Source organism: Triticum aestivum, chromosome 4B, assembly GCF_018294505.1.
Source record: "Triticum aestivum cultivar Chinese Spring chromosome 4B, IWGSC CS RefSeq v2.1, whole genome shotgun sequence".
Classification (NCBI taxonomy): domain Eukaryota; kingdom Viridiplantae; phylum Streptophyta; class Magnoliopsida; order Poales; family Poaceae; genus Triticum; species Triticum aestivum.
Window position 1 is genome coordinate 298,329,706 of NC_057804.1, and position 72,089 is coordinate 298,401,794.

The following is a 72,089-nucleotide window of genomic DNA, read 5'->3' on the forward strand; positions in this document are numbered from 1 at the left end:
ATAATGACAAAGTGCAACCAATTCTTCTATCTTTATGTAACTATGCATCAATAGGCTCAATATACCTCACTTGTAGCTGAAGTGAAGATCGATTCTGGATATGCAAGCTTCCGGGTATCTCCACAGTAACAATATCATAAGCTTCTGGGTTGTTTCACTTGCTCCCTTGATATAGTTCAAGCAAGAAAAATATTCAGTAAACTGAAATGAAAACATTTTTAAAAGTAGAGGGGCTTGGTGCCAAGCATTTCAAATAAAACTAACATCTCTAGGACCGTCTTCTCAAAAAATAGAAATGGAAGACCAGGTAAATTTTGCAACAGTCTCTACTTTTATGAAGAGTCAACTGACTATCATAATTTTTGGAAGGGCTATGACTATCACACTCATGAACAAAAAGATACAATACATCATTGGGAAAATGGCATACTAAGTGCATATTGCGAGAAAAGATATATATAGAGTGGCTAAACTCTCCCACACTCACCTTATCTTATAACCTGAAGGCACATATCAGCATACCCAAGCTTCTTTTTAGACTTATTCCATTCATAGTTGGTAGCTGCTTACCCATTGTTCTAGAAAATTCACTGATAACAGGAACAACAATGATTACATTGCATCAAAGAAACAAAAAAAAATGCAGCCAAGTAATTCTGGCATGGTACTACCTCACTATTCAACATGCTTTTGTATCAATCTACACTTGTGCCCCGCCCCACTAAAAATCCTTTGTAAACCACCACTTAAATCTAGGGTTGGGATAAAGATGAAATGTCGAATATAATCCCCCAACAGCAATATACACATGTGAATTCTAGCTGCAAAATTGAGTTGACTGGTGATGTAATCGGATTTTTGGATGAGTCAAGTTTCTTAAACATGTTTATGGTACAACACTTTTGACAAATGTATCCATCTACCATTACCAAACTTAAGACCTCAAAACAAGGTTTTGCTAAGAGAAACAAGATCTGAATTTCGTAATATGAGAATAGAAATTTGCAAGAGAAAGAAGCCGAAAACTTACAAATAGAAGGGGAAGGGCCGGTAGCTGGAGGAGCAGTACTACGGAGAGTCGGAGCAGCTGAGGAGGCCGTGCTCATGGTGGTATTCCGTGCAGCGGCGACCACGGCGGTTGGTGAGCAGCATGGGCATCCATGCATGATGTGCTCCACTGCTCCTCCCCACGGCGTAGTGCCCAATTGGTCATTAGAGATTATATACACAGGAAGGTGAAAAAGGAGAGATGTTGAAGGAAAGGAATAGTCACGGGATTTGAGGAGATGATTAGGAAATTGTTTTGGAAGACTATTAGGAAGCTTACAATGACGTCTGAAGCTTCCTTTTGCTTTTGCTATTTGGGCCAGCCAAATCTCACGCAAAACTGATAAGAACCGGGCATGTGTTAGTTAATATCCAGAACCTGTTTATTTGGTGGTCGGGTGCCGCGGCGCGGCGGCTCCTGCGGCGACCCGCGGCGAAGGGTGCGGCGGCTCGGCGGCTCCCGGCGTAGGGTGCCGCGGCTCGGCGGCTCCCGCGGCGTAGGGGTGCGGCGGCTCAGCGGCTCCCGCGGCGACGGCGGGGCAGCGAACGGCGCGGGGAGGATGGGCGTGCGGAGGGCCCGCCCGTGGTGTGGTGTCCGTTGGGGGGGGGGGGAAGGGGGAGGGGTCGTGCGGGCGTTGCGAGGAGGAGGAGAGGGGAGAGGTCGTGCGGGCGTGCGTTTTGGGAGTGGTTTTTTTTTCAGCGGCGGTGCAGGTTAGCGAGGATGGATGGATCAATGGCTTAATGTGTGGCTTGTTGTGTTAAACACGGGATGATTATGGGCCATCGGATATTGTAGATGAACGGATAAAATTGCTTGGATCTGCCCTTCTCTTTCTTTTATAGGGGTAGTAGATGAACTACAATTTTTCATTTTTTTCTTACAATGTCTTCCTAAATCTAGAAAATCAACAATAAAGAACTGCAACAGAACGCCTAGCCGCACCGATGAATCACGCGTACTGCAGTGCACTCGCGATGACGAGCTGCACCTGCACGAGCACTAAAACCACACCACGCGTGCCTTTGAGCTGCACGTCCACACTCGTCGTGCTGCACGTCCACATCGGAGAGTGAACAGTGGCATCCAAACTACATTGGGACAGCAACCGAGCTACACTCGGGCAGTGCCCGAGCACCACTGGTGCCCCTAAGGAATTTTAAACTCACTGTCATTTGTTAATACTCCCTCCATTTCAAAATAGATGACTCAACTTTGTATTAACTTTAGTATAAAGTTGGGTCAACTATTTTGAAACAGAGGGAGTATTAGTGAGCTGCATCATTTTTTATGTGTTTGTCTTCTCCTGCAAAATATGGTTATCTCAACCGTAGGTGTGTAATGCATTAGAGAAACCATGAAATTCATCGTTTTTATTGTTTTGCGAAGTGCATCGGAAAGGTTTTCTTAATGAGCTGCACAATTTTTAACAAATTATACACAATGTCCTTACAAATTTGGAAAAAACAATTCCTCCATAAGTAATAAAAAACTAAACTCCTCTGTACAATTTTTTACAAAGTAAACTCCTTTTGCTAGTGAACTTCGACACATTTTTTCTAATCGTCTTACAAACAAAAAAAAGTGCATTAATAGAAGAAGTGAACCTCTTGTGGGACCACATCATGTGAAAGTGAACTTTTTTCCCATACGAGAAGTGAACGGCAAAAAAATCACACACAAAGTTGACTTTGTTTGACCAAAAATGGACTCGCGAACCATAGGCCTCGGTCGGGCGAACTGCATCAACTTAGTCTCCTACTAGGTTCAAAAACAAATTGAACCTAAAAAAAGTCTTTTTCTTTCTGCTTATTTGGAGATAACTGATTTGGGGCTGCACCTCTAGTAAACATGTGTTGCCTCCATTTTAAGAAAACATGTGCTGCCTCAAGACAACAGATAAGTTCCTCAATGGCCCTAGCAAACTGCGAGCAGCCGAGGATGCTCATCCACCAGCAACAAAAATGATTGAACAACAATGCACACCAAATATTAAGTGAGGATAGCACCAGGAGGCCTTCGACGGGACTCTGAAACTGAAACTACACTGCAGTGCACTGCAGCACTGCACTGAACACACAAACTCTGAACTTGTTGGGGGAGTTGCGGGCTCATGTGAGCTGGTTAGAATCGAGCGGCAGCGACGACAGCCTCCTGCTCCATGCCCACATCTGCCACCGTCCCCACCGTAGGCTAGCAACATAGCAGCTTTGCCGGAGACCTTCCAGGAAGTGGATGACGAGGGATCTGGTGCTCATGTCCGCGGTGTGCTCGGGAGCCGAGGTCAAAGACTTGGGAAGGGAGGAGTGCAGCAGGGAGATACAAGGTGGTAGCCATGCAGGACGCATGATGTGGTTGAGGTGGTGGTGGGCGACGGTGGAGAGAGTTCTGGGCTGCACGTGCACGTGCCTAGAACTGCTCCGAGCTCTTATCGCCGGTGTACGTCACCGCATGGCGAGGTGGACTGCACCGAGCGGCGACCTGGGCTGCATTCGTACTAGGCCCTTTGGTGGGAGTGTTGTGCTTCCCGCACTGAAACCTACCCTGCAACCGAACTGCACGCAATGACTGGTGGAGACGCGATGTGGAATCGCCGGAGAGAATTTGCTCAGGTGAGCTTCACGGGGGTGGCAACCGAGCTGCACGGGGAGCAGTGATGCGATGGTTGGCCGCTGCCTCGGACCTGTGGATGAGCGTTGGAGCGCATCCCCAAGCCATCACCACCTCCCTGTCGGCTGTATGAATGAATTTTCGGGGCTCGTGGGAGCTGGTTTCGGGCGCGGGGCGCTGCAACGATGGTGGATCTGGCCATGGCGGAGGCACATCTAGGCCAGAGCGGGGGAGGGAGGTATGGGGAGGTGGGGGCCTCCACCGGCTGCGAGTTGAAGGTTCCCGCATGGAGGTGGGTGGAAAGGCGGATCTGAGCGCCGTGGATGGAAATCCGGGCTGGGGCGGTGCACCGGACGGGACATCATGGCACCAGGACCACGACGAGGAGGAGGAGCTAGGCGTGGGAAGGCCGTTGCCTAGTGGTGGCGGCACCGGCGGTGGAGAAGCCGGATGGGGATGGGGCGTCACCGTCTGGGGAAGAAGCTTGGGGGTGGGGCGGCGCTGGTGGGGGGAGAAACCTGGCTGGGAGAGAAGCTTGGGGTGGGGCGACGTCGGTGGGGGAAGAAACCAAGTGGGGATGGGGCGGCGTGCCAAGGCAGAAGGTGGATGGATCGCGGGGGGCGGGGGGGATCGTGGAAGCGGAGGAGGAGGGAGGTGGGGTGCGTGGGGGTGTTGGTTTAGTTTCGGAGTCCGGCGCGGCTTCAAAGTGTTAGCAGAATAACGGTAGTGTTAGAAGAATAAGGGTCTTAGGGGTGTTATTAGAATAGACCCACTCTTTCTGTATATATATCCCGGCTATTCTACAACCCATTCCTGAATAAGTTATTTGGGAACCCTTCCTAACTGCGCGAGAACAAACAGCTAACTGTGCGACCTATACTAGTTAACTGTCGGGCAGACTTTTTCTGACACTATTTTTTCACATTGTTTTTTTGTCGTAATTATTGAACCATTCATCGGATTGATGCAAAGGATATACCATTGGATAGCTATAGAAAAGGAGCAAAAAACTCATGTTGATCATTTTCCCAAAATCGATTCGATTTTTAAACAAAATTCAAGAAACTAGAAATTCATCAAACAAGTTTTCAATGTTTTTGTGAAATAAAATTTTAAACCATTTGTCGAAATGTTGCGTATGATATACCATTGGAAAGCTATGGATTAACCCGAACTTTGGTATATAGAACTCATTTTCAGATTCGCTATGGTTTAAGAGCAGTTTTAAAAAAACTAACGTCATTTTCGTAATTTTTTGCCCGAATTGCTACATTACACACTAACTGCCCGACCGGAATAGCTAACTGACATATGATGATCAAGCTAACTGCCGGTACTGAAGAAACTTTTTTTTGTTTTTCCTGGTTTTTGCTGGATCAAGCTAACTGCCGGTATTGAAATAGCTAAATGTCGGGGATTGTGGCAATTAACAAGTTAACTGCCAGACAGAAGGTGCTAATTTTTTTCTTTTACATTTTGTCCAGGGTCAAGCTAACTGACGAACACCCTAACTGCTCGACCGTAATAGCTAACTGCCCTATCCTGAGCAAGGTAACTGCCGGACTGGAGAAACTAATTTTTTCTTTTGTTTGTTTTTTGCAGGTAAAGTTAACTGCCGGGACTGAAATAGCTAACTGCCGGGATCGCTGCAGTTAACTTCATGTTAACTATTAGGACTACAGATACTATTTTATTTTTTTTGTTATTTTTTCCGGGGTCACGCTAACTGCCATGAATGTCGAGGTTAACTACCATGTCGGCCGCTGTTAACTGCCACTATGGACGTTTTTTTCCATATTTGGTAACTTCTTGGGGAAATTTTTTCATAGCTAATTGTGGCTAACTCGCGGAAAGAACTGTTCATCTCAAAAAGTTACCTCCTTTATCTTAGTACAGATAACTACATATAACAGTAAACTCCACGGCCATCAAAAAATGGGAGCTTCTTCTTTTTCCTGGCACGAGCTAACTATAGCCGCATCCGGTACCAAACTATTCTTTAATGAACATCCGGAACCACCGGTGCGCTCCCCTGTAGCTTTTTGCAAAGGAGTTAGCTTGGAGAGGGCTAGCCCTGGAGGGGCGGTGCTAGTGGAGCAGCAGGTCAATAGAGGATGGCACCCGAGGCAAGGATGGAGGTGGCTGGCGATTGGGAGCACGAGATCTCCATCAGTGACGACCATGAGGCATGAGCATCCTTTGCCATGTTGGAGTTAACTTTTTCCTTTTTTAAAGATGAATTTGTTGCCCGGTCGAATAGAACCAATTTTTTAAGTAGTGAAACTTCGTCTTTGAACTGTTTTAATTTCTTTAGGAAACTTCTGCAAGTCCCAAAGTTAACTGGCATATTTGCTCAGTTAATTTGGTGCATCTTTTCATATGTACTGCTGCTACATGAAGTTAATGGACTGAAAGTCAACCAATGTTAATTAACTGAACGGAAGTTAACCACTCCTTTTTTATAGCATATCTTCATGAAGTACTAGTAGTTAACTAAACCGAACCTACTACGTACCTTGCAAGCCAAGTAGCAATTTCTTTTAGCAAGTGGATTGCAAGTGTTTCCGGCTATGGAACTACTTGGCTGGCGCAAGTAACTCTTCCTTTTTTATACATACAGTGCTCTTTTGATACATGTGCACTTTCAAACCAAAGTTCTGTATGATGTTTCTAGACATGAGTTTTTTAGGAGAGCCGAACTAAACCTGAAGGCACAAGATAACTGCTGGACTCTAGCTAACTGATGGTTTCTCTGAGTAAAAAAGTTTTTTTAAACTAACTGTTGTTTTTGCTAACTGCTACCCCAAAGTGAACCACCACAACATCTAAAAGCTAAGAGTTGTCTTCGCTTATATGATCAGACCTTTTGTGCTGAAAAAACCATAGAACAACTGCTGCAAATTTCTAAGTAAACTGCCATTTTATTTTATTCAATAATGAACTATACTCTTTATGGGTTTTTTAGTTAACTGCAGAAATTCCAAAGTTAATTTCCCTGGGCTTTTCTATGTTTTTATACATAACTGCTGAAACCCCAGGAGTTAACCGAGCCACCAACAAAATGTGGACTTAAAAAAGAGGAAGTCACGGACAGTGACATGATACATTTGTTGTAAATGATGATCTTAAAAACTAACACTACTGGAATCAGCTACTTTGCCATCTGCCAGATCTTTGCCGTCCGCTAGGGGACGGCAAAGAAGCTCTTTGCCATCAGCCCCTGAAAAGTCGACGGCAAAGAAACGGCAGAAGGCAAACAAGCTTTTTGCCATGCACCATTTCTTTGCCGTCCGCCAGTTGACGGCAAAGAATCTTTGCCGTCCGCCAGCTGACGGCAAAGAGGGAGGTGGCCCCACCCACCCGCCCGTTTAAAAAAAACATAACGCCCCACCTCTTTGCCGTCTGCTAGCGGATGGAAAAGAGAGAAAACAGCGGACGGCAAAGAGCGGCGGACGGCAAAGAGCCGAGTAACTAACGGACGCCACCCCCGCCCGTTATCTCTCTTCTCTTCCTCTCTTCCTCTCTCCTCCCCGACGCCCCCCTAGCTAGATCCACCCCGCCCCCGCCGCCCGGCGCCGCCCGTTTAAAAAAAACATAACGTCCCACCTCTTTGCCGTCTGCTAGCGGATGGCAAAGAGAGAAAACGACGGACGGCAAAGAGCGGCGGAGGGCAAAGAGCCGAGTAACTAACGGACGCCACCCCCCGCCCGTTATCTCTCTTCTCTTCCTCTCATCCTCTCTCCTCCCCGACGCCCCCCTAGCTAGATCCACCCCGCCCCCGCCGCCCGGCGCCGCCCCCTCCCCCGCACCCTTGGCCCGTCGCCCCACCACCCCTCCGCCCCCACCACACCCGCCGACGCCCCATCGCCCCACCACCCCTCCGCCTCCCGCCGCCCGGCACCGCCCCCGCCCCGCCGCCCGGCGTCGCCCCTTCCGCCCGGCGCCGCCCTCGCCCCCGCACCCCTGGCCCGTCGCCCCACCACCCCTCCGCCCCCACCCCACCCGCCGACGCCCCGTCGCCCCGCCACCTGCCGCCCGGCGCCGCCCCCGCCGCCCGGTGCCCCCTGCCGACCGTCCCATTTCTCCGGTGAGGGACTACTACATTTTTTTCTTCTGATTTTTCAAAAAAATGTTGTTTAATTGTTAGTGCTAGATTGTGTTAGTGTTAGTGTTAGAAAAGAATTAGAAGTAGTAGAAGTAGTAGAAAGATGAAAAAAGAAGAAGAAGAAAAGAAGTAGAAGAAGTAGAAGAAGAAGAAAAGAAGAAACGAAAAGAAGTAAAAAAGTAGAAAAAAGATGAAAGAAGATGAAGAAGAAAGGAAAGAAGAAGAAGAAGAGAAAGAAAGAAAGAAGAAGAAGGATAGAAGGAAACACCCCGACGCCCTGACACCGACACCACACCCCGACCCCCTGACCCCGACACCCCGACCCCCTGACCCCTGACCCCGACACCCCGACCCCGACACCCCGACCCCCTGACCCCTGACCCCGACACCCCGACCCCGACACCACACCCCGACCCCGACACGACACCCAGACACCCCGACACCCGACCCCCCGAGGCCGAAGGGTTCTTATATTTGTGAATTATTAGTTAGGTCATATATTTTTCGATTTTGTTATGAAAAACACCATATATAATTGTGTTGATCGGGTTGATTTAAATGTGCAGTTGTTTCACCGCTGTGAGGTTTGGTGTTCGACGACCTCGCCGTGCGTTTGACGAGCTCTGCCCCTTCGTTCGTGGGTGAGCACAAATGACATGTCCTCCTCCCCGTTAATTATTTGCTCTGTTTAGGTGTTCGTGCCGATGAAATTTGATAGCTAGCTATATATGTGTCTTGAATCATCAGTATGCATAACCAATATGTGTCTCCCGTTCGAAAGCATCATAATTATAAATATGCATGCATTTGCATATTTATAACCTTGATTCTTCCGAATTGTCCAACGCTATCCATAGACAGCCCGAGTATGTGTAGATTGGGTTCATATTCCCATATGCTTTGCTCCGGATCAGACGCATAAATTTCGTTAGTGCCTCCCTTGTTGTTCTCCGGGTACACATCCTCTCTGTTTATTGCAGAGACGTGTATCAGGAGAACTGTGGGGAGGTGCTGCCGAAATTTTGCGTCGGATCCGGAGCATAGCATGGGAAAATGAACCCAATCTACACATACTCAGGTGGGATTAGGACCTATCATTACCTATTAGAGTGTAGGTTGCATGGACCTAATAAAATTGACAAAGTAGATCAACTGATGAATATATACATGGTGAATTATATATATAATTGTTGTGTGTCCAGTAGCTCTGAAAGTCAAGATGAGTGATCGTGCGTGGATGTATACTGGTCACGCTGGTTAGAATAAATGGAGCGCTGAATGGTTCACAAAAACCAAGGGGTTTGTAAAAGCCGCATTTGCAAATGGCTAGAGGAAAAACCTGTGCCCCTGTTTCCGGTGCGGCAATTGGGAAAAGAGGACAGAGGCTGAAATGGGCAAACACCTGCAGAAGAATGGTTTTACGCCCGATTATACGGTGTGGACATTTCATGGTGAGTCTGCCCAACGTGACCGAGGTAAGGTGGATCGTCCTCACACCGACGAGCATGGTACCGGTATGGAAAACATGATGCAAGACTATGATGATGCTCGGGATTCGGACGAGGAGATGGAGGAATCTGCAAAGGCCTTCAATGAAATGTTGGAGTCTTCAAAACGTCCGCTCCACGAGCACACTGAGCTTTGTCAGTTGGATGCCATCTCACAAGTAATGGCTCTGAAGGCTCAGTTCAACTTGGGCAGAGAATGCTACGACGCAATTATGATAGTATTTGGACGCTTTCTACCCAAAGGCCATGTAATGCCTGCAAACCTGTACCAGTCGGACAAAATCCTCCGTGCACTGAAGATGCCCTATGAGAAGATACATGCCTGTGAGAAAGGATGTGCCTTATTTAGGCTTGACTATGCGGACTTGAACTATTGTCCCATTTGCAAGTCTTCCAGGTATATTGTGGTAGACACCGGTATGGGTGAGAAGACACAGACCAAAATCCCCGTTAGTGTTCTTCGGTATATGCCAATCATACCAAGACTTCAACGTCTTTTCATGGTCGAAGAGACGGCCAGACAGATGACATGGCACAAAACAGGCAAAAGAACCGAACTAGATGCAGATGGGAATCTGATGATGGTACACACATCGGATGGTGTTGCGTGGAAAAAGTTTGATGAATTACATGCTGACAAAGCGGCAGATCCGAGGCATCCTCGAGTCGGCATCAGCACGGATGGGTTCAGTGTGTTTGGTATGACGGCATCCCAATACAATTGTTGGCCCATATTTGTCTTTCCACTCAATCTCCCCCCCCCCCCCGACAGATTATGCAAAGAAAGAACATTTTCCTGACGTTGATAATTCCAGGGCCCAACTATCCGGGGAAAAATATGAATGTGTACATGCAGCCGCTTAAGGACGAATTGCAAGAAGCCTGGGATAATGGGTTCAAGACATACGACGCCTATAGCAAACGAAACTTCATAATGCGTGTCTGGTACATGTACTCGATGCATGACGTGCCGGCGTATGCGCTATTCGTTGGCTGGTGTGTGCATGGAAGGTTCCCGTGTCCCACATGCAAGGGAGCTCTTGAGTTTCGTTGGCTTCAGGCCGGTCGCAAGTTTTCTTGCTTCGACATGCATAGACAGTTCCTGGATCCTCGCCATAAGTTCAGGAAAGACAAGAAGAACTTCATCAGAGGTAGAGTTGTAAAAAACTCTACACCACCTGCATTGACAGGCCAACAGACCCTGGATCAGTTAAACGCTCTCGATCCAGATCCAGAGCGTCCAGGGTACCTCAAGGGGTATAATTATGAGCACGCCTGGACTCACAAAACATGCTTATGGGATCTGCCTTACTTCAAAGACCTCCTTTGCCCACACAACATCGATGTGATGCACACTGAGAAGAATATCGCCGAGGCACTTTTTGGTACATTGTTTGGCATAGATGGGGAGTCAAAGGAAATACTAAGGCTAGAGTCGATCTGGAGGCGCTATGTGATAGGCCGTTACAAAACATGAAAGAACCGAAAGGAAAGCAGAACTGGACGAAGCCAAAGGCATGGTTCAATCTTGGAAGGCCAGCTATGAGGGAAATTATCTTGTGGGTGAAAATGCAGTTGATGTTCCCCGATGGGTATGCAGCGAATCTAAAGAGGGGAGCGAGTCTTGATAAATTGAAGATATTTGGTCTCAAGAGTCATGATTGGCACATATGGATTGAGCGGGTAATGCCGGTGATGTTGCGTGGCTTCATCCCTGAGGATGAATGGCTAGTACTAGCATAACTCAGCTATTTCTTTCGTGTTCTTTGTGCGAAAGAACTATCGCCTTGCGTGCTAGAAGAAATGGAAGAGTTGGCGCCAGAGTTGATCTGCAAGTTAGAGAAGATCTTTCCACGGGGCTTCTTTAATCCAATGCAACATTTGATTTTGCATCTCCCGACCGAGGCAAGATTGGGGGGGCCCGTGCAAAATCGTTGGTGCTACCCAACTGAGAGGATGCAGAAGACTCTTCGAGAAAAATGTAAAAATAAACATAGAATTGAAGCGTCGATGGCTGAGGCATTAATCACTGAGGAGGCGGCAAACTTCGTGATAGCACACTACGAAACCAAAAATTGTCATTTGCATAATCCGAAGCCTCGGTACAATGCTGACGAGCCTAAAAAGGGTGGATCCAACCTCAGCCTATTCAAAGGGAATCTCGCACCAGCCAGTGTTTCAAATCCAGTATCTTTGGATAACGAAGAATGGCGGACCATTTCGTTGTATATCTTCAACAACCTGATAGAAGTGTGGCCGTACATCGAGTAAGTTCTTGGTACATTGTTTCGCAACTTCTATTTCCTTTGAACTGCTCTTATTCCTGGATATTTCATACAGTCGATACGTCGCCCTATTCTCGTATGGAGCGGTGATCCAAAAGGATTCCGTCGAAGAGTATGAGCTTCTCGCAAAGCAAGGAGGCGGCTATCCCGGTTTCATCTCTTGGTTCAAACAAACGGTAAATTCTATTAGACAATTTCATTTCATTCGCTAATTTGTGCGTAATGCAACAATCCTTTCATATTAAACTTGTAGGCTAATTCAGAGTCTATGGACGCCGAATTGAGACAAGTCGCTAATGGTTTTGACTATAAGGTCCGTTCATTTGACAAATACGACATCAACGGGTATCGCTTTCGTACCTATGGCAAAGAGCTATCTATGGCCGACCGAAAGTCTACAAATTGTTGTGTATCTGCTATCGGCGAAGGAGGTACCGAGTATTATGGGAGAGTTGAAGCAATTTATGAACTTCTATTCTATGGTGAAAACCCACCGAATGTCGTAGTCTTCAAATGTTATTGGTTTCAGCCGAAGGAGACTAGAAGGACTCATGAACATATAGGGCTAGTTGAAATCAACCAAAGCACCCATTTAGATGTTCCTGATGTCTATATTACGGCTCAACAGGCGACCCAAGTATTCTATCTACCGTGGGCCTACCAAACTAATCCAAATCTGAAAGGTTGGGATGTCGTTTATGAAGTGCCGCCATGTGCTAGACTATCTCCTCCAAAGGAAGAGGATTATGAACCTCACATTAACCCAGACACATATGAAGGAGAATTCTTCCAAGAGACACGTCTTTCCAAAAGTGTTTCAAGAACCAGTATACTTCACCCCAAAACATTGAAGTAGAAAGCGACAGTGAATCCCACATCACCCCAGAGGAGGAACAAGAAGAGCCGGAACAAGAAGAGGTTACTGTTGCGGATGACCTGTCAATGCTTGACCGATTACGTAAAGGTGGCCTTCCACATGTTGATGCCACTGAACCCTATGAGCCCATCATTGATTATAGTGATGATGATGATTATGCATTTATTGATGATACTGATCGAGATTATTAGTAGTGTCAGGTATTCAATTTTTTTATGTTGTACTTGATGATGATACACTTAAGTGATATACATATTATTATTCATGTCGGTATTTTTTTATGTTGTACTAATTTCGTTTACTCTTTGTCATGGCAGGTGTTGAAAGATGGAAGGGGAGCCGACTGAGGCCAAGGACAAACGTGCCCAAATTGAAGGTGTGCCACACCATCAAGGTAGCTCCAGCTTATATCAGTTCGGGCGGAATTGGGTATGTGGTTTGCTTCATGATTAATGCAATTCATTCATCATGCTAGCTTGAGCCCTTTAATTACTAATTTACTTTGTTTCTCTCTTTCAGGCATGCTACAATAAGACGGATAAGGTGCCAGAGGGGTACGACCTGTATGCCATGGCCCACACTGCCTCTTACAAGCAAGTCAAGGGGAAGGCGAGGAAAGGGGAGGAGTTTAACCCGAGCCAGATTCCCTACAATCCAGAGCAGGTGATGATATCTAGTGGCGGGAGGTCCCGTGGCTCCATAGCCATTGATCCAGAGATTGCTCCTGAGACCACGGTGAGTTTAATTTGAATGGACGTTACTTGCTAGTCTTAACATTTGAGTGTCATCATGCTAACGAAACATTGGAAATGATCTTTGGTGCAGCGTAACTCCACACAAGCATCACACGATCCTTCTCCAGCTACTGGCACGAGCCAGCCCGCTCCTACACCTCCATGATCAAGGTAAGTTTCTCTAGTTTTTTACTTAACAAATGCATAAAGACCTAGACTTAGCTTTATTTCCTCCAATATGCTTACCTTAATGACCTAGAGTTAGCTTCTTTTCCTCCAAAATGACTTAATAAGCTTACTGACCTCCAAAACCAGCCATTTTACCAAAGTTAGCTCTAAAACGATCTATACTTAGCTTTGTTTCCACCAAAATGACCTAAGTTAGTTATAATATGGTTAGTTAACTAGGTTTGCTCAATAATGACATGTACTTAGCTTACTTATGTAAAAACGGCATAATTAGCTTAGTTAGCTCATAAACGATCCATTTTACCTATGTTAGCTCTAAAATGATGCATTTTACCTAAGTTAGCTCATAAACGATCCATTTCACCTAAGTTACCTCACAAACGATGGCGTGCTTCTTCTTCTAGTCTTCTTCTTCTAGTCTTATTCTTCTAGTCACCTTTTCCTAACTTTCTTATTTGCCATTTTGCAGATTTCATTCACTTCTCGGAAGCTAGCTTGCTATGATGGAGTGCCTGTTTTTTATTTCATTCTCTTCTAGTATTCTTCTAGCTTGCTACGATGGAACTTGCTATCTTGATGAAACTTTGCATTGTAATATGTATGTGCAACTTCCTAATGGTTGCAACTTATCTGTATGTGCAACTTGCTATGTATGAATGGATGGAACTATATATGTATGTACGATGAAACTTATGTGCTGTTAAATAGCCCTGTGAAATATATCTATATATGTCATATATATTTGCTGTGAAAATTGTTGGATTCAGAAAAAATAGAAAAAAGAGCCAATATGCAGGCTCTTTGTCGTCCGCCACCGACGGCAATGGCCTCTTTGCCAACAGCCGCGGGCGGCAACTGAGGCACGTGGCAGCCAACTGTGCTTCCTGGGAGCTGACCCATTTAGTCAGTTTGCCTATAGTGGCAGACGGCAAAGGCAGGAAGAATTTTGCCGTCAGCGGTGGACGGCAAAGGCAGGACGAATTTTGTCGTCAGCGGCGGACGGCAAAGTCCTGTCATTAGCCACCTAACGGACTAACATCGAAATTTTTGCCGTCTGTGTTCTTTGACCTCCACTGCTAATGGCAAAGGCCCCTTTGCCATCAGCCACCAAAAGCGGACGACAACGTAGCTCTTTAGCGGACCTTTCTTTGCCGTCCACGTTTGCTGTCCGTGGCGAATGACAAAGACCTTTGCCGTCCGCCATTCATGCCTTTGCCGTCCGTCGTGGCAGACGGCAAAGTAGTTGATTCCTATAGTGTAAGCTATAACTATTATGTTCTTAAGATTAAGGATTAAGAATTAAGCCTAAGCAAAGATATCTGCAGTTAACTGCTACAGTAGACACCGCCTACTCTGGCTGGTTCACTGAACCAGGTGTTTGTCCCCTAGTGCACTATGCATAAAATAAAGGAGAGATAGATAAGGAAAGGGAGTTGTGCTGGTTGCTGCTCTATGCCAGTATATTCACACACGCTCACTCCACTCTCTCTCTCTCTCTGTCTCTCTCTCTCTCAACTAAGCTGTCGATCAAGCTCAGCACAGGAGCACTGGGAAAGACAGAACATAGCCACTAGATCAAGCTGGTGGTGGTGGAGAATTAGAATAAGGAGATGGCAGGACCTGGTGATCAAGGTAACATACATATCCCAATTAGTTTGTGGCTCAAACTTATGCTAATATGATCCTGGAGGATCCAACAACATTTCCATAAAATTATCTAGTTTTACTTATGGTGCACAAAGTAACAAGTATTGCAGTGCACTTCGAAAAAAATGAAGGAACTTCTCTCTACCACACGCAATCTGATTCTTTCACATTGCTTGTCTTTTCCTTTTTTACTCAATAACTGTAAGCACTAATACTCTTAACTGCACTATAAAAACTGAACCAAATGAACTCGATGGGTGCTGCCATCTCACCCGTCATTGACGGTGCAATGAAACATTTTTTATAACTGGTGTTTGTTCTTCTCAAAGTATATTCCTTAATAGCAATGGCTAACTGCTGAAACTATACGTAACAGTCAAAACACAAACAGAAAGTACCAGATTTGAGAACTTCAGAAACTATAAACTATTAACTGTTGAACTATACACAACCGCTACCAATGCATACTAGTATTTTTCAGAGAGAACAACCATGTATAGTTAAAAAATGCTAACTACGTTGGGGGGAAGTTGATGCTGCTCGACGCCTGAAGTGAGGCCGGCTGGTTTAGGGAAATTAAATTCACCATTTTTCAGGTAAAGCTACCTGCATAGGTGGGCTGGGTTAACTTCTATTTTTCAATTAAGCTAACTGCATAAGGTCGTTGAAGCAGAGATATGGAAGCCATGGATCTAGAGGCAGGGGAGGAACCTAGAGGTAGGGGAGGAACCACAGAGTCGTGTGCCAGACAGGGGGTAGAGGGAAGCAACAACCGGCAATTTGGGGAGCAAGGGAAGAGGGTCGGCGTCCTCGGTCGCCATGGCCATGGCCAACCTAGCATGAGGTCGGGGTCGTGGTGGCACTGGAGGCAAGGGTGGAGGGGGTTGGCTGGGTGGTGATGGGGAGAATCAGGCCACCGTGGGAGGAGCATGGCAAAGGCCACCGCGTGGCGATGACGAGTCCATCAGTCAGATCTCGTGGATGGGAGCCAGGCTGGAGAGAGGATGCTGGTGAAGAGGGGCACCGACCGGTGGCTGTAGGTGGAGCGAGAGATGTGCACGGCTGTGGCAGGCAGGTCCACTACTAGGGAGCATGGTCAGGCTCGTGGTGGTCATCGCTGGAGCAGCAGGGGTAGCTGCTATACAGTCATCATGGTGCCCGTGCTCCCGCGTGGCTCCACGAAGTCAGGGCGGAGCCGATGCAGACAGCGAGGGCGAGCCCGGGTTGTGTGGCTTGGCGGCAAGGGGATGAGCACATCGGGGGCTATGACCGGGGAAGGTGGTCTGTCAGGATGAGGCGTGGCGTAGGGAGGCAGAGAGCTATGGCACAAATCGGCACTGGGAGGGAGAGAGGTGGGGCACGGGGAGGTGCAGGGAGGCAATAAGCTCGAGGTGGGCGAGGCAGGCAGCCGGAGTAGGAGGGGAACGGGCTCACGCGGCGGGGCACGATCCCGATCCTGATCGGGTCGACAGAGAAAAGTGAAGAGGTGGTCGCTGGTGGTGCCTTTATTCACTTGCTCCGCTCGCTGCGCGCCTGAGGAAGGAACATGTAAGAGGTGGTGGCGCTGCAGCCGACGGCAGACCGGAGCTCGCTCGCTCGCTTCCTTCGGGAAAAGAAACAGGTAGGAGTGGGGGGTGGTTGCTGAATAACCTTATTTAGGAACTCTAGAGGGTTTGTAGAATAGTCTCACCCTATATATATATACAAACGGTCTATTCTGCTAATATTAGCAGAATAACTATTCTGCACACCACTTCGCCACTGCACGTTCAACAGAAGCGCACTGCATCATTTTGACGACGAGCACTGCAATAGAGACTAGTGAACTTCGTGTCAAAAATAAATTGCATGCAGTGTTTTTCTGGTACTGTTTTCGCTCTAGTTTTTTAACCGTTTATCAGAATGAGGCATATAATATACCGTTGGAAAGCTATGGATTAGGCGCAACTTCGCCATGTTGAACACGTTTCGAGATTCCTTGCGGTTTAAGAGCAGTTTCAAAAACGGCGCGGCGGACGACGAGTGGCAGCGAGCGTATTTTCGCGATTTCTTCTAAACCGCTTGTCGGAACGAAGCAAATGATACGCCGTTGGATAGATATCGTCGAGGCGCATCTTTTTCATATATTAATTTTTCTCTAATTCGTTGCGGTTGAAGAGCAGTTTCAAATTTACTAAATCGCGGAACTCTGTTTTTCAAATTTTTTGAAATTTTTGGTACTGTTTTCGCTCCAGTTTTCTAACCGTTTGTCGAAACGATACGTATGATATGCCGTTGGAAAGCTACGGACAAGGCGCAACTTTCAGATGTTGAAATGGTTTTGAGATTCCTTACGGTTTTTAGTTCATTTTGAAAATCGTGCGGCTGACTTCGAGACGCAGCGGCTGTTTTTTCGTGAAATGTTTACGAATGGCTGGTCGGAATAATTCAAATCATACGCCGTTGGAAAGATATTGACGAGACGCAACTTTTTCACGTAGAACACTCTCTCTAATTCCTTATGGTTTAAGAGCAGTTTCGATTTTATCGAAAAGCGGACACTCTGTTCTTCGCGAGATCAAAATCGTCATATTTACTGCATCGGACAAAAGAACGCATTGCTTTAGACAAAATACCGCACTGCATCAAATGGGAAAGTGCACTGCATGGTTTCTTTTTGTTTAGACATATTTTTTCTCGGACGAGGAAAGAAGAACGCACTGCTTCAGACGAAATACCACACTTCATTAGATGGGCAAGTGCACTGCATGGTTTCTTTTTTTTTAGACGTATTTTTTCTCGAACGGGGAAAGAAGAACGCACTGCTTCAGAGGAAATACCGCACTTCATTAGAAGGGCAAGTGCACTGCATGGATTTTTTTGTGGGACGTAAATTTTCCCAAACGAGGTGGAGTGCACTTCATGTCGAGCGTTGGTACTGCAGGGACGAGGTGAGTGCACTGCATCAATTTTTCTTTTTCCAATTTTCTTTCTACTGCACACAACAATAGAGTGAGCGCATCAATTTTTCTTTTTCCAATTTTCTTTCTACTGCACACGACAATAGAGTGAGCTGCACTAAAAAAATAAACTTTTCCAATTTTCTTTCTACTGCACACAACAACAGAGTGAGCGCATCAATTTTTATTTTTTCAATTTTCTTTCTACTGCACACAACAACAGAGTGAGCTACACTAAAAAAAATAAACTTTTCCAATTTGTTTTTGCACTCGACAACATAGTGAACCATTGGGAGAGAGAAGATCACTGCGGCAATGAAACAAGTGAGCTGCACCTAAAAAAAGTTTTTTTTGTTGTTTCCTTCAATGCATGTTTTCGAGAGAGCTGCGATCTATACATTGATGAAGTCATGTACCTAGGGTAGGGTCATGGACCTGTCCAAGGTACCCTCCCCAAGGACATCTTTTAGAAGAAGCCGTCTTCCAGTCGACCAAAGGGAACTCCACTCGATGGACTAGAAGACACTCGACGAACATGAAGACACTCGACCATGAAGACTCACTCGACCACCAGGATTTCAAGATCTACTCTGTATCCAAACGGTCTGTAATTAAGTAGTCTTTATGGTCATGATGACACTTTATGTAAGGCATTACCAGTAACGCCTGACCTTAATGTACTTTAACCCTCCGCTACGTGGGCTGGCTGGGGTCTTGGCGTCCTCTATATAAGCCACCCCCTCCACTGGTAGAGGGGTTCGCACCCCTGTAACTCTCACACATATAATCCAGTCGACCGCCTCCGGGGTCCAAGACGTAGGGCTATTTCTTCTTCCGAGAAGGGCCTGAACTCGTAAAACACTTGTGTGCACAACAACTCCATAGCTAGGATCTTGCCTCTCCTTAGTACCCCCCTACACTACTGTCAGACTTAGAACCACGATAGTTGGCGCCCACCGTGGGGCAGGTGTCTTAGCGACCTATTGGAGAAGTTACAATTTTTCCGATTCCCACCATCATGGTTTCAGGTGGAGTTCTGGTTGAGGGCCGCGAGATCCATCTCGGCGCGCTCACATTCGTCGCCGACGACTCTGCCTGGCTGCAGGAGGCTCCGCTCGACGTGGATGCGCTCCCAGTCCGCGGAGCTATGCACTTTCGACCGTGCGTCCATGGCGTCCTTCTGCGGCAACCGTTGACTCAGTATCGACCGGTTTTCGTGTCATCCTCCCTCCCAGATTCCCGCCGGCGTAAGCGCTCCGGTCGGTCGAGGCTTCAGCGGTGGGTGAGGCACGCAGTGGCTCGCCAGTCGACCACTGCCCAAGTTGCGGCAATCGAGCCCGACGAATCTCTCTACGGCCTGTTCGACCTGTCGAATGGCTCCGCAGAGACTGCATCCGAGTGCGACAGCAGTGATCCGGCGGTGGAGGTCCTGATGGTCAATGGGCCGCATGTTCCCCCCGGCTTTCCTGGCACCGAGGGAGGCAACGGCGGAGGCGATCCGTCGCATGACCATGAGGAATACCGCCCCGAGCTCCTCAACTCGCAGCAGAGGGAAGAGCTTCGCCGCCGGAACATGGATGCGCTTCATACTCCGATCGTTGGAGAAACCCCGGAGGCTCGCGCCTTAGAGGATGCGCGCTTGGCCAACCTGGCTGAGCGCACTCGACTGGAGAACCTTCAGCGGGCACTCGACGAGCACGCGCGGCAACAGATTCCAGACTCCAGTCGGCGCCAACTCTTTAAACCTCCGACTCAGGTATACCGCACTCCGATTCAGAATTTGGCAGCTGCAACCCGTATAGCAAAGTCGATTCAGCCTTCCCAGTCAGAGGCTGGCAGAGGCTTGATGCAGATCAGGGATTTACTCTGGTCAGTAGGAGATCAGAATTCGGCTGTGTCGCAGTCGCAGAACAGGATTCATAGCAGATCCGTGGCAGCGAATACGGTCCAGTCGGCTCATAGCCCCAGATCACCCCCGAGGCGTGAAGCGCATGGCGACCAGCACGATCAGTACAGGAACTATGAGCAGTATGATCACTGATTTGATCGCAACGATCGACGTCGAGTGCCCACTCCTCCCCCAAGAGGTGGATCATATATGCCTCGACAACAGGATGACAGACGCCAGCATAGTGGCGGGCGAAGGATTCCAGTCGACCCCAAGGAACCAGGCTTTGATGCGAGATCCATCATCGTTCAAGGTTTGGTCGACCGGAACAGAGCCCACAGAGAGGGTAATGACAGAGATGTACCCACCAGCAGCCGAGTGCATGTCTCCGGACCAGAGTGTTTCAGCAGAGCCATCAGAGCCGCGGTGATTCCTCCCAACTTCTGGTTGGCGACTGGAGTCAGCAAGTTCAACGGTGAGTCCAAGCCTGATACTTGGCTTGAGTACTACCGAGTGGCTGTTCAGATCGGCGGCGGAAATGACGAGGTGGCCATGAAGCATCTGCCTCTCATGTTGGAAGGGTCAGCCAGGGCATGGCTGAATCAGTTGACACCCAGCAGCATTTACATGTGGGAGGACCTCTCCCGAGTGTTTGTCAGGACATTCGAAGGAACGTGCAAACGACTGGCGGGACTGACAGAGCTGCAATCTTGTGTGCAGAAGTCGAATGAGACTCTGAGGGATTACATCCAGAGATGGATCACACTACATCACATAGTAGAGAATGTATCTGATCACCAGGCAGTTTGCGCCTTCAAGGAGGGCGTAAAATACAGAGAGCTAAGCCTGAAATTCGGTCGAACCGAAGACATGTCTCTGAGTCGAATGATGGAAATAGCCACCAAATATGCCAATGGTGAGGAAGAGGATCGGCTCCGGAGCGGCAAGCACAAATCAGTCGCCTAGGACACCGGAGGCGGAAATTCCAGTCGGAAGCAAAAGCGTAAAGCCGAGCCAGCCGCTCCTGGAGAAGCCTTGGTCTTGAATCAAGGAAAATTCAAGGGGAAGCCCAAGGGGCCTTGGAACCCCAAGAAAGTAAAAGATAAAGAAGGAAACGACGTGATGGATTTGCCATGTCACATCCACACCAAGAAAGATGAAGAGGGTAACTTCATTTACCCTAAGCATACCACTCGACAGTGTCGACTCTTGATACAGTAATTCCAAGGGAAGCAGTCCAAGGACAAAGAAAAAGAGTCGGACAAGGTTGAGGACAAGGAGGACAGTGACGAGGAATATCCGTAGGTCAATTCCACCCTGATGATTTTTGCTGATGTTGAAAGCAAAAACCGACTGAAAGTTATAAACCGAGAGGTGAATATGGTTGCTCCGTCAACACCCAATTACCTGAAGTGGTCTCAGACTGCCATTACGTTCAACCAATCTGATCACCCCACGCACATAGCCACCCCTGGGAGGCAAGCGTTGGTGGTCGACCCAGTTGTCGAGGGCACTCGACTGACCAAAGTGTTGATGGATGGCGTCAGCAGTTTGAATATACTGTACGCTGAGACACTGAAAGGGATGGGCATTCCGTTGTCCATACTGAGCACAAGCAACATGAGTTTCTATGGAGTCATCCCTGGCAAGAAGGCCGCATCACTCGGCCAGATTGCTCTTGACGTGGTTTTTGGTGATTCAAAGAATTTCCGCAAAGAGAAGCTGACATTTGAGGTTGTGGATTTCCAGAGTGCCTATCATGCAATTTTGGGCAGGCCAGCTTATGCAAGTTTTATGGCTCGACCATGTTACATGTACCCCAAACTAAAGATGCCTGGCCCTAAAGGCGTGATCACTATCACTGGTAACCGCAAGAAGGCAGAAGAGTGCTTCCAGAAAGGCTCAAAGATCGCCGATGCTCAGATGGTGGCAGAAGAGTGGCAGGAACACCAGAGGAATGCAGACCCGAGTGATTTGTTGCGAGCCATAAAGCCTGCTACGGAATCAGCGTTCCAGTCGTCCGGTGAGACGAAACCCATTCACATCCACCCGACCGACCCTAATGCTCCTCCGACTCATAACTCCACAACACTCGACCCCAAATAGGAAAAAGCGCTCATCCAGTTCCTCCGTGAGAACTGGGACATCTTTGCATGGAAACCTTCTGACATGCCGGGTGTACCCAGGGGACTGGCTGAGCATCATCTACGAGTCGATTCAAAGGCAAAACCTGTGAAGGAACATCTGTGACGGTCCGCCGTCCAGAAAAGGAAGGCTATTGGCGAGGAAGTGGCTCGGCTCCTAGCAGCAGAGTTTATCCGAGAGATTTACCACTCCGAGTGGCTCGCCAATGTCGTCATGGTCCCCAAAAAGGACAATTCGCTTCGCATGTGCATCGATTTTAAGCATATCAATCGGGCCTTCCCAAAAGATCATTTTCCTCTTCCTCGCATCGACCAAATAGTCGACTCGACTGCGGGATGTGAGCGACTGTCTTTCTTGGACGCTTATTCCGGGTACCATCAGATTCCTCTGTTTGGATCCGATGAGATCAAAACAGCTTTCATCACTCCATTCGGGTGCTTCTGTTATGTCACCATGCCATTCGGCCTCAAGAATGCCGGAGCCACGTTCATGAGGATGATTCAGAAGTGTTTGCTCACTCAAATCAGCCAGAATGTGGAAGCGTACATGGATGACATTGTGGTCAAGTCACGGAAAGGTTCCGACCTGCTGACTGACCTCGCTGAAACATTTGCCAACCTCAGGAGGTACGATATCAAGCTTAACCCATCCAAGTGCACATTCGGAGTTCCTGGTGGAAAGTTACTCGGTTTTCTCGTTTCCGAACGAGGAATCAATGCAAACCCAGAGAAAGTAGGCACAATACTCCGAATGAAATGACCTGTGCGTGTGCACGATGTTCAGAAGCTTACTGGTTGCTTGGCCGCTTTAAGTCGATTCATCTCTCGTCTTGGTGAGAAGGCATTGCCTCTTTACCGACTGATGAAGAAGTCAGACAAGTTTGAGTGGACTCCTGAAGCTGACGCAGCGTTTGCAGAGTTAAAAACCCTGCTTTCCACCCAGCCGGTGCTTGCTGCCCCGATCAGCAAAGAGCCTTTGCTGCTTTACATTGCAGCCACATGACAAGTCGTCAGTACTGTACTTATGGTCGAGCGGGAAGAAGAAGGGAAAGCCTTCGAAGTTCAGCGCCCAGTATATTACATTTCCGAAGTCCTGACCCCATCCAAGCAACGATACCCTCATTATCAGAAGCTGTATATGGGATTTATATGACCACGAAGAAAGTTGCTCACTACTTCTCTGACCATATCATCACAGTCGTCACCGACGCCCCCTTATCAGAGATTCTGCAAAACAGAGACGCAACTGGTCGAGTGGCAAAATGGGCGATTGAACTCCTTCCAGTTGATATCAGATTTGAGGCAAAGAAAGCTATCAAGTCCCAAGCAATAGTAGATTTCCTCGCCGAGTGGACTGAACAGCAGTTACCGACCCAAGTTCACTCGAAGCACTAGACTATGTTCTTCGACGGATCCAAAATGCTGAATTGTTCCGGTGCCGGGGTAGTCTTGGTTTCCCCCTGAGGAGATAAGCTCAGATATGTACTCCAGATTCACTTTGATTCCTCCAACAATGAAGCAGAATACGAAGCACTCTTGTACGGGTTGCGTATGGCCATTTCACTCGGCGTCTGTCGCCTCATGGTCTACGGTGACTCGGACTTGGTGGTCAACCAAGTGATGAAGGAGTGGGACGTCAGAAGCCCATCCATGACTGGTTACTGCAATGCAGTCAGAAAGCTGGAGAAGAAATTTGAGGGATTAGAGCTCCATCACGTCCCCCGACTGAAAAATCAAGCAGCCGATGACTTGGGGAAGATAGGTTCCAAAAGAGAAGCCATTCCGAGTGGCGTGTTTTTGGAGCATGTTCACACGCCGTTGGTTCAAGAAGATCCTTTCACCGAGGAAGCCCCGCAGCCAAAAAGCACCACAGATCCGACTGAAGTCGAGGTCCCAGCTCTGGTCGATTTAATCATGGAAGTCCTGGTCATCACTCCCGACTAGACAGTGCCCTATATCGCCTATATTCTGAGGAAAGAGCTCCCCAAGAATGAAGAAGAGGCTCAAGAGATCGTCCGCCGATGCAAAGCCTTTACCGTCATGAGGGGACAGTTGTACAGAGAAAGTGTGACTGGAGTCAGCCAGAAATGCATAACACCGGAAGAAGGTCGAATGATTCTCAACGACATCCACTCGGGGACCTGTGGCCATCATGCGTCCTCTCGGACCATCGTGGCTAAAGCATACCGAGCGGGTTTTTACTGGCCCAGAGCAAATGAGATGGCGAAATAGATAGTCGACAAGTGTGAAGGATGTCAATTCTACTCCAATATGTCGCACAAATCCGCCTCAGCCTTGAAGACCATTCCACTCGTCTGGCCTTTCGCTGTATGGGGGTTGGATATGGTTGGACCATTGAGAACAGGCAGAAGCAGCTACACCCATGTACTGGTAGCAGTCGACAAGTTCACCAAGTGGATTGAGGCTAAACCCATCAAGAATCTGGGTGCCGGCACCGCCGTCAGCTTCATCAGGGAGTTGATATTCAGATATGGAGTTCCACAAAGCATCATCACAGACAATGGTTCAAACTTCGACTCCGAGGAATTCAGAGACTTCTGCACATCTCAGGGTACACGAGTCGACTATGCTTCAGTCGCTCACCCCCAGTCGAATGGACAAGCAAAACGAGCAAATGGCTTAATTCTCAAAGGGTTGAAACCCCGACTGATGAGCGACCTCAAGCACGCAGCTGGTGCATGGGTCGACGAACTACCGTCGGTGCTTTGGGGATTAAGGACCACGCCAAACCGGTCGACTGGGAGGACTCCGTTCTTCTTGGTCTACGGAGCTAAAGCAGTCTTACCGAGTGACCTGCTTCACAACGCACCTCGAGTCGAACTCTACACCGAAGCTGAAGCAGAGCAAGCCCGACAGGACGCGGTCGACCTTCTAGAAGAAGAAAGAGAGATGGCTTTGATCCGATCGACCATTTACCAGCAGGACTTGCGCCGCTTCCATGCCAGAAACGTGAAGAGTCGAGCTTTCCAGGAGGGAGATTTAGTTCTTTGAGTGGATCAGCAGAAACCACACAAGCTTGCTCCCACTTGGGAAGGTCCATTCATGGTCACCAAGGTTCTCCACAATGGAGCATACCGCCTTTACAATGTCAAGCACTAGATTGACGAGCCCCGAGCATGGAACGCGGAGCTGCTCCGCCCCTTTTATACTTAAGTTTTCACTCGGATGAGTTGTAATAAAAGTACTTCTGTAGTTTATTTTTCAAAGACAAGAGTTTCATAATTTTCCCCAGTGATTGTTATTGCTTTTGTTCTTATAAATCAGTCCCCCAGTGGGTGGCTTAGCTGCGAACCCGTTTCACCTAAGTTTGTAAAAAAAATCCTACCGAGTGGTAAGCTAGGCTTCCACTTGGAGGCTTAGCTGCGAATCCGTTTTGCCTAAGTGTTTGAAAATCCTACCGAGTGGTAAGCCAGCCTTCCACTCGGGGGCTTAGCTGCAGTCCAAGTACTCGCCTAAGTTAAACAAAATCCTACCGAGTGGTAAGCCAGCCTTCCACTCGGGGGCTTAGCTGCAGTCCAAGTACTCGCCTAAGTTAAACAAAATCCTACCGAGTGGTAAGCCAGCCTTCCACTCGGGGGCTTAGCTGCAGCCCAGTGCTCGCCTAAGTTTCTAAAAATCCTACCGAGTGGTAAGCCAGCCTTCCACTCGGAGGCTTAGCTGCGAATCTGTTTCGCCTAAGTGTTTGAAAATCCTACCGAGTGGTAAGCCAGCCTTCCACTCGGGGGCTTAGGTGCAGTCCAAGTACTCGCCTAAGTTAAACAAAATCCTACCGAGTGGTAAGCCAGCCTTCCACTCGGGGGCTTAGCTGCAGTCCAAGTACTCGCCTAAGTTAAACAAAATCCTACCGAGTGGTAAGCCAGCCTTCCACTCGGGGGCTTAGCTGCATCCCAGTCCTCGCCTAAGTTTCTAATAATCCTACTGAGTGGTAAGCCAGCCTTCCACTCGGAGGCTTAGCTACGAATCCGTTTCGCCTAAGTGTTTTATAATCCTACCGAGTGGTAAGCCAGCCTTCCACTCGGGGGCTTAGCTGCAGTCCAAGTACTCGCCTAAGTTAAACAAAATCCTACCGAGTGGAGAGCAAACCTCCCACTCGGGGGCTTAGCTGCAGCCCAGTGCTCGCCTAAGTTTGTAAAAAATCCTACCGAGTGGAGAGCAAACCTCCCACTCGGGGGCTTAGCTGCAGCCCAGTGCTCGCCTAAGTTTCTAAAAATCCTACCTAGTGGAGAGCAAACCTCCCACTCGGGGGCTTAGCTGCAGCCCAGTGCTCGGCTAAGTTTGTAAAAAATCCTACCGAGTGGAGAGCAAACCCCCCACTCGGGGGCTTAGCTGCAGCCCAGTGCTCACCTAAGTTTCTAAAAATCCTACCGAGTGGAGAACAAACCTCCCACTCGGGGGCTTAGCTGCAGCCCAGTGTTCGCCTAAGTTTCTAAAAATCCTACCGAGTGGAGAGCAAACCTCCCACTCGGGGGCTTAGCTGCAGCCCAGTGCTCGCCTAAGTTTCTAAAAAACCTACCAAGTGGAGAGCAAACCTCCCACTCGGGGGCTTAGCTGCAGCCCAGTGCTCGCCTAAGTTTCTAAAAAACCTACCAAGTGGAGAGCAAACCTCCCACTCGGGGGCTTAGCTACAGCCCAATGCTTGCCTAAGTTTCGAAATCCGGTCGAGTGGAGAACGAGTTTCCCACTCGGAGGCTTGGTTGCAGCCCTGCGCTCGCCCAAACATGACGAGCACAAGTCGATTGCAATTTGTGCTTCATTCCTACCTGCAAAAGAGCATTACAGATACTAGTATATATTCCAACCCAAGGAAGATGGTTGTTCGAAAGCAGAAGCAAACATATATCAATGGCAAATCAAGTTCGGATAACGTCCTACGGATCCAGAAGTGCTCAGGCATCAAGCCTGCTAAGGTTTATCGGTTACAAAAATCACTCGGCATTCCGAGGCAAATTCAAATCATCAAGCATAGAAGTTTTTTACCCCTCCTGTGGAGGGCTGGAAGGCGCAACAAACTCGTCCAGGTCGATCCCATCTGCGATCCGAGTGGCAGCAGCGATGAAGGTCTCCATGAAAGAACGGAAGTCATGCTTCCTAGTGTTGGCCACCTTGAGAGACACCAGCTTGTCTTCTCTCGCTTCCTTGCAGTGGATGCGGACTAAGGACTGAGCAACGTCAGCACCACACCTGGCGGAAGACTTCTTCCATTCTTGCACTCGACTTGGAACTTCGTTCAGTCGAGTCATCAGTGACTGAAGGTCGTTCTGAAGCGTTTCTTCTGGCCGGAGCGATGTGTCGATGCGCGATGTTGCAGCTTTCAGTCTTGCAAGGTAGTCGACCACTGCAGCAATGCGAGACTCGAGGCGGAGCATGTTCATAGCGGTTTCATCTTTCACCGGAGAGTTGATGGGATCCAAGCCAGTCTCCACTCGACTAGTCTCCTCTTCAAAGTTTTGGCAGAATTCTGTGGACACGATTCGAGGATAAGCTAATGGTCCTACAGTAAGTCAGTAATTACCAGTCGGATATAACAAGTTACCTTCGAGCATGAGGAATAGCTTCTTGGCGAGTCCTCCCAGATAAACCTCCAAGTCATTCTTCTTTCCCGCCAGTTCGCCAGCTTTGTCGCTCAGGACCATATTGGCATTCTTCAGTCGAGTGACTTCCTGGTTGGCCACGTCGAGAGCAGCTTTCAGATTAGTGTTTTCCTCTTCAAGTTTGTTGACAGTAACCAACTTTTCTTCTGCAAGTTTTGTCTTGTACGAAGCCGTTTCTGCGACTCGGCGAGGTCAAGATCCTTCTTCTTCAGAGCATCCTTCAGTTTCTCTGCAAAAATCACAATAAGATCAGACCCGGGGACAGGCAAGAAGCAAAGACAGTCGTCAAGATTCTCACCAAACATACCTTTTGCCTCCTCCTTCGACTTTGTGAAGTTCTCTTGGACAAGCTTCATGTCAAGTTCAAGCTAGATATGCTTGTTCTCCAACTCGGTATAATGAGAAACAAGGTCACAAGATTTCTGCGAAAGTTCAGTCGACAGACATCAAACACAGATCACTTCCGAGTGACTAAGAGAAAAATCGTAGTATTTCTAAGACTACAACTGAATCTAAACATTCAACTGTAGTCTCGGGGACTACACCCAGTGGGTGCACTCAGCGTGCCCCCGCTAGTTCTATCAGCTAGACTCAGAGTCGATCAGTCGACCGGAAGCAGCTAACTTTCAGCAGTTAGACAAAAAAACGAAGAATTATTTAGACCATAGCCGACTGCCAGTAGTCGACCACGGTCTCGGGGACTACACCCAGTGGGTGCACTCAGCGTGCCCCCACTGGTTCCATGATCCCACTCAACCAGTTCGAGTGAAACAAGTAAAAGTGAGAAATTTTAAGACACAAAGACTACGGTCGACTGCCAGCAGTCCACCATAGTCCCGGGGACTACACCCAGTGGGTGCACTCAGCGTGCCCCCACTAATCCTGACATTCCAATTGACACACCCAGTGGGTGCATGACAAACATCAAGATTTCCAGTCGATGTTTAACTAACCTGGACATTACTCTGGAGAGCTGAACTTGCGTCATAAGCTGCTTGGCTGGCGGTTCGGGTCGCCTTCACCTGCTCCATCATAATCCCGGCCTGGCGTATGGCTTCCTTGGCAGCGCTTGCTTGGTCCTCCGGGAAGTGGTAGGTGGAGAATAGAGAAGGTGGATCAGCACTCGACGACGAAGAGCGGGAAACCGTCAACGGGTCCGCAAAGGACACAGTAGCTCGAGCAACGTTGCTCCCCTCTAGAATTAGTGGTTCAGGTGCTAACACAACCTGAGCAGCCTTGCCAACAGTCACCTTCCTGCTCCTCCTCGGCCTTAGGGGCGCTTCATCGTCATCGTCAGGAAGATCGATGACAACGCTAGGTGGAGCTGCAGAAGAAGTTCAAAGTCAAAAATAAAGATCCAATCGACCAAAAGCGAAACTGCGCAGATCATACCAGGATGATAAGTAGCAGCATCTTCCATTTCTTGATCCTCATGCCTGGCTGAAGTATCAGAAGTAGCAGCACTACGATTTCAAAAATCAGTCGGTCAGCGATTGAGTCGACCAAGAATATATCCATAGGAAAAACATGAGTTATGCTGTTACCCAGAAACAGTCGGAATCTCCATCCTCATCTTTGGTAGGGCCTTCGCCGGTTTTGTCGGGGCCGCTCGGGGTTGCTTCGACGCCCTCTCAGTTGGCGCCGGTGAAGTCGTCCGAGAGCGTTTCGTCGATTGACCAGCAGACATGACTCCCTTGCCGCGTTCGACCGCAGGGTCGTGGGAGAGCTTGGACCTTCTTTCAGATCGGGGAGGCACAACTTCCTCCTCCTCTTCCTCCTCATCTTCCTCCTCATCAGAGCCTGCTTCTTCGTCACCGTCATCACCATCCGATTCCCACTCCTCTTGACTTTCACCTCCACTTCCTTCCTCCTCCTCGGCCTGCGCTTGCGCCCCGTTGGGCATCGAATACAACTCAGTGGTCTCCTGAAAGACAACAAGCAAGACAAAAGTCAATCGACTGGTCCGCGACGAAACAGAATAGACGGAACGAGAGTATAATCGGAGAAAAGTCATCATACCTTGTCTGCCACATAAGATTGGTCGAGTGGTGGGATCCTCCTGGCTACACGAGGATTGTCCTTGTTCCCTGTGATGGCAGTCATCCACCTGTCTAGTGTGGCATTATCGACCTCCTTTGGGTGGACCCGAGTGGTGTCTTCAGTACGAGAATACAACCACATCGGGTGGCCCCGGTACTGGAGTGGTTGGATGCGTCGCCGAAGGAAAACCTCCAGAAGATCCATGCCAGTCACAACGTCACGAATCAACTGGACTACCCGCTCCATCAGCATTTTTACTTGAGCCTTCTCCTCCGGAACTACTTTCAGAGATGATGGCTTGTTCACTCGACTCATAGAGAAGGGAGGGAGCCCAGTCGACTACCATGGCGTCGGCTGGTCTTGGCAGTAGAACCAGGTCGACTGCCACCCTCTGACTGACTCGGGAAGGGTCATAGCTGGGAAAGCGCTCTTACTCCTCATCTGGACCCCAAGACCCCCACACATCTGGATTACCTGAGTTCTCTCGTCATTGGGGCTGGCCTTCTTCACCGTCTGAGAACGACAGGTGAATATGTGTTTGAAAAGGCACCAGTGCGGCCGATAACCCAAGAAGTTTTCACACAAAGATACAAAAGCGGCGAGATAGGCAATGGAATTGGGTGTAAAGTGGTGAAGCTGAGCCCCGATGAAATTTAGAAACCCTCGAAAGAAAGGATGCGGCGGCAGAGAGAACCCACGATCTACATGAGTCGCTAAAAGGACACACTCACCCTCCTGAGGCTGCGGCTGCCACTTCGTCCCCGGGAGCCTCACCGCCCCGAGCGCAATCAGGCCTTCGCTGGCCAGGTCGTCGAGATCCTTTTGGGTGATGGTCGAGCGGATCCAATCACCCTGGATCCAACCTTGCGGCAGACGGGACCGCGACGAGGATCCGCCTCGACTGGTCGCTCTCCCCTTCACCTTCACTGTCGCCTTCTTCGCCCGCTCCAAAGCCGCCGTCCTCTCCTTCACCATTGTCGCTGACGAGGGTGGAGAGGAGCGGCAGTGCTGAGCAGTTGGCGAACGCAATGGGGGAATCTGGAGACGAGGCAGGGGAAAATGAGGGAGCACTATTCAAAAACCTCCGCCCAGTCCCTTATATGGAGTCGCTTCTGAGTGGCTGACGGGTAGGCCCGGGCAATCCTGTCAAATCCCAAAACAGTCACACATGCGATACGTGGCGAAAAAGGAGGCGCGGGAATCGAGGCGCCTCTGCCTTATCCCATCCGAGTACCGCGGTCTTCTCCGCTTCGCGCGCTTCCCAGAATTCAGATCCCACTAAATCCGCTAACCGCAGGGCAACTTGTCAGACAGAAGATCTCTTGCGATACGTCGCTCGGAAATCTCCAAGTTCATAAAGTTCACTCGACAGATATGAAGAATGGATCAAGGTGACTGAAAGAAAGTTGACATCCTCACTTGAACGTCATTAATCCAGAACAAAACACCTTTACAACACCAGGAAACAGGTCGAAAAGTTTGCCAATTCCTGCCTCACTCAAACCTCGATCCATTCGGGGGCTAATGATGAAGTCATGTACCTAGGGTAGGGTCATGGACCTGTCCAAGGTACCCTCCCGAAGGACATCTTTTAGAAGAAGCCGTCTTCCAATCGACCAAAGGGAACTCCACTCGACGGACTAGAAGACACTCGACGAACATGAGGACACTCGACCATGAAGACTCACTCGACCACCAGGAGTACAAGATCTACTCTGTATCCAAACGGTCTGTAATTAAGTAGTCTTTATGGTCATGATGACACTTTTTGTAAGGCGTTACCAGTAACGCCTGACCTTAATGTACTTTAACCCTCCGCTACGTGGGCTGGCTGTGGTCTTGGCGTCCTCTATATAAGCCACCCCCTCCACTGGTAAAGGGGTTTGCACTCCTGTAACTCTCACACATATAATCCAGTCGACCGCCTCCGGGCTCCGAGACGTAGGGCTGCTACTTCTTCCGAGAAGGGCCTGAACTCGTAAAACACTTGTGTGCACAACTACTCCATAGCTAGGATCTTGCCTCTCCTTAGTACCCCCTACACTACTGTTAGACTTAGAACCACGACATCCGGCACCTGGAATTCTGGCTGGAAAAGGAGCAAACATTGGAAACCTATTCTGCACAACCTGAGGATGAATGGCTAGTACTAGCAGAACTCAGCTATTTCTTCCGTGTTCTTTGTGCGAAAGAACTATCGCCTTGCGTGCTAGAAGAAATGGAAGAGTTGGCGCCGGAGTTGATCTACAAGTTAGAGAAGATCTTTCCACCGGGCTTCTTTAATCCAATGCAGCATTTGATTTTGCATCTCCCGACCGAGGCAAGATTTGGGGGGCCCGTGCAAAATCGTTGGTGCTACCCAACTGAGAGGATGCAGAAGATGCTTCGAGAAAAATGTAAAAATAAACGTAGAATTGAAGCATCGATGGCTGAGGCATTAATCACTGAGGAGGCGGCAAACTTCGTGACAGCACACTACGAAACCAAAAATCATCATTTGCATAATCCGAAGCCTCGGTACAATGCTGACGAGCCTAAAAATGGTGGATCCAACCTCAGCCTATTCAAAGGGAATCTCGCACCAGCCAGTGTTTCAAATCAAGTATCTTTGGATAACGAAGAATGGCAGACCATTTCGTTGTATATCTTCAACAACCTGATAGAAGTGCGGCCGTACATCGAGTAAGTTCTCGGTACATTGTTTCGCAACTTCTATTTCCTTTGAACTGCTCTTATTCCTGGACATTTCATACAGTCAATACGTCGCCCTATTCTCGTATGGAGCGGTGATCCAAAAGGATTCCATCGAAGAGTATGAGCTTCTCGCAAAGCAAGGAGGCGGCTATCCCGGTTTCATCTCTTGGTTCAAACAAACGGTAAATTCTATTAGACAAGTTCATTTCATTCGCTAATTTGTGCGTAATGCAACAATCCTTTCATATTAAACTTGTAGGCTAATTCATGGTCTATGGACGCCGAATTGAGACAAGTCGCTAATGGTTTTGACTATAAGGTCCATTCATTTGACAAATACGACATCAACGGGTATCGCTTTCGTAACTATGGCAAAGAGCTATCTATGGCCGACCAAAAGTCTACAAATTGTTGTGTATCTGCTATCGGCGAAGGAGGTACCGAGTATTATGGGAGAGTTGAAGCAATTTATGAACTTCTATTCTATGGTGAAAACCCACCGAATGTCATAGTCTTCAAATGTTATTGGTTTCAGCCGAAGGAGACTAGAAGGACTCATGAACATATAGGGCTAGTTGAAATCAACCAAAGCACCCATTTAGATGTGTCCTGATGTATATATTAAGGCTCAACAGGCGACCCAAGTATTCTATCTACCGTGGGCCTGCCAAACTAATCCAAATCTGAAAGGTTGGGATGTCGTTTATGAAGTGCCGCCACGTGCTAGACTATCTCCCCCAAAGGAAGATGATTATGAACCTCACATTAACCCAGGCACATATGAAGGAGAATTCTTCCAAGAGACATGTCTTTCCAAAAAGTGTTTCAAGAACCGGTATACTTCACCCCAAAACATTAAAGTAGACAGCGATAGTGAATCCCACATCACCCTAGAGGAGGAATAAGAAGAGCCGGAACAAGAAGAGGTTACTGCTGCGGATGACCTGTCAATGCTTGACTGATTACGTAAAGGTGGCCTTCCACATGTTGATGCCACTGAACCCTATGAGCCCATCATTGATTATAGTGATGATGATGATTATGCATTTATTGATGATACTGATCGAGATTATTAGTAGTGTCAGGTATTCAATTTTTTTATGTTGTACTTGAAGATGATACACTTAAGTGATATATATATTATTATTCATGTCGGTATTTTTTTATGTTGTACTAATTTTGTTTACTCTTTGTCATGGCAGGTGTTGAAAGATGGAAGGGGAGCCGACTGAGGCCAAGGAAAAACATGCCCAAATTGAAGGTGTGCCACACCATCAAGGTAGCTCCAGCTTATATCAGTTCGGGCGGAATTGGGTATGTGGTTTGCTTCATGATTAATGCAATTCATTCATCATGCTAGCTTGAGCCCTTTAATTACTAATTTACTTTGTTTCTCTCTTTTAGGCATGCTACAATAAGACGGATAAGGTGCCAGAGGGGTACGACATGTATGCCATGGCCCACACTGCCTCTTACAAGCAAGTCAAGGGGAAGGCGAGGAAAGGGGAGGAGTTTAACCCGAGCCAGATTCCCTACAATCCAGAGCAGGTGATGATATCTAGTGGCGGGAGGTCCCGTGGCTCCATAGCCATTGATTCAGAGATTTCTCCTGAGACCACGGTGAGTTTAATTTGAATGGACGTTACTTGCTAGTCTTAACATTTGAGTGTCATCATGCTAACGAAACATTGGAAATGATCTTTGGTGCAGCGTAACTCCACACAAGCATCACACGATCCTTCTCCAGCTACTGGCACGAGCCAGCCCGCTCCTACACCTCCATGATCAAGGTAAGTTTCTCTAGTTTTTTACTTAACAAATGCATAAAGACCTAGACTTAGCTTTATTTCCTCCAATATGCTTACCTTAATGACCTAGAGTTAGCTTCTTTTCCTCCAAAATGACTTAATAAGCTTACTGACCTCCAAAACCAGCCATTTTACCAAAGTTAGCTCTAAAACGATCTATACTTAGCTTTGTTTCCACCAAAATGACCTAAGTTAGTTATAATATGGTTAGTTAACTAGGTTTGCTCAATAATGACATGTACTTAGCTTACTTATGTAAAAACGGTATAATTAGCTTAGTTAGCTCATAAACGATCCATTTTACCTATGTTAGCTCTAAAATGATGCATTTTACCTAAGTTAGCTCATAAACGATCCATTTCACCTAAGTTACCTCACAAACGATAGCGTGCTTCTTCTTCTAGTCTTCTTCTTCAAGTCTTCTTCTTCTAGTCACCTTTTCCTAACTTTCTTATTTGCCATTTTGCAGATTTCATTCACTTCTCGGAAGCTAGCTTGCTATGATGGAGTGCGTGTTTTTTTATTTCATTCTCTTCTAGTATTCTTCTAGCTTGCTACGATGGAACTTGCTATCTTGATGAAACTTTGCATTGTAATATGTATGTGCAACTTCCTAATGGTTGCAACTTATGTGTATGTGCAACTTGCTATGTATGAATGGATGGAACTATATATGTATGTACGATGAAACTTATGTGCTGTTAAATAGCCCTGTGAAATATATCTATATATGTCATATATATTTGCTGTGAAAATTGTTGGATTCAGAAAAAATAGAAAAAAAGAGCCAATATGCCAACAGCCGCGGACGACAACTGAGGCATGTGGCAGCCAACTGTGCTTCCTGGGAGCTGACCCATTTAGTCAGTTTGCCTACAGTGGCAGACGGCAAAGGCAGGAAGAATTTTGCTGTCAGCGGTGGACGGCAAAGGCAGGACGAATTTTGCCGTCAGCGGCGGACGGCAAAGTCCTGCCGTTAGCCACCTAACGGACTAACAGCGAAATTTTTGCCGTCTGTGTTCTTTGACCTCCACTGTTGATGGCAAAGGCCCCTTTGCCGTCAGCCACCAAAAGCGGACGGCAACGTAGCTCTTTACCGAACCTTTCTTTGTCGTCCATGTTTGCCGTCTGTGGCGAACGACAAAGACCTTTGCCGTCCGCCATTCATGCCTTTTCCGTCCGCCGTGGCAGACGGCAAAGTAGCTGATTCCTATAGTGTAAGCTATAACTATTATGTTCTTAAGATTAAGGATTAAGAATTAAGCCTAAGCAAAAATATCTGCAGTTAACTACTACAGTAGACACCGCCTACTCTGGCTAGTTCACTAAACCAGGTGTTTGTCCCCTAGTGCACTATGCATAAAATAAAGGTGAGATAGATAAGGAAAGGGAGTTGTGCTGGTTGCTGCTCTATGCCAGTATATTCACACACGCTCACTCCACTCTCTCTCTCTGTCTCTCTCTCTCTCAACTAAGCTGTCGATCAAGCTCAGCACAGGAGCACTGGGAAAGACAGAACATAGCCACTAGATCAAGCTGGTGGTGGTGGAGAATTAGAATAAGGAGATGACAGGACCTGGTGATCAAGGTAACATACATCTCCCAATTAGTTTGTGGCTCAAACTTATGCTAATATGATCCTGGAATCCAACAACATTTCCATAAAATTATCTAGTTTTACTTATGGTGCACAAAGTAACAAGTATTGCAGTGCACTTCGAAAAAATGAAGGAACTTCTCTCTACCACACGTAATCTTATTCTTTCACATTGCTTGTCTTTTCCTTTTTTACTCAATAACTGTAAGCACTAATACTCTTAACTGCACTATAAAAACTGAACCAAATGAACTCGATTGGTGCTGCCATCTCACCCGTCATTGACGGTGCAATGAAACATTTTTTTATAACTGGTGTTTGTTCTTCTCAAAGTATATTCCTTAATCGCAATGGCTAACTGCTGAAACTATATGTAACAGTCAAAACACAAACAGAAAGAACCAGATTTGAGAACTTCAGAAACTATAAACTATGTAACTGTTGAACTATACACAACCGCTACCAGTGCCTACTAGTATTTTTCGGAGAGAACAACCATGTAGAGTTAAAAAATGCTAACTACGTTGGGGGGAAGTTGATGCTGCTCGACGCCTGAAGTGAGGCCGGCTGGTTTAGGGAAATTAAATTCACCATTTTCACGTAAAGCTACCTGCATAGGCGGGCTGGGTTAACTTCTATTTTTAAATTAAGCTAACTTCATAAGGTCGTTGAAGCAGAGATATGGAAGCCATGAATCTAGAGGCAGGAGAGGAACCTAGAGGTAGGGGAGGAACCACAGAGTCGTGTGCCAGACAGGGGGTAGAGGGAAGCAGCAACCGGCAATTTGGGGAGCAAGGGAAGAGGGTCGGCGTCCTACGTCGCCATGGCCATGGCCAACCTAGCATGAGGTCGGGGGCGTGGTGGCACTGGAGGCAAGGGTGGAGGGGGTTGGCTGGGTGGTGATGGGGAGAATGAGGCCACCGTGGGAGAAGCATGGCAGAGGCCACCGCGTGGCAATGACGAGTCCATCAGTCAGATCTCGTGGATGGGAGCCAGGTCGAAGAAAGGATGCTGGTGAAGAGGGGCACCGACCGATGGCTGTAGGTGGAGCGAGAGATGTGCACGGCTGTGGCAGGCAGGTCCACTACTAGGGAGCATGGTCAGGCTTGTGGTGGTCATCGCTGGAGCCGCAGGGGTAGCTGCCATACAATCATCATGGCAGCCGTGCTCCCGCGTGGCTCCACGAAGTCAGGGCGGAGCCGATGCAGACAGCGAGGGCGAGCCCAGGTTGTGTGGCTCGGCGGCAAGGGGACGAGCGCATCGGGGGCTATGACCGGGGAAGGTGGTCGGTCGGGATGAGGCGTGGCGTAGGGAGGCAGAGAGCTATGGCACGAACCGGCGCTTGGAGGGAGAGAGGTGGGGCACGGGGAGGTGCAGGGAGGCAATAAGCTTGAGGCGGGCGAGGCAGGCAGCCGGAGTAGGAGGGGAACGGGCTCACGCGGCGGGGCACGATCCCGATCCTGACCAGGTCGACAGAGAAAAGTGAAGAGGTGGTCGCTGGTGGTGCCTTTATTCACTTGCTCCGCTCGCTGCGCGCCTGAGGAAGGAACATGTAAGAGGTGGTGGCACTGCAGCCGACGGCAGACCGGAGCTCGCTCGCTCGCTTCCTTCGGGAAAAGAAACAGGTAGGAGTGGGTGGTGGTTGCTGAATAACCTTATTTAGGAACTCTAGAGGGTTTGTAGAATAGTCTCACCCTATATATATATACAGACGGTCTATTCTGCTAATATTAGCAGAATAACTATTCTGCACACCACTTCACCACTGCACGTTCAACAGAAGTGCACTGCATCATTTTGACGACGAGCACTGCAATAGAGACTAGTGAACTTCGTGTCAAAAAAAATTGCATGCAGTGTTTTTCTGGTACTATTTTCGCTCTAGTTTTTTAACCGTTTATCAGAACGAGGCACATAATATACCGTTGGAAAGCTATGGATTAGTCACAACTTCGCCATGTTGAACACTTTTCGAGATTCCTTGCGGTTTAAGAGCAGTTTCAAAAACGGCGCGGCGGACGACGAGTGGCAGCGTGCGTATTTTCGCGATTTCTTCTAAACCGCTTGTCGGAACGAAACAAATGATACGCCGTTGGATAGATATTGTTGATGAGCATCTTTTTCATATATAAATCTTTCTCTAATTCGTTACGGTTGAAGAGCAGTTTCAAATTTACTAAATCGCGGAACTCTGTTTTTCAAAAAAATTGAAATTTTCGGTACTGTTTTCGCTCCAGTTTTCTAACCGTTTGTCGAAACGAGACGTATGATATGCCGTTGGAAATCTAAGGACAAGGCGCAACTTTCATATGTTGAAATGGTTTTGAGGTTCCTTACGGTTTTTAGTTAATTTTGAAAATCGTGCGGCTGACTTCGAGAGGCAGCGGCTGTTTTTTCGCGAAATTTTTACGAACGGCTGGTCGGAATAATTCAAATCATACGCCGTTGGATAGATATCGACGAGACACAACTTTTTCACGTAGAACACTCTCTCTAATTCCTTATGGTTTAAGAGCAGTTTCATTTTACCGAAAAGCGGACACTCTGTTCTTCGCGAGATCAAAATCATCATATTTACTGCATCGGACAGAAGAACGCATTGCTTTAAACAAAATACCGCACTGCATCAGATGGACAAGTGCACTGCATGGTTTCTTTTTGTTTAGACATATTTTTTCTCGGACGAGGAAAGAAGAACGCACTGCTTCAGACGAAATACCGCACTTCATTAGATGGACAAGTGCACTGCATGGTTTCTTTTTGTTTAGACGTATTTTTTCTCTGACGGGAAAAGAAGAACGCACTGCTTCAGACGAAATACCGCACTTCATTAGATGGGCAAGTGCACTACATGGTTTTTTTTGTGGGACGTAAATTTTCCCAAACGAGGTGGAGTGCACTTCATGTCGAGCGTTGGTACTGCAGGGACGAGGTGAGTGCACTGCATCAATTTTTTTTTCCAATTTTCTTTCTACTGCACACAACAATAGAGTGAGCGCATCAATTTTTCTTTTTCCAATTTTCTTTCTACTGCACACAACAACAGAGTGAGCTGCACTAAAAAAATAAACTTTTCCAATTTTCTTTCTACTGCACACAACAACAGAGTGAGCGCATCAATTTTTATTTTTCCAATTTTCTTTCTACTGCACACAACAACAGAGTGAGCTGCACTAAAAAAATAAACTTTTCCAATTTGTTTTTGCACTTGGCAACATAGTGAACCATTGGGAGAGAGAAGATCACTGCGGCAATGAAACAAGTGAGCTGCACCTAAAAAAAGTTTTTTTGTTGTTTGCTTCAATGCAGGTTTTCGAGAGAGCTGCGATCTATACATCTCTTGACTACTACGAGGCGGGGCGAACGAACTACAGTGAAATGCAAGCCGGCGCCGGCGCACTGCATTTCTCAGAAACAACACCGCAACTGACAAAGACCAGAGATAAAGAACAAGGGAACGAGTGGCGTGCAGTGAACTTGTTTCTTTTATAGTCTCATCTGGGCTTGCAGTGCACTTTTTCCTCACTCTTTTGCTGGTCATTTTTGTATCTGCAAAAATAACAAAAGTAAACCTCAAGAACAAAAACAACAGACTAGAGTGCACTAAACAGCCAACTACAGCTTACTCCGGCGGCAACTGAACCATAGCACAACATCGTGAACCCTGAGCTGATGCTAGCCATCTCCGCGCTTGTCGTCTATGGTCCCTGAGGGAGATGCACCCACATCAAACACATTAAAAAGAAAAGTAAAAACCTTACTGAACTGCAACAAAACAATATCTGGAAAACACTAAACTAATTAGTGAACTTCACCCAGCCCCCAAGTTGTTCAGCTGGTCCTCTATAACCGAGCATGATCGGAGGAGGCGGGCAGAGGTGGGAGTCACCACCCATGTCGCCGGAGCAAAGTGGGAAGGGACAACGGCGACCGAAATCAGATGCAGGCGATGCCAGGCGAGCGCTGACACTGGAGATCTTGTCAGTGATGCGTCGAGTACCGGCGGTGGTTGTGTCCCTGCTGCAGCATAGAGAGTGAGAGAGGAAAGGGACGAGCGAGAGAGGAGGGAGCAGGGGAATAAGGGACACTCGCCTGGGCTAACTCAACGGTGGGGACTGCATCAGGCGCAACATGCCAACTACACGTATTGGCGAAGAGAGCTGCAAGTGACTCGGAACTCGCCGGATCCCACACAAACGCACAAAAGCGCTGCCCAGCTCGATGGAACGGGACGGGATAGGTGGGGCGCCAGGAGCACGAACGGGATGACACCGGAGCTCGTCGGTAGGAAGCAGGGCTCGCTGGGGAGGTGCGCAAGCAATTGATCCATGCAGCAGAGGAGGAGTGGGGAAGTGAGGGAGTTGTTGGTCGACACTGCACACCGCTGACGAAGCGAACTGCACGCAGCGGGAGGAGACCACATCAGAGGCTTGCCCGTCGACATGAAGCAACAGGGACGGGGAAGGTGGAGCCGGGGCGGCCCTACCCCGTGGGGACTGGTGGAGGCCACCGTCATTGTTGTTGTCTAGGAGCCGCTGTCCTGCGCCGTTATCCACCGAGAGGAGCGCGGGCAGTGCGGATCCCACCGGATCCGGTACCGCGAGGGGTGCGGTGGTGGCCGCAGGGGAGGGTGGCGTCACGGCTGTGCACTATAGGGGTGCGGTGGTGGCCGCGCGAGAGGGTGGTGGCGCGGCGCGCGTGGGAGAGGTTGGCGGCGCACCATGGCGGTGCGGGGAGGCAGGTGGTGGGGGAGGGTCTGGTGCGACGATGCGGGGGAAGGTGGTGGTGCGGCGGTGGCGCGAGGGGAAGCAGGGGAGGTGGTGGTGCGGCACCGGCGCGGGGGAAGCACGAGAGGTGATGGTGCGGCGGCCCGACGGGGGGAAGGGGAAGCCGTGGGGGGAGAGGGAGAGGATTTAGGTGGGTGGGGAGAAGATAAGGTGGGATTTTCTGTTGGATTAGTCTGTAGCTAGAGTTGCTCGGTGGTATTAGCAGAATAAGAAAGTGGTGTGCAAAATAAGGTCTTAAGGGTGTTATTAGAATATATATAGGTGCGGCGAGAGTGTGGACAGTGCAAACGCTAGCGAACAAGCGCGGAGGCTCCAACTTATATAGTACTTATATAGTACTCGTGTATACTACTAATATATAGTGGAGTGATTTTCTTTTTCTCTCCATAACAATCGTTTTAAATTGTGTAAGTACAAAACGAAACTCTTTATTTAACGTACCAGTTAAGAAAACTACTTACGATGAACTAACAATCCACGCGTCCTGGTCTCACATCCTGTCCTTCACGTGCGGTACACTACCCTCCGTTAAGTGAACAGCCACACACGCGCCAAATTATCGGAAAGGTGTGAGAGTGTGTACAAATAAAGAATTTTAATTTCAATTTTCAGAAAGATTTGAGAGTATGTTCAGTTTGCCCTCTCTCAATAATTATGGTTTGTTGTGTTCGGACTAAACTTAGTCAAACTTTACAAAGTTTGACTCCGGTCAAATCTAATATACGTACGTAAGCTGCCTCTTTGTGTACAAATGCGCTCCATCGTGTACTCGCGGGTATCTCAAAGGCAGAGTGAGTGTGTGTACATTTCTTCTTGTATGTTGTACTCCATTTATCTCACTTTATAATGTTTCCCACTCCTATGATATTCTTATCCCAGGAACAAAATGAGGCGGTACTAAGTTTGTGTGTGTAGGAAGAACGAGACATCGATGGTGTGTACGGGTAGTCGTGTGAGTCGTCGTGCACACACACATAGACATAGACATGCATATCCGTGTTTACGTAAAATTATATCTCCATCTCCATCTCCAATCATATTTGTCCAACTGGCACATTATTTATGTTATTAATTATATACGCAGCAATATTTACGTACAAAATCTATTGTTTGCGGGTGTTCGGACGGCTGCCACGCCCACTCCTGACCAACCCAAACCCTCTTCATCACCCGCGCGTGCTTCCCTCTCGAAATGGTCAGTGCCGCATTCATGCCTGGCCAGAGCGGACGCGACCTCTGACTGGCACCGGCATTGAAGCGGCGCGCCGACCGAGAGAGCGCCGCCCGCGCCGCTTCCCGGTGCATGTGACTGCTCCGCGTTCAAAGGCCGCCATGGCCGGCCACAAGATGCATGTAAAAAGTTCTTGGGAGTCCGTGCTACAGCTAGCTGTCCTCTCCCTCCTTGTCAATCTCTTCCAGTAGTGCTAGTACTCCATGGCGCGACCCAGCGACAAGCAGGTGGGAAAGTTATCGTATAGTCGGTTTGCGGTGAGTGGCATACCAAGCGACCGTGTGGGGTGGAGTTGTGGAGGACTATGAGACACGAACGTGACAAACGTGATTTAAACGTTGGTTTTGCTCGATGGCGCATCCAATGAAACGAAATGTTGGTTTCTCTCCGTTTCCATTTTTTCTCTAGAAAAACGGAAAGTTTCTGCTCCATTTTCATTCCGACTACAAGGTTGCCCCATTACAAGATTCCATCAGATACAAAGGAAAACTAACACGCATGCTGATGCATCTCAATGATTCACAGATCATAACCAATATTTACTTCACAACTAAAGACAAAAGTTGTGGGAGTGTGTACAAAAACTACTAATGGGGTTCCTATGACGTAAACCCTAAACCCTAAGCAGGATTTAATTTCCTGGCTAGGTAGAACCTGTCGAAGGAAAGATGGTTGGCACCCTCATATCATACGATGCGTTTCTGCAGTTCCACTAAAATCTAGCTGAGCATCCCTGTTGGCAAAGATATTGAAGAAATGTGATTAGAATAATAGTGCTGGCACTAGTTCATGAGACATAAACTCATCACAAATAGAAGCCGGTAGAAGTAGAGAAAGATCCACATGAAGATGGAGCTATGTGGAAAGTTGCGGCAGTGGAGCAAGCCGGCTCCAAAAGGAAGTTGTACCTGGGATGTCGGGGTGTAGCTAGAAGGGTGGTTGGAAGGCGGCATCAGCCCATACCGCAAGGACCCCTGATTGGGACGCACCGACAGTGGGTTTTCTCCCTCGCCGTTGTCGACCGCGTCTACGCGGAACATCGTCTCCTTCCCCCAGCGGTGGGATCAGGCTGGATCTGTGACCGGCGGTGTGGCCACCATCGTTCTATGCTTGTGAAGATACCACCCCAAGCAAGCAGGCTTGTAGCTTAGGCTCCTGCTAGTGTATATATAGTGGAGCGGTTTTCTTTTCCTCTCCATATCAACCATTTTATATTGTACATGTGTCATTAAAGAGTGAAATGATGGTTGCTTCTTCCAACTAACTAACTGTGTGATCTGACTGCTCCTGAGTGCCCCCTACACGTACTCTCCCTATGTGTATGACCGTTCCTGAGTCTCACTTGCACTTCTCTCTATTTTCTTGCATGACACATAGACATGAGTCGCATAGATGAATTTTGTTACTGCATGTTGTTACGTAGTACTACTAGTACCTACTCCCTCCTTCCAGTTCACTACTAGTACTCCCTCCGTCCTGGCTTATTGGTCCCCTTTGTACTCAAATCATGGGTTCGTTTTCCTCAAGAAATTGTCTTTGTCAACGTAATAATATCGGGAATGCATGCGCGAACAACGAATGATTAAACCTTGCATGCAACATTTTGACGAAGCATTGACTTATGAACATGTGAATGTGAGGGACTACAACCTCGTGCATGCATGCAACAGTCACACATACACATGGACACAAAACACGCGCGCAACGCCCTAATGCATGCATCTTCGAGCACACGAGAGAACACACACGGTCACGCTCAAGTGCTCAACCTACACGTGCATGCGCACACATACTCAGCCAGGGTGAGCTAGTTATCGTATAAACAACGGAAAATGTATATATTGAGCGGAATGAGCGTATTATGAAGTCCATTGACCGTATTTTTACAAATATACAGTTATAGACTGTGTATTTACCTTGTTTCAAATTAAGCCATATTAACCACAAAGGAGACAGTATGGACTAGCATTACTTTGATGTGTCCGGTCAACTTTCCGAAGGAGAAGAAGCTTGCAGGACAGGGGGAGGTTGCACGCGGTGGCTCGTGGGACAAGGAGAAATTTTTGACTAATGCAAACTCTCCCTCACTCAGGCGGTTGACGTGCAACAGTTAATTCGGTGTCCAATTGCCAGAAGCATACAATGTACTAGTGCCATTATTGTTCGACTTCCCGAAGAGGCGAACTGCAAGCGCAAAGTTTACTACTAGTACTACTACTATATAGGTATGTACTACTAGGAAGCGGATGGTGGAGCATCTGCACTCTTATTTTATTTTAATCTGTGATAAAGAAATCTTCAACACGTTTGATTCTCTCCGAGGGTTCTCGCATGTGATAATGGAACTTGATTGCATGGAACACTCACCACAATTCTCACTTAATTATGGCTCCTATATCCTGTTAGAAATAGGAGCGCTCGGTAATATTTTCTCTTTTTTGTTATTCATCATGTAAACAGGTCAGAAAACCTTGCGGCGCATCTTTGTGCGAATCGTGCTTGCTGCACTTTGAATGTGACTGATAGCTGGCTAGATGAAACACCTCGCTTCCTTCTTCTTTTTTCTGGGGTACCTCGCTTCCTAGTGACCAGTCTCTTGGCCGATTGTCCAAAGAATGCTTATATATGAATAAAGCTCTCTCATTTAATTACAACAAATATTAAAGCCATATTAACCGGAAAGGAGGGAGTATGGACTAGCACTACTTTTTGGTGTGTCCCGTCAACTCGTGAAACGAGGAGAAGCCTACAGGACAAGGTGAAGCTCGCTTACGCCCTCTCCATCTACCTCAAGCCTGGTGGCTCGCAGGATGATGAGAATCTTTTGACTAATGCAACCTACCCTCGCCCGGGAGGTGGACGTGCAGCAGTTCATTCGGTGTCACATTGCCAGAGGCATACACTGTAGTAACACCATTGTCGACTTCACGAAGAGGCGAAGAGCCAAGCGCAAGGTTTAGTAGTACTACTACTAGTATACAGGTACTAGGAACCGCATGGTGGAGCGTCTGTACTGCTATTTTATTTTAATCTCTGATAAAGTACACATTTTTTATTCGGGAGAAGTGCGGAAAACGGCAGCCTAATAGTACTATTAAAAGCGTAGAACATGTAATGATGATATCGATCAACCATGCTCTAATATATCTTGGCCTTAGTGCAAGCCCGTCTATGTGTTCTCGCTCCTCGTCTCTCTCAAGGAATGGCGGGTTGGCCATTTAGCCGTCAATTGAGATCGGTTTGCTCACACTTCGGTCCCACATGTAAGTGATATGCCAAGAGGAAGTGCGTTGACTGACTGGCCATACACATACTTGGTTTTGCACCTTCATACTACTCCTCCCTCCGTCACAGTTTACAGGGCACGCTTCATTCTCATGCATTTCTCTCCATGCATTTCCACCACCAGAGAGATTTTAGACTTGTTTGGTTTAATGCTCAATTAATTAGGGTGTGGTAACCGCAATCAAGTCCACAATTTTCTCTCGATGTAGGTGTGTACACGGAGTGGAGTAAGTGCATGCATGTGTGTACCCGGGGTGGAAGCACTGCATGCATGTGTGTACGCATATTTCCTGTAGTAATAGACATGCTATTTTTAGGTCGATCGCTAGTCGCCTTGGTCCCAGAGATTGTTGAAGCAAACAATAATGGAGGGAGTAGTATGAGCGAATTCAAAGAAGAGTGTATTGATGGTTTCTTCTTCCGAGCAACTTATAGTGGGAAAGGTGGGGCTTATGATTTGACTGCTCATTACTCACTATTAGGTGCGGCGCAACGACCGGGCTGAGTCTCCCATGCGGTTGTGCACTACCCCCTCTGTTCTTAAATGTTTGTCTTTCTAGAGATTTCAACGAGTGACTACATATGAAGCAAAATGAGTGAATCTACACTCAAAAATGTGTCCATTTGAAATTTCTAAAAAGGTAAATTTTTAGGAATGGAGGGAGTATAATTTTGTGCATGGCACATGGACCCGAATGCTAAAGAGGCTTCTGGCAATGCTATCAAGCTTCCAACAACATAATTGATGTACTATACAAATAATTTTCTAGCGACATGAAATTGTACAATGCTCTAAGCTTTCAGCTTTTGTTTCGTGTATCTTGCCATCCATGCTCTTTCGAAAAAAAAATAAAAAACTAACTTCCTTGCTAATGCATCTCAATGATTAGCAGATCAGAGCTAATATTTACATCACAACTGAAGACAAAGTTGTGAGAAGGTGTTAAATTAAAATTGATCCATGCTTTCATTGGCAGCAACTTTCCCCCAGCTCTGTCTAAATCAACAAGGCATGTTGGGAAAAAAAGTAGCTGACAGGAGCATGCAACATTCCGATCATTTTGTGCAGTTCCACTAAAATAGAGCTGAGTGTCCTTGTTCCAAAGATATTAAGTATGATTAAAGTAATAGAGGACTGTTGATGAAACAATAAACACACAAATAGAAGCCGGTCACCTTTGTAGTCTCCCTTAAGACTAACTAGTTGGAGAAGATTAATCAAATAGTTGGAGAAGATTAGGCTCGGAGTTTGATGAGGAGGATAGAGCAACACTAATCTCCTTTTTTGCGGTCGCACTAAAATCTAGAGACGTTGCCGTGTGACATTTTAGTAGAACTGCACAAAACACTCTTAAGAAAAAAGTGATTTGTAGAGTTCACCAAAAGGTAGCAATAGCAACGAGGTGAAATGCATAGCCCTGTTTGCGAAAAAGAGGTAGAAAGGAAATAATTACTGGCCAATAATAGTTGATGACACATACGATGACAAAAAAGAAGCATATTCCTTGTCCTAAGAGAAGATAATAACACGGTTGCGTTTATCTAAAATGGTGTGAAGACGAGATTGCAATATGGAAAGTACGCCGGGCGAGCTACGTTTTGGGCAAAGAACTAGGGAAGATCCACATGCAGGATTTTCCACATGAAGCGACGTGGGAAGATGGGCAATGGAGCAAGGCCGGAGGGGATACCTGGGGGTCGTCGGGATGTGACTAGGAGAGCGGTGGCGGGCGGGATCTGCCCATATTGCGGCAGCAAGCAAGTGGCGTAGGCCCTACCGCGCCGGAGCTTGGTCACGGAGAACGACGGGTACCACAGTTCGGGACGTGCTGCCTCGGTGCCGTCGAACGGAGAAATGATGCTTATCCTTCCTTTCCTCCTGCGGGCGGGACGCGGCCGGGTTAGTGACCAGCGGTGAGAGAGAGAGAGAGAGAGAGGCCACCGCTGCCTTGTGTGAAATACTCTGACGAGATACCGAATCCCGGAAGGCAGGCTCCATTTTATATAGTGGAGCGGACTACCTTTTTCTCCACAAAATTTGTTTTATATTCTGTGTACGTGGCATTGAGCAATATAACGCACCGATGCATCAAGTCAAAACTTTGTTTCCTACACGCGTGGTACACGACCTCCATAGGTAAACAACCACTACACGCGCTCAAATTAGCATGTGGGCTGCCATCTCATACATAAATTAGCTCCACCGTGTACCCGCGTGGGTGTGGTTGCGCATGAAGCATGAGTACATGCAACTATTCTCTTCGTGTACGGACACCACCTACGTGGGTTTGTGTGAGAGAGATACAGGCGTAGAGAGATATAGTGTGTGGGTTCGTGACTGCATTTTTTTGTTGGGGGGGGGTTGAGACATAGACAGGGAATATGTGTCAACGATATTTCAATCAAAAAATGTAACATATGCAATGTGTGTGAAACAAATGCCTGGATATATCATATATATATATAGAGAGAGGGGGCGATCCACAAGAAGATTGTGGAGGTATCGTCGGCATGAGGTATCCATAGAATCTAAGAGAGGGATGATGTGTGTGTGTGTGTGTTTGCGCGCGCTATTGATAAAGAGTGCCATTGAATTTGTGTGTGCCCACGTCAAAGATATAGGGTGGCTGGCCTACTGGAATGTGAGAAGGCACATGTGCAGTTTGTCTCTTTGGCATGGATACCTACCTACAACACTTGACTATCGGTATGTGGGGTGGGGGTGGGGGCGTGAGAGATAGACAGGGAATATGTGTTGATGATATTTCAATCAAAAAATGTAAAATATGCAATGTGTGTGAAATAGAGGCCTAAATATAACATATATATAGGGGGGCTATCCACGAGAAGAGAGTGGAGGTATCATCGGTGTGAGGTATCCATAGAATCGAAGAGAGGGATGATGTGTGTGTGTGGGCGCGCGATCGATAAAGAGTGTCATTGATTTTGTGTGTGCCCACATCAAATATATGGGGTGGCTGGCCTACTGGAACATGAGAGGGGACAGGTGAATTTTATCTCTGTGTCTTGGATACCTACCTACAACGCTCGACTATCGGTGTGGGGGGGGGCAGAGACCTAACTATAGAGGTACAATTGCTGGTACATGTGTGGATGAGGAGAGAGACCTACCTTATGCATTGAGGGAGATTGATTGGCATCCATGCATATGTATAGGAGAGGAATAAAGGTTGGGAGAGAGACAGAGCTAGATTGTCGGAAGGGTTGGTGGTGGAGTTGCTTCTCCAAATGGTGGGAGAGGCTTGCTAGACAAACGGAGGGCACGCCTGAAATATCAATAAGAGATGGGATGCCTGCCTATATGTGCATGTGCATGTGAGAGACGGCTTAGGAGGCATGCACGAATGATGAGGGGACGGCATGGTTGTGGTAAGCAAACGTAACTACATAGGAAGATCAATCGTCCTTGGTCGGAGAAAGGAGAGACATAACTTGTGAGGTATGTCGATTGATGCATGGGGAAAATAGTTAAAGTCGACCTAGGTATATGTAGGGAGATCGATCAATATGTGTTAGAAGCAAATTAGGCCCGGAGAGAAGTACAGAGAGAGGAATGCAGCTAGGAGGTGGTGCGAGGGGCATACTATATCGAGGGGGAGGATTGTGCGAGTACGATATCAATGAAAAGCAGGGCAGGAGTGAGAGATGGACGGTGAGAAGAGAAGAGGGAAAGCTTGTGTTTGTAGTAGCACACCTGGCTAGAGAGGCATATCGATCGGTGTGTGCCGGGAAGAAGGAGCTGGGGGCCTACAAACACCATCGGTGAACGACCTAACGTGAAAGGACGAATTTGTGCCATGGAGCTAGAGAATGCTGAGGGAGGCTGAGAGGGAGGCGGGCGTCTGCATGCACAAGAGAAAATTAGAGCTAGCTACAAAGATAAGTGGATTATGTGGGTGTAAAAGACGAAAAGAGATCATAATTCATTGTAAAAAGTGAATTTAGATATTTGAAGAATTTATCATAGTGTTTTAAACTGACGCATGCGTGAATATATATAACGGTGATACGCATGGTGTGGTTATGAACATGTTATACCACATATAATATACTAACAGAGTTGGTGATGATGATTTTGGTGATGATGTTGTGCCTGCCATCCTACAATATAGGCTGTCCGATTTATATCTGTCGGTTAGGAAGGAAACTATGGCAATTTTTAGAAAAGATACCCAAACCCCTCTCCACATTTGCAAATAAGGCCTTCCCTTGTTCATCCTTTTCTTCTACAAGATAAACTACTCATACAAATGCATCTTGATGTTCTGTGCAACGCATGGGCATCTTGCTAGTACAACATATAATATATAGAACATTCATTATAATTTGGGATAATGTGTGGCTTTTGCAGCTCAGGGCTAAATATTTGTCATAATGTAGGGGGTGGGGAACTATACCTTGTGTGATAAACATGGTGTATGAAAGTGCAACTATCCCTGGGTGGTTTTGGTAATGATTAACAACATATAGCTCATTGAACTTATGCCATTACAAGATAAATATTTTTGGGAAGTTCAATTATCGGCATGGCATGGATAGGGATTGTGGACCCCTCAAAATGCTAAGGACAAAAGATTGGCTCAAACTTTAAAATCCAAGACTCAACATTTTCCATTTTAGTGATCCAAGATCACATTGAGTCTATAGGAAAGCCAATACAATTAAAAGGGGATGAGGTGTTGCTTCCTCATATTGCTTAGTGATATGCTCCAAAATCCCTCAACCACTTTCTCATATCCACATATGTCCCAAACCAAAAGTCAAACTCAGCCCCACCAATTTGATCCATCTGGCACCACCGAGTTCATTTGACATAGCCACTGCCAGAAACCCTAGTCTTTTCGGTCTCACCGATAGGGATCTCGGTCTCACCGAGATGGGGTTGCAAACTTTCTGTTTCCCTTCGTAAGTTTCGGTCAAACCGAGATGAGCAATCGGTCCTACCGAGTCTGCAATGCAAACTCCATGTTTCCCTTTTGTAATGCTTCGGTCCCACTGAGGGAGTCCTGGATTAGGGGGGTCTTCGGACAGCCGGACTATATGCTTATGCCGGACTGTTGGATTATGAAGATACAAGATTGAACACTTCGTCCCATGTCCGGGTGGGACTCTCCTTTGCGTTGAAGGCAAGCTTGGCAATTCGGATATGTAGATTCCCTCCTCTGTAACCGGCTCTGTGTAACCCTAGCCCCCTCCAGTGTCAATATAAACCGGAGGGTTTAATCCGTAGGAGGACAACAATCATAATCATAGGCTAGCTTCTAGGGTTAGCCTCTACGATCTCGTGGTAGATCAACTCTTGTAATACTCATATCATCAAGATCACTCAAGCAGGAAGTAGGGTATTACCTCCATAGAGAGGGCCCAAACCTGGGTAAACATCACGTCCCCCGCCTCTTGTTACCATTAGCCTCAGAAGCACAGTTCAGGACCCCCTACCCGAGATCCACCGGCTTTGACACCAACATTGGTGCTTTCATTGAGAGTTCCACTGTGTCGTCACCATAAGGCTTGATGACTCCTTCAATCATCTACAATGACGCGGTCCAGGGTGAGATTTTCCTCCCCGGACAGATCTTCGTATTCGGCAGCTTCGCACTGCGGGCCAACTCGCTTGGCCATCTGGAGCAGATCGATAGCTACGCCCCTGGCCATCAGGTCAGGTTTGTAAGCCTGAACTACACTGTCGACATCCGCGGAGACTTGATCTTCGACGGATTCGAGCCCATGACAGGTACACCCCATGGCCACTAAGAGCACGACCTAGATCTGCCATCGGACAATGTTCGAGAGATCTCACCTGCAGCTTCCCTGGCTTTAGATCCAGTGCAGATCATGCCATCCAAGGACGGGGGATGGACCCCACCACGGAAGCCGCACACTACGGCGATAGAGCCTGTCGGATATCGGGTTCCGGAAAAACCCTTAAGGTTCGAACTATGGGGTGCGCACGATGATCTTCTCCCTACCGATCCACTCCCCAAAACCTCGGCGCGAATTTCACTTACACGATGAACAGCTCAAGGGACACAAGGTTTATACTAGTTCGGGCCACCGTCGTGGTGTAATACCCTACTCTAGTGTGTGGTGGTGGATTGCCTCTGGGGCTGATGATGAACAGTACAGAGGAATAACAACCTCGCGAGGAGTGTTCTTGGGGTGGTGTGCTTGGAGCGGAATGGCTCCGTCTCTGTCGGCTCTAGGTGAGATCTAGATGCCTTCTACTATGGTGGCTATCTCTATATATGGAGGCCCTGGTCCTCTTCCCAAATATTGAGCGGGAAGGGAGCCAACAACGACCATTTTGATGTGGGACAGCTAGTACAAGTTATCCTGACTAAAGTTGGTCTTCGACTGCCAAAGACACTGGCGATGACGCCGTCTTGGGCTCCACGGTGACCTCCGTCCTGCCGTCCTGCAGGTCTTGGTCTCGTTGCACTGATATGGTAACCTTTGCTTGATGCCTCGGTACTCCGCGCCTGCGCTTGCTCCCTTTGCACCAAAGAGGAAACGAGGAAACTGCACCGCCTGGCGCCCGCCTGGTATCGATTGTCATGGCTTGCGTCACAAGCACCTCACGAGGTACTCCTTGCCTTGATCTCTCCGCCTCCTTGCGAGCCTCCCTGGTGAGGCCGCCCCTGAGGAAGCCTTGCGTCGTCCGCCCCGCGAGGCTTGGCCCCTCGCGAGGGTCTTGAACTTGGGTTGATGAAGACTGGCCATACCGGGCCACTGCTTGAGCCACGCCACAGGCCACCGGCAGGCAAGTCTGGGGACCCATGTTCCCAAAACGCCGACAGTAGCCCTCGGGCCCAAGGCACGCTCGGACTTGGCTTAGCAGCGAAGCGAAAGGGCAAGTGCGGAGCGCCGCGGGCCCCAACAGCCTGCGGCCTTGGTCGCCACGTGGCGGTTGATTGGACGTGGGCGTCTCTGCTCCCCCACGCTACCCTGGCAACTACCTGATTTGACAAGTCCTTGCTGCATGCAAAAAGAGTCATGATTACATGCAATCGTGGAGGTCGACGGTTGGCCTCTTCTGGGCTATAAATGCGGAGGGGCGCAAGCCCCCCCCCCCCCCGCTGCACATCTCCCTTCTCCCCACCTGTTTCTTCTTCCTCCTTGCTCCAGTTGCTTGCTCTAGTTGCTTGCCGTGTCCCATGGCACCCGGGAAGAGGTTCTCGGCCGCGGAAAAGGGGAAGGCTCGCCAGGAAGGGCCTGTCTCTCCTCCGCCCAAATGCGGTCGTGGTCGTCCCTGCAAGCACCCCGCGACTCCTGCAGTGACTCCTCGTGGTCGCGGTGCTGGTCCTTCGCGTGGTGATGGCCACCCGGTTGGCGGGGGAAGACGCGTCGTCGCTGCGCGGCCTCCCCGGCCACGCTTTCACTCGGCAGAGGTGCTGCTAGAGTTTGTCGTGTGGTCGGTAGATCCGGCCGGCAACTGGCTCCAGCTCCCCCGCTTCTTTGTCGGCGAACTGCCGGCCGATGGCCCTGGTGGGCTCTGGCTGTAGGCAAACGGTTGCTGCAGCAGGGCTTCCTGGGTCGCGGTGGAGATCTCCGTCGCCGGGAACATAGCCCTGGCCCACGGCTGGTAGACGTTTGCTTGCGCGCGTGGCCTAGGTCGGCGGTGCACCCTGCACTTCAAGTTCGATGGCGACGCGATCCTCTATGTGAGGGTGTTCGGGGAAGATGACCGCCGTGCTGGTTGCTGCCCCGAAGATGACGACGACGAGGTGCTTGGCCTTGGCGGCGGTCGTGACGAGGGCGAAGGCAAACCCGCTCCCGGCGGCATCCGCAGCTCGCCGAGCTTCAACGGCTCCTCCTCCAGTGACATCTCCTACAGCAGTGGTCGTGATCAGCCACCACGTCGTTGCGCCCGCTTTGGAGATGGTAGTGGGTCGTCCCGCCGCCGCGCCCCGGTGAAGCGCGAGGCGGAGTCTGATTAAGCTCGGGAGGGCGGTGCGGATCCCTCCTCGCGAGCCGTCGCGGGGCGCGCCGCTTTCATTTTGTTTTTCTCCTATTCCTTCATTGAGAGAGAGAGAGAAGTATGGACCCCCATGGGGGGGGGCATGCAAGACTATCATACCTAATTATTATGCTATTTTTACCATTCGCGTGTTATGTTATGGTGTTGCGGCTATGTGCTTGTGCGTAGGAACAACTTAGCTCGGGAGGTTCGCTGCAGTTTCCGCCTCGCGAGGTACTTGCCTGAGGCCTCGCCGGGTGTCTTGAGGTCTGCAAAGATCAATCGGGAGAATAGCTTTCGAACCTTTGTCGCGAGGGTGACCAGCTTAGGTCTGACGTTTTGCGTCGCGATGCCCGTGGGGCATGGACTGTTAGGGGTGCTCCCACTGTAAACTTGAGTGAGGGAGCCTCACGAAATCACGTGAGAAAGGGCTCACGAGGGCGCCCGCGTAGACCCCTCGCGAGGCTTCCGAGAGAGAGAGAATGAGTCGGGTGAAAACCAAAGACAGAGAACAAGGGCAGGGCACGAAAAACAACACCAGAAGCAACTCCAATAAAGTTTCAAACAAGGGAGAACAAGCCAACCACGGAAAGCAAATGAAAAGCCGTGTCCAGCACCTAGTCTAGTCTTCGACGTCTTCTCACCAGCGCGGAGCTAAGTGTTGCCACTGGGCGTGGGCTAGAGCCCCCGAGGCCCAAGGGCGGCACTCCGGAGCATGTACGACCCCAACTCATTATTACATGAGAGTGTCACGGGCAGCGAGCTTCATAGGCACAGGGCCTTTCTTGGGGCGGCGAGCTTCATAGGCACCGGGCCTTTCTTGGGGCAGCGAGCTTCACAGGCACCGGGCCTTCTTTATAGGCACTGGGCCCTTCTTCACAGGCATCGGGCCTTCTTTACAGGAACTGGGCCCTTCTTGGGGCGGCGAGCTTCACAGGCACTGGGTCTTCTTTATAGGCACTGGGCCCTTCTTCACACGCACCGGGCCTTCTTTACAAGCACTGGGCCCTTCTTCACAGGCACTGGGCCTTCTTTACAGGCACTTGGCCTTACTTTAAGGGTAGAACCTCCAGAGGTGCTGAATGTACCATGCGTTCGGAATGGGCACCCCTTCTTGGGTCTCCAAGCGCGCGGTGCCATGTCTGGAAACATGAACAACCTTGAATGGGCCCTCCCACATGGGCGAGAGCTTGTGCAGCTCTTACCTGGAGAGAACCCGCCTGAGCATGAGGTCACCTACCTCAAGAATCCACGGGCGGATGTTGCGGCAGTGGTACTGCCGCAGCGCCTGCTGGTATCTTGCTGCTCATAGCGCGGCCTCCTACCGGTGTTCCTCCCCCAGCACGAGGTCCATCCCCCACATGGCGTCCTGCCGCGCTTCATCAAACGCTAGGACCCGCGCGGAGCGACGCCTGACCTCGTGAGGGAGGACCGCCTCTACTCCGTAGATGAGGAAGAACGGGGTCTCGCCAGTCGACTTGGTAGCGGTAGTGCGGATGGACCACAACACGGAATGGAGCTCATCGTACCAGCCCCTGCCGCATGCCTCCAGCTTCTTCTTGAAGGTCATGGTTTTGAGGCCTTTTAGGACCTCTGCGCTGGCGCGTTCAGCCTGGCCATTCCTTCGGGGATGTGCCATCGAAGCATAGCATATCTGCGTTCCAAGGTTAGCACAATATGTTCTGAAGAGATTGCTGGTGAACTGCGAACCGTTGTCGGTGATGATGCGATTAGGGACCCCGAATCGACTCACGATGCCCTTGATGAGTTTGACTGCAGAACCAGCCGGGATGGTGCGGACGGCCTCCACCTCCGCCCATTTGGTGAACTTGTTGATGGCAACATAGAGGTAGCGGTAGCCCCCAGATGCCCGAGGGAACGGGCCCAAGATATCCAGCCCCCAGACCGCAAACGGCCACGAGAGTGGGATGGTCTGCAGGCCCTGAGCTGGCTGATGGATCTGCTTGGCGTGGAATTGATAGGCTTCTCAAGCCTTCACCAGCTCAATTGCTTCGTTGAGTGTTGTAGGCTAGTAAAACCCACTACGGAACGCCTTGCCAACGAGGGTTCGTGATGACGAGTGGTGCCCACAATCTCCACCGTGAATGTCTGCCAACAACTTCTTCCCCTGTTCCTTGGAGATGCAACACAGGGAAACATCGTTTGGACGCTTCCGGTAGAGCTCTCTGTCTTGGATGCAGTAGGCCGTGGCCTACCGGGCCACGTGTTCCCTGTCCTCTTCGTTCTCTAGTAAAGTCCCTTGCATCAGGTAATTCTTGAACTCCGCAGTCCAGCATCCCTCCCGAGGCTCCAGCGCCAGGAGCAAGCGTGCTCCCAAGGTCGGGCCACAGGTCGGGGCTCCTGAGGGACGGGGTTGAGGGAGCTCTTCCCGAGGTTGCGCTATGCTTGATAGTGATGGTGCTACCGAGGGCTTGAAGAGCCGTTCCTCGAAAATGCCAGGCTCCTAAGGCAACCGCCTGGACGCCTTCTTGCGATGTCATCAGCCTCTTGGTTGGTGCCGCGGGGCACATGGTGCAACTCCAGCCCCCAAAATTGCTTTTCCATCATGCGTACCTCTGCAAGATACGCCTTCATGTGCTCATCCTTTGGCTCATACACTTTGTTGGAGAAGTTGACAAGGAGCTGTGAGTCGCCCTGGATGACGAGGCGCTTCACCCCTAGTGCTGATGCAGCCTTTAAGTCCGCTATGAGGCCTTCGTATTCTGCTATGTTGTTGGAGACCTTCTCGCCGTGCTGGAAATAGAGTTGTACAGCGTAAGAAAGCTTGTCCTGAGTGGGGGATATAAGCACCGCGCCAGCCCCCGCACCATGTCGCAAGAATGCCCCATCGAAGTACATGACCCAGCCGTCCGGTGCCTCACTTCCTGGGGAGAGTGACCGATCCTCACCTGCTTCAAGCCCTGGCACTTCTGTCCATTCTGCCACAAAATCTGCAAGTGCGGCCCCCTTGATGACTCTGGTCGTGCTGAATTCCAACTGAAACGCTTGCAGTTCAATGTTCCACTCGGCGACCCTTCCAGCGGAATTAGGGCTCAGAGCACCCTTTCCAATGGGTAGGCCGAGACAACCTTGATGGGGTGACCTTGAAAGTAATGCCGTAACTTGCGCGAGGCCACCAATACTGCGAGCAAGAGCTTTTGAGGCATGGGGTGTCGTGCCCTTGCATCCTGCAAAACCGTGCTAACGAAATACACAAGATGCTCGACGGTGGGTGCACCGACGGAGCCCGCGCCCTCCGGAGAGTTGAGAGCCTCCTGAGACATCGAAGCCCCCAGCTCCTGGCTGCTTGGCGAAGCCCCTTCAGCCCCGGGGGTGTCTTCCTGTTGAGGCGGGTCCCTATCTACCAAGTCTGTGATCTTCGCGAGGCTTTCTTGGTCTGGTGCTGTTGCGGTTCGGGCCGTGTTCGGCCGCGATGAGGCGTTGGCCTGGCGCTCTTCCTGAACCGTCACCAGAGCTGCGTTGGCAGAGTAGGGCGTGGCGGCGAGGTAGAGCACTAGGGGCTCCTGAGGGCATGGCTCCACCATCACCGGAGGGCTGGTCAGGTACTTCTTGAGATCTTGAAACGCTTCATCGGCCTCTTGTGTGCATTCGAACGGGCCCTTCTTCTTCATTAGCTTAAAAAAGGGCAGGATGCGTTCCCCCAGCTTGGAGATGAAGCGCCCTAACGTAGTTACGTGTCCAGTGAGTTTCTACATTTCCCTGAGGGTTTGTGGCGGACTCATGTCTTCGATTGCCTTGACCTTCTCTGGGTTGGCCTCGATCCCCCTGTGGGACACGAGGAAGCCCAGAAGCTTGCCGGAGGGAATGCCGAACATGCACTTCTCCGGGTTGAGCCGCAGGTCCACTTCACGAAGGCTCGCGAAGGTTTCTTCCAGGTCCTATATCAGGGTCTTCGCCTCCCGGGACTTCACCATAATGTCGTCGACATAGGCCTCGCCGTCTCTCCCGAGCTGCCGGCCCAGGGTGATGTGCATCAGTCGCTATAAAGTTGTGCCCGCGTTGCGCAACCCGAACGGCATGCAGGTGTAGCAGTACACCCCGCACATGGTCAGGAAGGCAGTCTTCTCCATGTCTTCTATCGCCATCTTGATTTGATGATAGACCGAAAAGGCATCCAGGAAGCACAACAGGTAGCACTCAGCGGTGTAGTCGAGAATTTGGTCGATGCGGGGGAGTGGGAATGGATCTTGAGGGCAGGCCTTATTGAGGTTGGTGAAGTCGACGCACATGCGCTCCTTTCCTCCCTTCTTTGGCACAACCACAGGGTTTGCCAGCCATTCGGGGTAGCGAACCTCGCGAATGACACCTGCAGCTTCCAGCTTGCGGGTTTCTTGGATGATGATGGCTTGCTTCTCGGTGGACTATCGCCTTGATTTCTACTTCACGGGGCGTATATTAGGGCACACATTCAGGTGGTGCTCAATCACCTGTCTTGGGACCCCCGCTAGCTGTTTGGGTTCCCAGGCGAACACCTCCTTGTTCGCGTGCAGGAACTTCACCAGTGCCTCCTCTTGGTCGGGGTCGAGATTGGCACCTATGGTGAAGGTGGCGCCGGAGGACCCATCCTCATCAACTGGTACCTGTTTGGTTTCTTCCTTGTCTTGGGTGAACAACTGCTTCTTCTTGGTCGGCACAGCCCACTTGGCATGGAGGGTGTCAGTGCTGGCGGGCTGCGCTGCTGCCGCCGTCTAGAGAGCGAGCTTGAGCGCCTACAGAGCATCTTTGGTATCTCCAGCCACGGTGAGGACGCCGCTGCTCCCGGGAATCTTCATGAGGTTGTAGGCCGGATGGGTCGCTGCCATGAATTGGGCCAAGGCGGGGTAGCCGAGGATGGCATTGTACGGGAGGCCGATGTGAGCAATGTCGAAGTTGACCAGCTCCATGCAGAAGCTGTCGTGGGTGCCGAAGGTCACCGGAAGGCGGATATGCCCAGGGAGCCAGAGGAGCCGCCTCCGACGCTTGAGAAGGGCTTGCTGGGTTGGGGCTGTTCCAGAGGCACATGGAGGAGGCTGAAGGCCTCCACTGAGAACACGTTGAGGCCTGCACCACCGTCGATGAGGGTCCTGGTGACGGCCACCTGGCAGATGGTGGGCGTGCAAAGCATTGGAGCGCACCCGAGCAGGCAGTCTTGACGGGGTGATCATCGGAGATGAAGGTCAGCTCGGCCTCGGGTGCCACCCAACCAGGAGGAGCTCCGTGCCGCGTGAGGGCGGCACCGATCTGGCGTACGAACGGCTTGACGTGGCGGCCCGAGGGTGGCGCCTGCGAGCCACCCAGGAGAGTTGCGATGACCGAGGGCGCCGGCGCAGCATAGTGGGCGAGGAAGAGGTCGCATAGCATAGTGGGCGACGATGTCGTCCATCGCAACTTCTCGATGTCCCTCATCCTCTGATCCGTCGTTCATCTTGTCATCCCGCCGGTTCAGCCGCCCCGTCCTCCACCTCCAAGGAGTTGCTTTGACGATCGCCTCGTCTATCACGGTTGCTCCATCCCCACAGTGCCGACTTAACCCGCTCCACCGGAACCGCAACATCCTCACCGACTCCTCGGACAAAGCCAAGGCCTACTCGGTGCCACCAAGGAGGTTGTACACTCATCGCATCTCACCTTCTCCTTAACTTGATGTCCCAGCACCGACGGTGCTCCATCCCGCACCCCCATGGCACGGCTACCTCTAAGTCAGCGCCGTGGGAGACATCTCGACGGCGGCTCTCCCCCAGCACGAGGGCCCTTCAGCGGCGGTGCCCATACCAGCCGGATCTGCTACTGATGCTCTGGCTCTCGCTCGCGCTGCTGCTGCTGCTCCGGTGCTCGATCGCGCCGCTGCTGCTACTTCGTCCCTCGCTTGCTCGCTCACGCTGGTGCTCTGCTCTCCCCCTCGCTCATGTAGTTGCTCTGCTCATGCTCTCACTCGCACTGCTGATGTTGGTACACGACTTGCTGATCTAGCTCTAGTTCGTGTTGCTCCTCCAGGCGCTGCTGCTCTAGCTGCTATCTGCTACTATGTTACCCGTCATCACCTACTGATTTAGATCACTGTTTCTCTACTACTAGTACTCGAGCGGCCTAAACTACACGTGAAGTGCCTCTCTGCTACCAGCCCGTTTGGTTTTGACAGTAACATTCAGATTCCACAGTAAATTTCAGTTTCGACAGTTAAGTCCAGAGTCAACAGTTTTTACCTCATCTGCTGTAGTCAGGTGTTTTTTGGTGATGTAAATTTTATATCTATCACTTTTTGGTAATGTATTTTACATCATCTTTTGGAGATGCTATTAGAATCCCACATGAGATTAACGATGTTTGTCTTGTACTGCTTCAGCCTCGACGTCTTACGGCTTGCCGCAGCTGCTCCAACGATGGAACCATCCATCACAACAGAGCAGTGCCCTAGACGCCGTCTACAAATTCCTTAGATCTTCCTCCACACCTCCGGCAGCCACCTCGGCCTCAACTTCTTCGGCGACCAACCCAATGATGTCGAGATCGAAACAACTACGGCAAAGAGGTTGTGCACTTGTCGCATCACTTATTACTCTACATTGATGTCCATCCATTAGGGCTATTTTGGTTCAAAGGAAAAACTGAAGAAAAAACATAGCAATAGAAAATTTTCCTATGGCACTCTACTATTCAATGCATTTTGTTGAAAGGAATGGAGCAAACCATCCCCTGGACCTACTTTTCAAAATCATATGCATCAAAACAAGACCAAGTGCATTACTGGTAGAATAGCATTCTAAATGTGCACGCTTTCATATGGTTTCACTTTAATTTGGCCATGTTTCTTTGCATTCCTCTGCTCTTCCAATTCCTGTGAACTAAACACCCAAGTTGACAGAAATCATGTGTTTACAAATGCTCTGTTTCCCACGTGCATTCCTATCCATTTTTGGTGTTTTTTCTATCCCTGCATTTTTAGAATCTTACAAGCCAAAGGAGCCCTTACAGAATTACTTGAGTTACACGTAGGTGTCGAAGAAAACTTTGTGTGGTTTGTCCTGCTCCCGCCGCGACGTCATCCACCTCACCTGAGCTGCTCCATCGACAGAAGCATCCACCAAACCAGACATCATGACTCCTGACCGTCTTTTGCCGCCTCAAATGTCCTTCCCTACCACGGGCACCCACCGCAACGGCATCACCATCATCGACTCAGCAGATGAACCTAAGGAGTACACGGGTCCACAAGAGAGGTCGCACTCTTTTGTTTTTGTTTATATTATGCATTGCTTAATATTACCTACTACTTTATCATCTTGTTCACCTCTTAGACTCCAAGTCAGGTCCAAATTAATGTTCAAACTTGAGTTTTAAAATTAGTTGTGGGGCACATATCGAGGCAGCAATGAATAGTATCTTTGTGTATTATCTAGCACATATCGAGGTAGCAATGAATAGTATATCTGCCTATGTTGTTCATCTTGGGCGAGAAAGAAATAGTAAAGCAATCATCATCTGTCTTTCTATTGAATTAAAGCTATCATCAGCCTGTTATCATTATTTTTGGATCCATCCACTGGTTGTTATCATCACTCTAGATTTCTTCATGCTCTCCTTACATAATCTCACTATATATTTTTCGTATGCATGTCAGATATTTTGCACAATCATGCTGAACATGTAGAGAAAAAGAGAAGAGTTATGCACGGCAATACAATGTCATGCAGACATCGCTCCATGGTGGGTTCAATGGCAAACCCTCCCCCCTCCCCACATTGTAATCCAGAGGAAGATATCTGTTTTGAGGCGGATTCAGACACAGTTGACCACTCCTATTTACCCCCCAAGGTGTTTGCTCTAATTTGGCATGATGATGTTAGTCATATCATGCATATGTTGCCCTGTAGTGCCTACTTTCGACATCATATATGCCATCTGCTTAGGTTACACATGTTCTGTAATGCCGCCTGTTTAGTTTCTATATCATGTATAGGAATTATGCAGTCTCATCTCTTTTAGCCAGCCATAATATATGTGAAATAATATGTAATTCCATCCTGTTTAACCAGGCATCATATATTCGAATGATATCTTGCCCATCCTTTTCTTCATTACGTTTCCATTTTTCAACAATGTTTGTACATTAAACTACTCTTCCTGTGAATCGGCCATTTGAGTGGGTGATGGAAACATCAGGAGTGAAAAGAAGGTCTTCAGAGTAGACAGTGGTACCCATCAAAGGATATCTCTTGCCGAGTCCTGATAGCTCCTCAGAGATGGATTCAGAGATAGATGACCAGTCCTTTTCCCCCACTGAGGTGTATCCTCTAACTTGGCATGGTTATACTGCTCATATCATACGTATGGTGTCTTGCATTGCATAGTTTAGACATCATATACACAATATTCAACCCCATGTTCTTAGTTCAGACATCATATATGCGAATGCCCTCTGCTTAGCATATAAATCACATATGTGAATTATATCATGCGATCCTGATTACTTAGATAACATGTATGTGAATTATGTCATGCAGACTATTTACTAAAGACATCATATGATTATCTCATGCCATCCTGTTTAGTTAGTCATCATATCTTTGAATTATGTCATGCTATGCTATCCAGTTTAGATAGACATCATATATGTGAAATTATGTCATGCTATCCTTTTTTGTTAAACAATATACATGTCAACTATTTCATTCCCTCTTTTTTCCAAACTATCTATTGTATCTGTCTCTCATACGATGTTTGTACATTAAACTATGTTTCCTGTTTATCAGCCATTTTAATTGGAGCGAGTGATGGCAGTTACTAGCAGAGTAAAAAGACGGTCTTAAAATAAAATAGTGCTAGGTCTTGGTGGACATAGCACCCCGGTTGTACATGCACGAGAACCAGCCCTACCACACATAACCCAGACTTCAGATTGTACCCCTAATGCGATGGACAGAGAACCAGCTTCACCCAATCTAACCCCAACCCCAGCAGATAGTAACCCAGTTCCTGTTGACACAACACTATCTCCAGCACAGAGCTCCCAACAAGAGCAGTTAGTAAGGAAGCTCCAGTGCCCAAAGCACCATTACTACCACGGCAAACCCCAACTCCACCAGTTAGTACACCTATTCCTCTGGAGGAAGCACAACCAACCATTCGTAGTTTAGCATCTATCGCGTTTGAAGTTGTTAAATCCTATGTGTGTATCTTCCCATCAAGGAAATATTATATTGAAGATGAAGGAAAACGCTAGTTGCAGGTGTTTGTCCATGAGTTATGTGTAAGTAATGTTATTCATGGCAATTACTTTGCTTTGTCCCATATATTATACCTCCATGATGGTTATAATACAACAAATTTTCTACAGAGAAGGACCGATATGGAAACTCAGGATGAGGTAATGTGCTAATACATCTGCTATCTTTAAGAATGCTTGGTGGCAGTATCGGCATTACCAAAAGAAAATGTACATCAGCGGCAAAGAAACTCATCAAATTCCCTTACGTTCTCCCGAGACACATTTACTGGACGATGACTGGGAATGCCTTGTTCTTTACTGGTCCCGAACCAAGAATGTGGTAAGGTCTATGAGCTCATTTTATTTGTAAGTACTATATGCCTGCGTCTTACTATACTCTATTCATGTAGAACAAGTGTTAAACCTGAAGAACAATTGTTCTCATTTGAGATTCCATTGCTATCGTGCATACTGCTTTGCTCTTCTATCACTGTATTTACTCATACAAAATTATTTTTAAATTGAAGGATCCAATCGAAACTCCAATGGCACAACAGGTATGTTCACGCATGTTTGTTTAACATGTTTGCTCTTATAAATAGCTCTATTGATTTCAATTTCAATTGTGTATACAGTTGACTTCTCATATCATGCACATTACTCGCATCACAATAGAGGCAATTGTGTTGTTATGCATGTAGACCCATGTGTCGGTGTAAAAAAGAAGGGGATCTCCTTTATACCCCTTTACTTGTGCATGGGCAGGTAGAACCGCGCCCGTGGCCAAACTTAGCAGGGCCAAGGAGGGAAGCCAAAGGCACAAGACAATCAAAGCAACGCCAAGACCAGAGACACAAAAAGCAAGAGGGCGAGGTAGGCTGCCCCGGCAAGAGCCTTGCCAAGGCAACTTGCCCAAACGCCAGCAGAGCGCGCCAGCCTTGAGCCCAAGGGTTCCAACGCCATCAACCACATTGGAACCAAGGCTCGGGAGGCACCTCCATCGTGGCATGCAGATCTTTAGGAAGATCATAAACACACAAGATCATGTAACGCCCCGGTTCCGATGCGCCAGGTGTCTGTCAGTTATTCGCCGTCGTTGCCATGTCGTTTTCTTGCGTGTTGCATTTTATCATGTCATCATGTGCATTGCATTGCATTTCATACGTGTTCGTTTCATGCATCCGAGCATTTTCCCCGTTGTCCGTTTTGCAATCCGGCACTCCTATGCCCTCGGCGTTCCCCTTTTGTCTCTCGTTGTGTGCGGGTGTAAAACGTTCTCGGAATGACCCGAGCCTTGCCAAGCGGCCTTGGTATAGCACCGGTAGACCGCCTGTCAAGTTTCATGGCATTTAGAGTCCGTTTGATACTCCAACGGTTAACCGGGTAACCGTAAAGCCCCTCTCTCTTTGCAGCCCAACACCCCTTCCAAACTGGCTCAAAGCCCACCTAACTCCCCTCCATGCTCTCGGTCGTTCGATCACGATCGCGTGGCCGAAGACCGCTCCTCATTTGGACTCTCCTAGCTCCCTCTACCTATATAAACACGTTCCCCTCCGAAATTTGCGGTCTAACCCTACCTCTTCCCCTGCGCGCCGCCGGACACATCTCCCCGGCTGCCTGGACATGTCCGCCGCTCCCCTCCATGTCGTCCGGCGAATGGCAAGCCGCCACCTCAGCTCCCGCCGCCGCCTCAGCCAACTAGAAGGCGACACGTCAGCCCAGCCGCTCCCCTCTCTCTCCTCCCTTCGCCGCAGCCCGCGGGAGGCCCTCCCGGCCCGGTCGGCCGCCGCCGCGGCCCATGCTTGGATCCCCGCCGCGGGCATCCTCCGCCGTGCCCCGCGGCCCGGCTCCCAGCCGCCGGCGCCCGAGCCGCCGCCGCCCCCGCCTGGATCCCCGCCGCGGGCATCCTCCGCCGTCGCGGCCTTCTCCGCCTCCGGCCGGGCGCCGTCCCGCCTCCGCTGCTCGCCGCCTCCTCCCCGGCCCCGAGCAGGCCGCCCCGCGCCGTCATTCCGCCGCCGCCCAAGTCGGCCGGAGCCGAGCTCCGTCGCCCGCGCTCGCCGGTCGCCGCCCCGAGTCGCTCGCCGCCGCGCCTCCCCGCGCCCCTCGTCGCCCTCCGGGTCGCCCCGGCCGGATCAGGCGAGATCCGGCCCGGATCCGCCTCCTCCCGGCCTCCCCGAGCCTCTCCGGCCATCTCCGTCGTCTCCGGCGAGGTTCTCCGGCGAACCTCGTAAACCGTGCAGATCCAGAGGTTGACCCCCGAAATCCTGTCCCAGATTTTCGTAATTTTCATGCCATGTTCGTCATGCCATAGCTCTGCATCTGTAGCTCCGTTTTGCGCGTGTAATATGTCAAATTCTTCGCCTCGACGAGTACATCATTTCATTCCATTGCATCATATTCATTTGAGCTCATCTTGATGCTTGAATCATCGTTGTAAGGGTGCTTCATAATGTTTTCTGCTGTCTGTTAACAGAACGAGCTCTTTTGTCATTTTTGCCGTGATTGATGTGTGCATCCTATGAGGTTGATGTCTTCATGTGTTTTAAACTATGCTATGTCTTATTTACAGAGGTGCTTACCATGTATTTTTGTGATCAATGTGGTGACTAGCACAAGCATGCAAACTAGGCTTCGTGTTAATGCTGATTTAGTCCCTGTTCTGCTGTAATTTTCATGCCATGTAAACATGTTGCTACAGAGCTATCCATGCATATTTTGAGATACTTCAGTAAAGGTGTTTTGAAAACATGGTTTTGATCTATCCATCCATGGTCCTGGTTGCAATTATGGAGTAGTCTAACATGTCATTTTCGTGCTCTACTTTTGCTTCAAAATGTTTCTTGGCAGATTGTTTACATGTTATTCAATTTGGCCAAGGTTGCTATAGTTGATCCTTGCATGCTATGGACTTGTTCTTGACTTGGTTTGTTACACAAACATGTCTTCTTGATGATGCTATGCTTATCTTGTCATGCAATGACTTGTGGTGAGTGTATCGAGCTTGTTAAGTAGTGTTCACGCTGTTGCTGTTTTGCTAGGCTGAATCTGTTATTTCGTGATGCTATATAAACATGCTTCTACTAATCATTCTATGCATAATCTGGAGATGTTCTATAAACATGTTTTGATCTACATGTCATCCTATATCCATCCATGCCCCTGGTTGCATTTATAGCTTGCTGTAGATTGTTCATATCTTGCTCCAAAGTTGCTTGAAAATGTTGTTGTCAGCCTGTTAACATTAAGTTCACTTGTTCCCATGTGTTTTGCTAGTGTTCTATGCATCCTATGACCTTGCTATTGCCATGCTTAGCTGCTCAAACATGTATTCTTACTGTTGGGTGCCTTGCCATGCCATGTGTTGCTCTGTAGTGAGTTGCACAAGCTCATATACATGCCTTCATAATTATGTTCCTGCCATGTTTGAATCTGTATTATAACTTACTATGTTTACGTGGGTGCCATTATATCTTCTGATCCTTTTTGGCTTATGGTCACTAAGGGACTTTTGATCTATGCATTTAGTAGATTCATGACATGCCTTTGTTTGCCATGATAAGTTCCTGTAACATGTTGTTTTATAGCTCTAAACATTGCATCGTGATGTTATTTTCTGCAAAGTCTGAAATTGTTATAACTTGAAATCTTACCACGTGTGTTTGAGCATGTTCTAGTGATTTCTAGATATAGCTCAGTGTTCATGTTTTGTTGTGCTTTACCTGTACATCATGTCCATGCCTTTTGTTCTCATGTTGGGGTGCTGTAGTATATTGTTTTGATGCTTGCAATATGCCTAGTTGCTGTTTTGGACAGCTTGTCCTTTAAACTTGTTTCATGTGTGTGTGTTGAACCGTTGCTCCGTTTTGAGTGTGTTCTATATGAAACTTGCTTACAATTGCATGTAGCTTCATATTATCATGTTGCATCCTTGTTTTGGAGTGTTTGCTTGATGTTTGAGTGCATTTTGCATCAATGCCATGTTTAACTTGTTTTGCTCATATCTTCTAGGCCGTAGCTCCGAATTGAATGAACTTTATATGTAACTTGACTAGAATCTCGTGTAGATCATCTTGGTGCATCTTAACTTGCTGTTTAACAACTTGAACATAAGGTTTATTCAGATCTGGACCAATTTCGAAATTTGCATATGAGGACTTACCGGAATTGTTATATGTTGTTCCCGGCCTCAGTTAAACTTGCCTTGATGTGTTGCTCTTGTTTGCATCATCTCTTGCCATGAGTAGCTTCATGTAGTCTTTTCTTGCATCATGTTTGTTCGTGCATCATGCCTTGTTCATGTGTGGTGTGTTTACCTATGTTGTGTGCTTCTTTTCGATAGTTCCTGTTTCGTTGCGATCGTGAGGATTCGTTCGTCTACGCTTGGTTCGGCTTCATCCGTTCGTCTTCTTCATGGACTCGTTCTTCTTCCTTGCGGGATTTCAGGCAAGATGACCGCTACCCTGGATCTCACTACTATCATTGCTATGCTAATTGTTTCGTTCTATCGCTATGCTGCGCTACCTATCACCTGTTGATCAAGCCATCCCAAATTGCCATGAACCTCTAACCTTTGACACCTTTCCTACGCAAACCGTTGTTTTGCTATGTTACCGCTTTGCTCAGCCCCTCTTATAGCGTTGCTAGTTGCAGGTGAAGTTGAAGATTTCTCCATGGTGGACAGGATTTTGGTTGGGATATCACAATATCTCTTATATTATTAATGCATCTATATACTTGGTAAAGGGTGGAAGACTTGGCCTTTTGCCTAGTGTTTTGTTCCACTCTTGCCGCCCTAGTTTCCGTCATACCGGTGTTGTTCCCAGATTTTGCGTTCCTTACGCGGTCTGGTGATTTATGGGACCCCCTTGATAGTTCGCTTTGAATAAAACTCCTCCAGCAAGGCCCAACCTTGGTTTTACCTTTTGCCTCACCACCACCTACCCTTTCCCTTGGGTCGGCCAACCCAAGGGTCATCTTTATTTTAGCCCCCCCGAGCCAGTGCTTGTCTAAGTGTTGGTCCGAACTAGAGCCCTTTGCAGCGCCCCCTCAGGGAAACTTGAGGTCTGGTTTTAGTTGTACGGATTGCTCATCCGGTGTTGCCATGAGAACGAGATATGTGCAGCTCCTATCGGGATTGTCGGCGCATCGGGCGGTCTTGCTGGTCTTGTTTTACCATTGTCGAAATGTCTTGTAAACGGGGATTCCGTGTCTGATCGGGTCTTCCTGGGAGAAGGTCTATTCCTTCGTTGATCGCGAGAGCTTGTCATGGGCTAAGTTGGGACACCCCTGTAGGGTGTAATCTTTCGAAAGCCGTGCCTGCGGTTATAGGCAAATGGGAATTTGTTAATGTCCGGTTGTAGATAACTTGACACCAGATCCGAATTAAAACGCATCAACCGCGTGTGTAGCCGTGATGGTCTCTTCTCGGCGGAGTCCGGGAAGTGAATACGGTTTCTGGGTTATGTTTGACGTAAGTAGGAGTTCAGGATCACTTCTTGATCATTGCTAGCTTCACGACCGTTCCGCTTGCTCTCTTCTTGCTCTTATTTGCGTATGTTAGCCACCATATATGCTTAGTCGCTGCTGCAGCCTCACCACTTTACCCCTTCCTTTCCCTTTAAGCTTTGCTAGTCTTGATACCCATGGTAATGGGATTGCTGAGTCCTCGTGGCTCACATATTACTACAACAACAGTTGCAGGTACAGGTTGTACGCTGATAATGACGCGAGAGCGATGCTTGCTTGCGTTGAGTTCTTCTTCTGCTTCTTCTTCGATCAGGGGATAGGTTCCAGGTCGGCAGCCTGGGCTAGCAGGGTGGATGTCATTTGAGTTTCTGTTTGTGTTTCATCCGTAGTCGGATGATGCTCTTATGTATTGTGATGTTGTATTCATGTGGCATTGTATGCCTTTTGTATGTATCCCCATATATTATGTAATGTTGATGTAATGATATCCACCTTGCAAAAGCGTTTCAATATGCGGGTCTATCCTTGGTGGGACCTTCGAGTTCCTTTTGGATAGGGTCGCATATTGGGCGTGACAGATCAGATGAGCGCCAGAAGACGATGATCCTCAGCAAGATCCTTGCCGAGGAAATCCGCGAGACCTCCGGCAGGATCCTTGCCGGGGATGACAACGATGTCACGGCAAGACCCTTGCCGGGACCCCGGAAAGACCCTTGCCGAGGACGTCAGCGGGGCCGCGGCCAGGCTCACATCTGGCAAGACTCCACCGCTGTTCCCATGCAGCTTCCAGCTCAGCCAACTAGGTGAGCACCAGCGTGGCGACGTGCGACCTCCTAAGCAAACCAGTCAAGCACCTGCGTGGTGGCATGCAGATCTTCGTGAAGACCCTGCCACCACGCCAGCTCAGCAGCCTGCCAGCTTACATGGTGTTACACGCCTTGTTGGCCTGGACGCGTGTCGAAGCAAGGCGAAGCGGCGACGGATGGGAGGGGCTTCATTGTCGTCCCTGATAAAGGAAGAGGACACCTAAGTAGCGCATTTGATGTGTTTTGTCCTGTGATGTCAGAGGATATACTCAGCCACTGTACACCTTTCCACCTCATGTGTGCCACTGTGGCGACCCCTTTTTCTATAAAAGGAGGCCCGAGGCGTAGGGGACTCACGTTCGGCTCCGGGGCGTACCTCACACTTGGCATCCCCATGGTAACCAGCTTCATGGTGATCCTGCCGGCGACGTCGACAAGGCGGCTGATCCAACAGTTTATGCCCTCCGCGTAATCCTTGTGCTTGGTGGCGTCATTGCGTCGCAGTTCCCTCTCTTCCTCGAAGTCCTTGGCCAGGGACTCTGCCCGGGCCATGGCCCCCGAAAGCATCGCCTCAAGGCCCTCCAGCTTCAGCTTCAGGTCGTTGACAAAGTCGTTGGCTTGGGAGAGTAGCTCGGCCTTGCCGAGGGCTGCGGCATGCACCTCCGCCAAGGCGCCGCTAATCGTGTCCTTCTCCTTCGCTAGATCCAGGGCCTTGTTCTTTAGGCCGTCCCGCTCCACCTCCAGCTCCTTCACCTTGTCGTCGTGGACCAGGGCTTGAGCATTGAGTGCCTCTCTAGGCCTCTGCTCCAGCCCCTAGGTCCGCTGCGCGACGAGTCTCTCGACCTCCTCATCCTTGCCGTGGAGTGTGGCGGCGAGCGCCTCCTCACGAGCGGCGAGGTCCTCCTCCTAGGAGTTCAACTCGGCCTGGTGCTGGTGCCAGGCGGCCTCGTCCTTGGCGGCCTGTTCCCCTGCCACCTCCTGGGCCTTCTTGACGTCACCCTGCTTCAAGATGAGCTTTGCTTGCGCTCGGCCAGTAGATCTTCGGCAGCCTTCAGCTCTTTGTGGGCCTGGCAGAACCAGTCCTGCGTCTCGGCAATGTGTTCCTCAAGGTCCGCCTCCGCCTTGTCCACCACCACCACCCTGGACTTCACCTTGTCCAGACAGGCGCGGTGGAGCGCCTGGAGCTTCTGGAAGTCAACTCTCATGGCCCGAAGAAGCCGCTCCTCTTGAGAACTGCCACCACCGGTGCTCGGTTCGTCAACAACCTCGAGCCCGACGGAGGCGAGTGCCTCGTCGTCAAACACCTCCCCCTCGGTTGGTGCCCTAGTGCCCTCCGTCCCTGGAAGGTGGACGAGCAGGTGGTCGCCCACCTTCAAGTACTTGTCCGAGCCAGAGGCGGCGGTGGAGGAGGGTTGATCGCCGAACACCCCCTCCTCGGCAGGGGCCATGCCGGCCTCCTCGGCAGGCCCCTTGACGGCCTCCTCGGCAGCAGCATTGACGGTCCCACTGGCAGGCCCCTTGCCGGCCTCTTTGGTGGAGGTCTTGGCGGCCTCCTCGGCGGCGATCCTGTGGGCTTTGGCTATCAGCGTTCTGGGAATTGGGGTCCCCAGACTTGCCTACCTGTGGCCTGCTGTGTTGCTCAATTGGTGGCCCAGTATGGCCTGTCTTCATCAACCAACACTCAAGACCATCGCGAGGGGCCAAGCCTTGTGGGGGGGATGACACAAGGCCTCCTCAGGAGTGGCCTCACTAGGCAGGCTCGCGAGGAGGCAGAGAGATTAAGGCAAGGGGAACCTCGGGAGGTGCCCATGACGATCAAGTCCAGGCGGGCACCAGCCCGCGCAGTGTCCTCGTTTCCTCTTTGGTGCAAAGGAGGCAAGCGTAGGCACGGAGTACCGAGGCATCAGGCAAAGGTTTCCATATCGGTGCAACAAGACCAAGACCAGCAGGACGGCAGGACGGAGGTCACCGTGGAGCCCAAGACGGCGTCACCAGCAGCATCTTTGGCAGGCGAAGACCACCTTTAGTCAGGATAGCCTGTACTAGATGTCCCCTTTCAAAGCGGCCGTTGTTGGATCCCTTCCTGCTCAATATTTGGGAAGAGGACCAGGGCCTCTTTAAATAGAGCTAGCCACCACAGTACGAAGGCATCTCATCTAGAGATAGATCGAACCCTACCCAAGCAGAACACCAACCCAAGAACACCTCTCCTCGCGAGGCTGTTCTTCCTCTCTACTGTTCATCATCAGCCCAAGAGGCAATCCACCACCACACAGAGGAGTAGGGTATTACACCACAATGGTGGCCCGAACCTATATAAATCTTGTGTCTCTTGTGTTGTTCATCGATCTAGCTTAGGGATCACGGCGAGGCTGAGAGAGAGATTCGATAGGAGGAGATCTTTGTGAGCATCCCATTGTTCGAACCTTAAGGGTTTTGCCGGAACCCGATATCCGACATTTGGCGCGCCAGGTAGGGGTGCGCCGGAGCTCTTCCTTCCGTCGACTGCTCTCCACCAACACCGCGCTTCGCCCTCATGGCGAGCATCATGCCTCCGGCTCCGGCGGCCGGCACCAGCGCCGGGGCCAGGGGGCTCCGAGCTTTGGCCCCGCCTTGCGGCAGGTGCAGTGGCTGCACAAGTTCAAGCCAGAGATGCCGCCGCGCTACGACGGCGCGGCGGACCCGCTGGCTTTCCTGCTGGCATACGAGGAGGTCGTCCTAAAGGCTAGAGGCGACGACAAGGTCATGGCCAACTGGCTTCCCATGGCCCTCACTGGCGTCCCACATGCTTGGCTGCTCAACCTGTCGGCATCTTCTGTGGCCTCCTGGGAGGAAATGTGCGGCCTCTTGCTCTCCCACTACGCGGCGCCAGCGCCCCCGGTCATCGCAGCTCTCCTGGGCGGCTCGCAGGCGCCACCCTCAGATCGCCATGCCAAGTCGTTCTTCCGCCAGATTGGCGCCGCCCTCGCGCGGCAAGGAGCTGCCCCGGGTTGGGTGGCACCCAAGGCCGACCTGACCTTCAACTCAGACGATCACCCCGTCAACACCGCCTGCTCGGGCGCACTCCCGTTGCTCTGCAAGTCCACCATCTGCCAGGTGACCGTCACCAAAACCCTCATCGGCAGCGGCGCCGGCGTCAACATGCTCTCGGTGGAGGCCTTCAGCCTCCTCCATGTACTGCTGGAACAGCTCAGACCCAGCAAGCCCTTCTCAGGCATTGGAGGCGGTTCCTCCAGCTCCCTGGGGCAAATCCGCCTTCCAGTGACCTTCGGCACCCATGACAACTATCGCACAGAGCTGGTCGACTTCGACATCGCCCACATCGGCCTCCCGTACAGCACCATCCTTGGATACCCTACCTTGGCTCAGTTCATGGCAGCAACCCATCCGGCCTACAACCTCATGAACATGCCCGGGAGAAGCGGCGTCCTCACCATAGCTGGAGATACCAAGGAGGCTCTGCTGGTGCTCAAGTTCGCCCTCAAGACCGCCACGGCGGTGCAGCCAGCCGGCACGGACACCTCCAAGGCCAACGGGGCTGCACCGACCAAGAAGAAGCAGTTGTTCACTCAGGACAAGGCAGAGACCAAGCATGTGCCAGTTGAGGAA

The 72,089-nt window shown here is 49.2% G+C and overlaps 2 long non-coding RNA genes across 5 annotated transcripts in view; both read right to left on the minus strand.

The window, feature by feature from the left end:
* The window catches only part of LOC123092026 (uncharacterized), a 4,092-nt gene extending 2,726 nt beyond the window's left edge, over positions 1 to 1,366 (minus strand). For all 3 annotated transcript variants that reach the window (XR_006444071.1, XR_006444072.1, XR_006444070.1), the window contains exons 1-3: positions 1,031 to 1,366; positions 488 to 590; positions 1 to 165 (exon numbers count right to left, since the gene is read on the minus strand). The exon at positions 1 to 165 is cut by the window's left edge and continues 428 nt beyond it. This is a non-coding gene — a long non-coding RNA (uncharacterized lncRNA). The remainder of the gene's footprint in view (positions 166 to 487; positions 591 to 1,030) is intronic.
* A 16,844-nt stretch (positions 1,367 to 18,210) lies between these two features.
* On the minus strand, positions 18,211 to 39,739 carry LOC123092027 (uncharacterized). Of its 2 annotated transcripts, XR_006444075.1 has the most exons (3): positions 39,349 to 39,739; positions 38,996 to 39,271; positions 18,211 to 18,274 (listed from the first exon to the last, which is right to left on the minus strand). It is a non-coding gene; the product is annotated as an uncharacterized lncRNA (long non-coding RNA). The 2 variants fall into 2 exon arrangements; XR_006444074.1 differs by lacking the exon at positions 18,211 to 18,274 and having other exon boundaries at positions 38,892 to 39,271.
* Between the last annotated feature and the right edge of the window lie 32,350 nt (positions 39,740 to 72,089).